The 72,089-nt window shown below is 42.1% G+C and overlaps 1 long non-coding RNA gene across 1 annotated transcript; it reads left to right on the top strand.

Annotated features, from left to right (window-relative positions):
* The first annotated feature begins 39,632 nt into the window (after positions 1 to 39,632).
* On the top strand, positions 39,633 to 60,741 carry LOC126212945 (uncharacterized). Its single transcript, XR_007541012.1, has 3 exons — positions 39,633 to 39,756; positions 41,337 to 41,423; positions 60,692 to 60,741. It is a non-coding gene; the product is annotated as an uncharacterized LOC126212945 (long non-coding RNA).
* The last annotated feature ends 11,348 nt before the right edge of the window (positions 60,742 to 72,089 follow it).

The raw sequence follows: 72,089 nt of genomic DNA, 5'->3' as shown, positions 1-72,089 counted from the left end.
TATGATGATTGCCTGGGTTTTGGAGGGGTTGAGACGGTGGAACCACTGGTTACACCAAGTGGTGAACTGGTTAAGGTGGGTTTGGAGGGTACGTTGAGACCGTTGAAGGGTAGGATAGAGAGCCAGGAAGGCGGTGTCATCAGCGTACTGGAGAAGGTGGACTGGTGGGGGTGGCTTGGGCATATCAGCTGTATACAAGAGATAAAGGAGAGGGGAGAGGACAGAACCCTGGGGGACGCCAGCCGTGGGATAAAAGATACGGGAGTTGGTGTTGTGGAGGGTGACATAGGAAGGACGGTGCGAGAGGAAGGAAGCGACCAGACGGACAAAATTGATAGGCAGGGCGTAGGTTTGGAGTTTAAAGAGGAGACCGGGATGCCATACACGGTCATAGGCATTTTGGAGGTCAAGGGAAACAAAAATGGCGGAGCGACGGGAGTTGAGCTGGAGGGACAGAAGGTGAACAAGGTTGAGGAGTTGGTCGTCAGCAGAGAAGGAGGGTCGGAAGCCACACTGGGTAAGGGAGAGGAGGTGGTGTTGAGCAAGGTGCTGATGGATACGGCGGGAGAGGATGGATTCAAAGACCTTACTGAAGACGGAGGTGAGGCAGATGGGACGATAGGAAGAGGCGGCAGAAGGGGGTTTGTTGGGTTTGAGGAATAAGAGGACGCGGGAGGTCTTCCACAGGTCAGGGTAGAAGCCAGTAGAGAGGACGACATTATAGAGATGGGCGAGGACAGTCAGGAAGGAATAGGGGCTTTCGCGAAGGTGATGGTAGGTCGGTGGCGCCCGGAGTTGCCATATTTAAATAACACCTTACTAAGAGACTTTATGGGTATGAAGTATATTTTTCACAGATAATAAAAAGACGTGGGCGCTTATTGCTATTTTTATAGCAAACTACAAATAAGAAATTGATATACGTGGAAAGATGTATGTTACTTCCAAAGTTTTCGTGCTAACCTTGTGAATGGGAGGTAAAATATGCAGCGTCAGCATACTGCAGTGGTGCTCGGCGTTGCCAACAGATGGCAGGTCAAGACGCTGCTTCAGATAACTTGGCGATCCTTTTAGCCCCGTCTCTTATCACCGTCTACAGTTCGTGATTGGCCGAAAACGGGTTGCATTGGTGGCGTACGGTTAGGTTCGTTTAAGCAGTCGCCGGCAGTCCCACGTACATGCACAGAGCTGAGCTGAAATTTACAGAATGTTATGTTTTGGCAAATTACGGACTGGCAACACGCCGTTCTCTTGTCATTGTACCTCCTCACATGGTTTTATACTGATAACTACAGAAGGGGATCCATACTCGGGAAATTATAGCGTAGTCGGCTGAATTTCTTTCAAGAAAATGATTTAAAAGTCGCATCTCCAGAGGTACGTCGCAAGGAGTACCGCCCTTCGATTTGTGCCTGTCACTAATCTAAGTGTTAGGGTTGCGGGTGCCAGCCAGCCAGCATCGGTCCAGCTGAGCAGCAGCAGCAGCAGCAGCAGCAGCAGCAGCAGTCCAGCCAGCCAGCCAGCCAGCCAGCAGCAGCAGTGGCCCTGGCCCCGTCTGCGGCAGCAGCAGCTGCGGCGATCCTGACAGCCGTCGCCAGCGTCAGCAGCGTGGGACTCTGGTCCTCGTCTTTGTCCGTCTTTGTCCTTCTTTGCCCGCCCCCTATTTTTCCTCACTGTCCTGTCTTAGTTTCTACCTGTCGTCATGTCAGTCCCCACCACCACTGCCACTACTACCACCACCACCATAGTTTACACTTCGCCCTCCGCCACCATCACCACCGTTACATGGTGTGCCCAGTCGCCCCCCTCTCTCCATCCCTTCTCTTCTCACTCTCCCTTCACCCTAGCTCTTTGTTGCTCCCTCCCCAGCTCCTTCCTCCCACTCCTCTACCTCTGTTCCCTTCTCCGCACTCCCTCAGCCTGTCACCGCAGCTCCAGCCAGGTTGGTGGCCCGACGGGCCACTGCCCATGCCCTGCTCTCCCCATCACCGTCACCATCACCGTCATCACCGTTGCTGTCACCTTCACCATCGCCATCTCCTGTGCCGCCTACTGCGTCCATGCCGGGACCTGCCACTTCCCGCCACCTCCCTGTAGCTCCTGTACCTCATGTCACCACCCACCCCTCCGCCTCCCTAGTGGCACCCCTCAACTCCTCTGCTCCCAAGAAGGCCCCGCTCCATCCTCCTTCCCCCCAGGATGCCATGGATGTCTCCCCGCCTGGCCCTGCTACCTCCTCCTCCTCCTCCTCCCCCCTTTTCTTACAAATACCTTGTCTCCCATCCCGATCTTTCCCATCTCGAGGCCCGGAACCTCAACCTCCTCCTCCACCATCACTTCCCTGGTGCCCCCATCTCACTCCTCACTCCCAGACAGGATTCAGTTCTCATTTCCTCCCCCAGCCCCACCCTCCATACTGACATTCTCTCCCGCCTCCCCATCATCCGGTTTGGCCCCGACGCCTCCCTCACCCCTGCTCCTTCCCCATCTCCTACCCGCCAACTCCAACCCTCGTGTCACCCGCTGACCCCATCTTCGTGATCCCTCAGCTTAGTCCGATGATCGCGGAGGAGGAGGTGTTGGCGGAGATCAAGACGCATCCCTCGCTGGAGGTGCAGGCTGTACGCCGCATTTTTAACTCGGCCGGCCCCACCCGCCTTTTGTGGGTTTTCTCCAAGGACACCCCCTCCATTGACCGTCTCCTGAAGGAGGGTGCCCTCCTCTTCAACCAGCGATATAAGGTCGACCCATTCCCCTCCTCAATTCCTTCGCTGCCGGAGGTGTCTGCACTACAACGCGCACCCCACAGCTGAGTGCTGCGAGGCCCCCACCTGCCCACATTGTAGGCAAGCGCACTTCCTCCGGCAGTGCCCTAACCATCAATCCCCTCTCTCCTGTAATACCTGCAATCTCCCCCATCCCATCTACTCCCAAACGTGTAAAGCCTGACCCCCTCCGACCACTCCAGAACTCACCATCCCTGTCCGCCCTCTGGATGCCCCCACCACTCCTGGAAATTCCCTTCGTCCCTCCCCCCCACTGCTGAGGACATCATCTGGTTCCTCAAGATTGTCCTGCAAAATGTCCACCCTTTCCAGCGCCCTCACACCCTCCAACAGGTCTCCCTCGCCGCCCGTTCCGTCTTCCACCTCAAAATGTATGCCACCTACTCCCACAACCAGGCCCATTTCACCTTCTCCCGTCTCGACACCCTCGTCTAAATCCCTGTCATGGCGCGACAGCACTGTATCCTGTTCACAACATCCGTTCCCTTCCCGCCAACAAGAACCTCTTCATGCACACCCTGGCAACCCACCACGTGGATACCTTCCTCCTCAATTAAACCTTGCTCCAACCCCACCACACCACCCACACTTCGCCCTACCTTCTCCACCGCTCCGATAATCCCCTCCCTATTGCACAAGGCGGAGTTGCCATGGTCACCACCGCCGGATTCTGGTTCGGCTCCAACCTCTCCTTCCCGACCCCACCGAACACCTGATCCTTAATCTCTTCTTCCCTGGCCTTACCATTAACTGTGCCACCATCTATGTCCGCCCTAATGCCCCTATTCCTTTCGACTTCCTCTCCCACATTGATTGTACCTTCTCCTCCTACGTGGTCACCGCCAATCTCAACATCCATAGACGTTCCGCCACCCAGTTATGGCAGTGGCATTGGTTCCTCTCCAACCTCCAAGGCGACCTCGTCCACATTCCCCAGCACACCCACCCCGAATCCAACTCCACCCCCAATGTCATCCTCTCGTCCCCCAACCTCCTTGGCCGCATAGCGGTGGATGTCCTGGACCCCATCGGTAGCAACCATCTCCCTGTCCTCACCATTTGAGACAGTCGACGCTCCAGCCCCGCCCCTCGTACTGACCCTCTCCTGAAGTACGTCCATGACTATTCCAGTGCCGACTGGAATGCCTACCGGGATACCCTCTCCACCCAGGTCGAAGGCCACCCCTTCACCTACCACCACCCTGACGATATTACCCATGCCGCCTCCTTTCTCCAGCAGATTTTCTCTGAGCCCGTGGAGGCCCACGTCCCTACTGTCGCCATCTTCCCCCACGGTCCTACCTTACCCCCACAGGCCGTCCTCCTCCTCCGTGAATCCCGCTGTCTCTACCGTGCCTTCCTCCACACACGTGGCCCCGACATACTACGACGCCACTGGCAATTCCAGCGACACATTCGAAACTTGCTCGCGGCTAAGAAACGCCGGGACTGGCGACAGACATGCAGCCATTTAAATGCTACCCTACCTATAAACTCGTCCAAATTCTGGTCAGCCTTTCGTCGCCTTACTGTAACTAAACCCTCCCCCTACTATCCTATTCTCCATGATGATCACCCCTTCCCTGACACCCTTAGTAAGGCCAATCACTTTGCCTCCTACCTCTCTGATGTCTTTCCATCCCCGACGATCCCCAGTTCCATTACTCCCTCTTCCCGGATGTCCACGATCAAACTGATACCTCTGTCCCTCCCCTCGCTCCTGGTTTCCAGTACTAGTACAACATAGCACTCACGGAACTCAATGCCCCTGTCACAACACAGGGTCTCATTGCTACACTCCGCACAAAACGCAACACCACTCCTGGTCACGATCGTGTCACCTACTGCCACCTTCATGAAGCTCCAGTCTCTTTCCTCTGCACCCTGGCCGGGCTCTACAATGTAGTCCTGTCCACTGGCTACTACCCTGACCTGTGGATAACCTCCTGTATCCAGATGTTCCTAAAACCCGGCAAACCGCCGTCCGCCATCTCCTCCTACCGTCCCATCAGCCTTACCTCGGTCTTCAGCAAGGTCCTGGAATCCATCCTTACCCGATGCATCCACCAGCATCTCCGCCAGCATCGCCTCCTTCCCATTACCCAGTGTGGCTTTCGGCTGTCCTTCTCTTCCGACGACCTTCTCCTTCACCTCACTCATCTCCTTTCCGAGCAGCTCAATTCCTGTCGCTCCACACTCTTTCTATCCCTGGACCTCGAACGTGCCTATGACCGCGTATGGCATTCCAGTCTTCTCTTCAAGCTCCAAACCTTCACCGTTCCCATTAACTACGTCCGTCTGATCGGCTCCTTTCTCTCCCACCGTCATCCCTACGTCACTATCTGTAACTCAGATTCCTACACCTTTTTTCCCTCCGCCGGTGTGCCCCAAGGCTCCGTCCTCTCCCTCCCTTCTCTACCTTTTGTATACAGTGGACATGCCGCCGCTGTCACCCCCCGTCCACCTTCTCCAGTTTGCCGATGACGCCGCCTTCCTTGCCCTTGCCCCCACCCTGCAGCGTTCCCAACACCTTCTCCAATCCCATCTTGACTGGGTCACCGCTTGGTGCAACCAGTTGTTACTCAAGGTCAACTCCTCCAAAACCCAGGCGATCATTGTAGGCAAAACCACCCCTTCCTTCCGCCTCCTTGATTTCTATCTTACCATCTATGGCCGTCCTATCGCCCTCACTCCCACCCTTAAGTACCTTGGCGTCACCCTTGAACGTCGCCTCTCCTGTACTCCCCACCTCCGGGCAATCCAAGCCAAGGCACGCTCCCGACTCAGTCTCCTCAAGCTCCTCTCCGGCCATACGTGGGGTCTGGACCCCTCCACCATCCTCCGCACCTATAAATCCCTCATCCGCCCTATCCTTTGTTACGCCCATCCGGCTTGGATCTCCGCCCCCCCTACCTTTTATAAATCCCTCCAAATCCTTGAACGCCATGCTCTCCGCCTCGCCTATCGCATCCGTCTCCCCTCCCCCATGTGGATCCTGTACGATCTCATCCCCTTCCTTCTCCTCATCCTTTTCCTTGTAAGGATATGGATCCTGTAGACCTCCTGTAATCTCGATCCTCCTCACCCACTAGTATCCCCGATCCTCTCCCACCCCCGCCCACTGCCGCGCCTGTATTCGCACGTCCCATCCGGTCTCCATCTCTCCACCCTCCTTACCCTCTCCCAAGTTGGCTTCCGCCAGCTCCCTCTCCCTGATGATGCCCTCCTCCCCTCCATCTACCCCTCCTACCAACTTTGACCCTGCCCCACCCCCCACTTCCGGTGTCCTTTCCTTTAGGCACCCTCCCTCCCTTCTCTTCCCTTCCCATCTCTTTCCTTTTCCCTCGTCCCTCCCTCCACCCCTCTTCCCCCGGGCTTCCCCTCCCCCTTCTTCCCTCCCCCTCTCTCCCCTGCCCGTGGCATCTCTGCACTCCCCTCTTGCTCTCCCACTCCCCTTCCTCCTCCTCCTCTCTTGGCAGGTTCCCGTCACGCCGCCACTGTTCACGTGTACCGTCGCCATCATCCATGTTCTGTGCGCCTTGTCAACTAGAATCAGTGTTGCTTTCTCGTCCAGTGTGAACGGCTCCATGTTTTTTTGTTGTTTAGTGTCTACATTGTTTTGCCCGCCGTTTTGTTTGTATTCTCTGTGCCCCCTCTATGTATTACTTATTGTACAACTCAAGGCTGGAGAGCGGCGTACTCAGCTGCTGACAGCCCGCCTTGTGTAAGGTGATAAAAATTACAATAAAGAAAAGAAAAAAAAAAAGAAACGGAATAACTGTGTGTCTGTGTTCCTGACACAGTGACTCCAATCTTCGACCCCGGTGATATTTCAGAGACGATAGTTACTGGAGCGAACAAATATTTACGTACTTCTTTGGAAATAGCCGCTGGCCATCGCGAATGACAAATAACATGTCAGAAAGTATAACATAATACAGTTGAATATAATAATTGTTATTCTCATCATTTGTCAGGAGATTGTCAAAATATGTGAATATATTACAGTAACTGCTAATATTTTCAGAATTGATACACTGTCAGAATAAAACACAGTTATGCACTTTTAATAAATTTATCATACACAGAATACCCGATCTTGACTGTTGCAACCAAATGCTGTCAAAACTGAAATATAGCAGAATTTTTACCTAAACTGGTCTATCAGTCTCTGTTCATCTACGGAGTAGAAGGAGGAGTCAATGGAAGCGTCCGATTCCACCTGTCTGTTTCAACGTAAAGGTGTTGCGGTGTGTGAATGTCATTACGGCACGGTGTTTATGAGTTGGTTTTTGTGTGTGTTTGGGGGGGGGGGAGGGGGGCTGGCCGATCTAGTTTGCAGTGCCGGAATTTGCTGGTGGTAATTAATTTTTTTTTTTGTAGCTGTGAAATTTTGTGTATTTATGGCGTATTGAGTGTGATTTAATTTATGTAGGGATGATTGATTTGTGGGCTTTTGGGATTGTGGTTTTATTTTTCGTAGCTGTAGGTGTTGGTTTTTTGGTATTAGTAGCTGTGGTAGGCCCATATAGGTCACCGGAAATGAGCGATTCCCATTTTCATAGCTGTACGTGTTGATGTTTTGGAATCATTATCTGAGATTGACCTATGTAGGTCAAGGGAAATGTCCGATTCCAATTTTCGTACTTTTAGTTGTGGCTATTGGTTTTTTGGCATGGTCACCTATGGTTGACCTATAGTGTTCAAGGGAAGTGTCCAATTCCTGCAGATTTTTGTTGGTGTAGCAGAATTCTGTATTATTTTTCTTTTTGTTCTTCATTTTATGTATTGGGATCATGGTGTGTTTTTTTTTTTACTAGCTTGTAGTCACCCTAAAACCCCCAACTTCCGCAGTTGTCCCATTGGTTTGATTGTATTTTTGGTGGGAGATGTTATTGTATTATTTGTATGTATCTTCGTATTTGTTGCCATGTGTATGTAGTGACGTCATAGACACACTTAAAATAGCCATTTCCGGCATATTGATGACGGGTGGAATCAGACACTTCTGTATCAAAAAGTCTATCAAACACACTGTAAACGGTGCTTTATCTGAAACCAAGTTTTAATGGTTGCTCACTTGCTGGCACTTTATTGAAAATGCATGTTCCTGAATATTGGACCCCTTTTGGACCAAGGTAACTGATTTTAGGTCTTTATGTAGATTGCTGTCCCTATTTCTAGTACTGATATTATGTATTGAGCTATTGGTTGGAAATACTTGTAACAAACAACCTCTCCACCCTCCATACCCTTTCCCAAGGTGGCTTCCGCCAGCTCCCTCTCCCTGATGATGTCCTCCTACCCTCCATCTACCCCTCCTCTCAACTTTGATCCTCCCCTCCCACTTCCTGTGTCTTTTCCTTTGGGCACCCTCCCTCCCTTCTCTCTCCTTTCCCCCCCTTCCTCCACCCCTCTTCCTCTGGGCTTCCCCTCCCCCTTCTTTCCTCCCCCCCATCTCCCCTGCCCGTGGCATCTCTGCTCTCCCCACTCCCTCTCTCCCACCCCCGCCCCCCTCCTCCTCTCTTGGCAGGTCCCCGGATTCGTACATGCTTAGTGAACATTTGCGCATTGGAGATCAACGCCTTCTGTTTCTGTGTGTGCCGTCTTTTGTGCTCAAGTGGTTCAGTGTTATTCGTTTTGTGCTCCTACGTTCGCGTGTGACAATTTTCGTCTCTGTGTGTGTCCAAGTGTCTGAACAACTTTTATCTTGGACTCTACACCTGTGAACGGCTCCATGTATTTTAAAAGTGTATGTCTCCGTTTCTATGTCCACCGTATTTTTTCTCTAATTGTCTTCCTATGTCTCTTTTGTGTTCTCTGTGGCCAAAGAGCGGCGTATTATGCCGCTGATGGCCTGCCTGTAACAGGTTTAAAAATAACAATAAAGAAAAAAAATTAAAAAATCAGCCTCAAGTGCTGGTACTTAAATTTTCAGAACAGTGACCTCAAAAAGAACATCAGCTTCCTTCAAGTGCAGATTGGTTTCCTGAAGCATCTGCATAACATTTGCACGTCGTTCGAACCCACCGGTAACAAATCTAGCAGCCAACCTCTGAGTCGCTTAGAAGTCTTCCTTTAATCTGAACTCGTACTGATCCCTAACACTCAACCAGTACTCGAGAACTGGTCGCATCAGTGTCCTAATATGCGGTCTCCTTTACAGATGAATCACACTTCCCTAAATTTCTCCCAATTAACCAAAATCAACCATTCGCCTTTCCTATTACAGTTATCACATACTCGTTCCATTCCATATCATCTTATGCCCAGATATTTAAACGACTCGACTGCATCAAGCAGGGCGCTATTAATTCTGTATCCAAACATTACAGGTTTCTTCTTCCTACTCACTGCCAACTCTACTGCTCAGGGTACGCTAGTATTTTGCTTTGTACTGACTTTAACATAGGCCTTTACTTTAAATTCTTACTGTACATTACTGTTATGTAGCAATTCCCGTCAGGTTCGTATCTACGCAACGCTACAAAAAGCTAGAAGGAACGAATCCGAATTTCTAGCAAGAATTAAAAATGTAATCAAGCAGTTGCTCATGTATACCAGAACTAAGGTTAATAAGTTATTTATGACAGTTTGGGGGGAGGGGGGGAGAGGGCTATACCTTCGCGTATGGAGTATTTTTAAAATCTTCGAAGATAAATGGCGACTTTTAAGTAGCCATAAAGGGTTCCAGTTACTTTCCTGTTAATAAACCTGCGCAGTACCGACTTTTAAATTTTTTTTCTTTATTGTTATTTTAAAACCTGTACAACAAGCAGGCTGTCAGCAGCATTCTACGCTGCTCTTCAGCCATAGAATAAACAACAAGAAAAAACAGAAAGAATGCACATAAGTTACATAACGGCGGGTAATAGAACAGTAGACACGGAAATACAAACACGGAGCCGTTCACATTCGATGATAAACCACACTACAAACTGTTAACACAATGCACAAACACTGAAGATGTCGATGGCACAGGTGAACGATGGAGTGTGACGGTGAACACTGAACACTAAACATGATGGCACACACGAGACACTGATGGCGATGATCTCCGGCGTGCGAATGTCCACGTAGCGTGTGTGAGTCCGGAGACCTGCCAAGAGGGGTAGAAGGGTGAGGGGAGGGGGAGAGGGGAGAACAAAGATGTCAATGGCTGAGGAGATGGGAGGAGGAGTAGAGGGACAGGGGAGAGGAAGCCCAGGGGAGGAGTGGGGAGAAATAGAGGAGGGAGGGATGGGGGAGAGAAGGGAGGGAGGGTGCCCAAAGGAACAAACACAGGAAGGGGGAGGGAAGATCAAAGTTGGTAGGAGGGGTAGATGGAGGGGAGGGGACATCATCAGGGAGGGGGAGCAGGCGGAAGCCACCTTGGGAGAGAGTAAGGAGGGTGGAGAGGTGGAGAGATGGAGAGCAGGTGGGGCATGGGAATACAGGCGCGGCAGTGGGTGGGGGTGGGAGAGGATGGGGGAGAAAGGCGGGTGAGGAGGATCGAGTTTACAGGAGGTGTAGAGGATTCGTATCCGTACAAGGAAAAGGAGGAGGTGCGGGTACAAAATGAGGTCGTACACAATCCGCGTGGGGGAGGGGAGACGGATGTGATAGGCGAGACGAAGAGTATGGCGTTCAAGGATCTGAAAGGATCTGTAAAAGGGGGAGTGGAGATCCAGGCAGGGTGGGCGTAACAGAGGATAGAGCGGATGAGGGATTTATAGGTGTGGAGGATGGTGGAGGGGTCCAGACCCCACATACGGCCAGAAAGGAGCTTGAGGAGACAGAGTTGGGAGCGTGCCTTGGCTTGGATTGTCCGGAGATAGGGGGTCCAGGAGAGGCGACAGTCGAGGGTGACGCCAAGGTACTTGAGGGTGGGGGTGAGGGCGATAGGACAGCCATAGATGGTTAGATAGGACTCAAGGAGGCGGAAGGAAGGGGTGGTTTTGCCTACAATGATCGCCTGGGTTTTGGAGGGATTGACCTTGAGCAACCACTGGTTGCACCAAGCGGTGAACCGGTCAAGATGGGATTGGAGAAGGTGTTGGGAAAGCTGCAGGGTGGGGGCAAGGGCAAGGAAGGCAGTGTCATCGGCAAACTGGAGAAGGTGGACAGGGGGTGACGGCGGCGGCATGTCCGCCGTGTACAAAAGGTACAGAAGGGGGGAGAGGACGGAGCCTTGGGGCACACCGGCGGAGGGGAAAAAGGTGTAGGAATCCGTGTTATGGATGGTGACATAGGAAGGACGGCGGGAGAGAAAGGAGCCGATCAGACGGACATAGTTAATGGAAAGGGCGAATGTTTGGAGTTTGAAGAGGAGACCGGAATGCCATACGCGGTCATAGGCACGTTCGAGGTCCAGGGAGAGGAAGATTGCGGAGCGACGGGAATTAAGCTGGTCGGAAAGGAGATGAGTGAGGTGAAGGAGAAGATCGTCGGAAGAGAAGGACGGCCGAAAGGCACACTGGGTAACGGGAAGGAGGCGGTGCTGGCGGAGATGCTGGTGGATGCGGCGGGTGTGGATAGATTCCAGGATCTTGCTGAAGACCGAGGTAAGGCTGATGGGACGGTAGGAGGAGACGGCGGACGGCGGTTTGCCAGGTTTAAGGAACATGAGGATACGGGAGGTTTTCCACAGGTCAGGGTAGTAACCAGTGGACAGGACTACATTGTAGAGCCTGGCCAGGGTGGAGAGGAAAGAGACAGGAGCTTCACGAAGGTGACGGTAGGTGAAACGATCGTGACCAGGAGCGGTGTTGCGTTTTGTGCGGAGTGTAGCAATGAGATCCCGTGTAGTGATAGGGGCATTGAGTTCCGTGTGTGCAATGTTGTCCAAGTACTGGAAACCAGGAGCGAGGGGAGGAACTGAGTTGTCAGTTCGATCGTGGATATCCGGGAATAGGGAGTAATAGATCTGGGGATCATCGGGGATAGAAAAAACATCGGAGAGGAAAGAGGCAAAGTGATTGGCCTTACTAACGGTGTCAGGGAAGGGGTGATCATCATGGAGGAGAGGATAGTAGGGGGAGGGTTTAGTTCTGGTAAGGCGACGGAAGGCTGACCAGAACTTGGACGAGTTGATAGGTAGAGTAGAATTTAAACGGGTGCATGTCTGTCGCCAGTCCCGGCGTTTCTTAGCCGCAAGCAAATTACGAATGTGTCGCTGGAGTTCCCGGTGGCGTCGTAGTGTGTCTGGGTCAAGCGTGTGAAGGAAGGCACGGTAGAGACGGCGGGATTCATGGAGGAGGAGGACGGCCTGTGGGGGTAAGGTAGGACGGTGGGGGTGGATGGCGACAGTAGGGACGTGGGCCACCGTGGCCTCAGACAAGGTCTGCTGGAGAAAGGAGGCAGCATGGGTGACATCGTCGGGGTGGTGGTAGGTGAAAGTGTGGCTGTCGACCTGGGTGGAGCGGGTATCCCGGTAGGCATTCCAGTTGGCACGGGAATAGTCATGGACGTAGTTAGGGGGAGGGTCAGTACGAGGGTCGGGGCGGGGGCGACGACCGTCTGAAACGGTGAGGACAGGGAGATGTTCGCTACCAATAGGCTCCAGGACATCCACCGTTATGCGGCCAAGGAGTTTGGGGGAGGAGAGGATAACATCGGGAGTGGAGTTCAATTCGGGACGGGTGTGCTGGGGGATGGGGATGAGGTTGCCTTGAAGGGAGGAGAGGAACCGATGCCACTGCCGTAACTGGGCAGCGGAACGACTATGGATGTTGAGGTCGGCGGTGATCACGTAGGAGGAGAAGGTACGGTCGATGTGGGAGAGGAAGGCGAAGGGAATAGGGGCGTTGGGGCGGACATAGATAGTGGCGCAGGTAACGGTAAGGCCGGGGAAGAAGAGGCTAAGGAACAGGTGTTCTGTGGGGTCAGGAAGGTTGGAGCCGAATGGGGATCTGGCGGTGGCGACCAATGGCAACTCCGCCACGCGCAATTGGGAGGGGATTATCGGAGCAGTGGAGGAGATAGGGCTAAGAGTGGATGGTGTGGTGGGGCTGGAGGAAGGTTTCATTGAGGAGGAAGGCATCCACACGGTGGGTGGCAAGGGTGTGCAGGAATAGGTTCTTGTTGGCGGGAAGGGAGCGGATATTGTTGAAAACGATATGTTGCTGTGGCGCCATGACAGGGATTTAGACGAGGGTGTCAACACGGGAGAAGGTGAAATGGGCCTGGTTGTGGGAGTAGGTGGCGTACATTTTGAGTTGGAAAATGGATCGGGCGGCGAGGGAGATCTGTTGGAGGGTGTGGGGGTGCTGAAAGGGATGGACATTCTGAAGGACGATATTGATGAACCTGATGATGTCCTCAGCGGTGGGGGGGGGTGGACGAAGGGAATTGCCAGGAGGGGTGGGGGCGTCCAGAGAATGGACAGGGACAGTGAGTTCAGGAGTGGTCGGAGGGGGTTGGGCTTTACACTTTTGGGAGTAGGTAGGATGGGGGAGATTGCAGGTATTGCAGGAGGGAGGGGATTGAAGGTGGGGCACTGCCGGAGGAAGTGCGCTTGCCTACAATGCGGGCAGGTGGGGGCCTCGCGGCACTCGGCTGTTGGGTGTGCGTTGTAGTGCAGACACGTCTGGCAGCGCAGGGATTGAGGAGGGGAACGGGAGGGGTCGACCTTGTAGCGCTGGTTGAAGAGGAGGGCACCCTCATTCAGGAGACGGTCAATGGAGGGGGCGTCCTCGGAGAAAACCCGCCTAAGGCGGGTAGGGCCAGCCGATTTGAAAATGCGGCGGACTGCCCGCACCTCCAGCATGGGATGCGCCTGGAGCTCCGCTAACACCTCCTCCTCCGTGATGGGCGGACTGAGCCGGGTGATCACGGCGGTGAGGGTTGGCAGGCGATGCGGGGGTTGGGGTTGGCAGGTAGGAGAAGGAGAAGGAGCAGGGGTGAGGGAGGCGTTGGGGCCAAATCGGGTGATGGGGAGGCGGGAGAGGATGTCAGTATGGAGGGTTGGGCTGGGGGAGGAGATGAGAACTGAATCCCGTCGGGGAGTGAGGAGAGAGATGGGGGCACCATGGTAGTGTTGGTGGAGGAGGAGGGAGAGATTCCGGGCCTCGAGAAGGGAAGGATCAGGGTGGGAGAGGAGGTATCTGTATGAAGAGGGGGGGAGGAGAAAGAGGAGGAGGCGGAGGGAGCAGGGCCAGGTGGGGAGACATCCATGGCACCCAGGGGGGGGGAAGGAGGACGGGGCGGGGACTTTTTGGGAGCAGAGGAGGTGGTGGCGCCACTAGGGCGTTTGATGGCGCAGAAGGGCGGGTGGTGACATGAGGGACGGGAGCTATAGGGAGGTGGTGGGAAGGGACAGGTCCCAGCGTGGACGCAGCAGCCGGCGCCGGAGATGGTGAAGCCGACGGCGACGGTGGTGGCGGTGATGGCGTAGGCGATGGGGAGACTTGGGCATGGACAGTGGCCCGACGGGCCACCACCCTAGCCGGAGCTGTAGGGACAGGCTGGGGGAGTGGGGGGAAAGGATCAGAGGGAGAGGAGCGGGAGGAAGATGCGGGAGAGGGGGCGACAAAGAGCGAGGGCGAAGGGAGAGTGAGAAGGGGCGGGATGGGAGAAGGGGGATGTGACTGGGCACACTATGTGATGGTGGTGGCGGCGGCGGAGGGGGAAGTATAAACGATGGCTGTGGTGGTAGTGGTGGTAGTGGTGGTGGGGGCTGACATGACGATAGGGAGAGACAAAAACGCACAGAACTAAAGAGAAAGGACAAAAACTGGGGACAGACGAGGACGAAAGAAGACGAAGATGGACGAAGACCCGAGTCCCACGCTGCTGGCGCTGACGCGACGACGGGTGGCAGGAACGATGCTGCTGCTGCTGCTGCTGCTGCCGCGGACGGGGCCGGGGCCGCTGCTGCTGCTGCTGCTGCTGGAGGGCCGGCTGGCTGGACCGCTGCTGCCGCTGGAGGGCTGGCCGGTTGCCGCTGCTGGCCGGACCGCTGCCGCTGCTGCCGGAGGGCGGGCGGGCTGGCTGGCTGGCTGGCTGGCTGGCTGGCTGGCTGGCTGGCTGGCTGCTGGATGCTGGCGGCGGGACCGCTGCTGCTGGCCGGGACGACTGCTGCTGGAACGCTGGCTGGCTGGTTGGCTGGCACCTGAAACCTAGCGCTTCGATTAGTGCTGGAATGGCATAATCGAAGGGCGGTAACCTTGCGGAGTACCGCCGAAGATGTGTTATTCCGTTACCAACTTCCAGGTTACCTACAATGGTAGCCCGATAACTGCCAGAGAGCGAAAACTGTGAGCCAATAACGATAACTGCCAGAGGAAAATACCGATCTCTGACAGTTATTTCCATAGTCGCTCGAATTCCTTATGGTACCTCTCTTTATACAACCCGTCCAAGCTAAACTCCTATCAGCCACTGCTCGGACATTAACTTTATTTAATTGTTTGTGCTAAAAGTAACGAAGGCGCTCGATATAGTACATAGTTCTTATCAACAGATGGCGCGCAGACTCAGAGTTATCCCCATGGCCTATAGAATGCCTTCCAAATGGTCTACCCTCTCCTTCATTCCTAGCCAGATCTCCGATGAGTTGACGAGAAAGTGTAGTACGATCTTCGGTCAACAGAGGGCGCGAGGCACTGTTGACATTAGACAGTTATTGAAATAACTGCCTGTATCAGAGGAACGGTTATCGCAATAACCGTTACTTCTCAGTAATAGGTTATTTCTATCAGTTACGTTGTTTTTTTGACACTTCTACTACGCGCTTTGCTGTGCAGTTAACACAAGGCCCCATGGTATATTATCTAGGCCTTCCAAAAATTATTCATGAAAATATTCGGTAACAAATAACAATAAGTAATTTTTTTTTCTTTATTGTCATTTTGAAACCTGTATAACAGGCAGGCCTGCAGGAGCATACTACGCTGCTCTTTGGCCACAGAGAAACACAAATAGACAAATGAAGACATTTAGATAAAAAACATGGTGGACATATAAACGGAGACAAACACTTTAAAAACACAAGGTGCCATTCACGGGCATAGAGTACAAGATAAAATTGTTCATACACTTGGACATAGACAGAGACGAAAATTGTCACACGTGAACGTAGGTGCACAAAACGAATAACACTGAAGCACTTAAGCACAAAACGACGGCACACACAGAACACGAGGCATTGATCCCCGGCGCACGAATGTTCACTAACCGTGTACGAGTCCGGGGACCTGCCAAGAGAGGAGGAAGGGGGGGGTGGGAGAGGGAGAGGGGAGAGCAGATGCCACAGGCAGGGGAGATAGGGGGAAGGGAGGAAGGAGGAGGGGAAGCCCGGGGGATGAGGGAAGGAGGGAGGGGATTGGGGAAAAGGAAAGAGAAGGGAGGGAGGGTGCCTAAAGGAAAGGACACAGGAAGTGGGGGGGAGGATCAAAGTTGATAGGAGGGGTAGATGGAGGGGAGGAGGACATCATCAAGGAGCGGGAGCTGGCGGAAGCCACCTTGGGAGAGGGTGAGGAGGGTGGAGAGATGGAGACCAGGTGGGACGTGGGAATACAGGCGCGGGACATGGGAATACAGGCGCGGCAGCGGGCGGGGGTGGGAGAGGATCGGGGAGACAAGCAGATGAGGAGGATCGAGTTTGTGGGAGGTGTACAGGATCCCTATCCCTTCAAGGACGAGGAGGAGGTGGGGGAAGGGGATGAGATCATGCAGGATCCGCGTGGGGGAGGGGAGACGGATGCGATAAGCGAGGCGGAGAGCATGGCATTCAAGGATTTGGAGGGATTTATAAAAGGTAGGGAACAATAAGTAACCGGAGCTACCGTATTCAAAAAACACCTTACCAAGAAACTTTACGGGTATGAAGTATATTTGAGGTTTTAATTAAACTAATTCGTTGCACATGTATCATTCAAAGTATTTTCCATCTCTGGCTACTACTTTCTCCCATCTTTCAGGCAGTGTATGAATCCCGCCTTGAAGAAATTGTTCATCTTTTGAAGTGATCCACAAATTTATCCAGTTTGTGACTTCTTTATGAGATCGGAAGTGTTGGTCAGCCAGGCCATGCTCCATTGGTCTAAAGAGGTGACAGTCAGAGGCAGCAATGTCTGGAGAATACGACGGGTGGGGTAGGACTTCCTATTTCAACGTTTCCAGGCACGTTTTGACCTCTTTCGTAACGTGGGGTCGAGTGTTGTCGTGCTGCAAAATCACTTTATCTTGTCTCTCGCTGTATTGCGGCCGCTTGTCTTTTAATGCTCTGTTAAAACGCATTAATTGCGTTCGATAACGAGCACCTGTGATTGTTTCACTTGGTTTTAACACCTCACAGTACACGACGCCGAGCTGGTCCCACCAAATGCAGAGCACGACCTTGGAGCCGTGAATATTCGGTTTGGCCGTCGACGTGAAAGCATGGCCGGGATATCCCCATGATTTTTTGCGTTTAGGGTTATCGCAATGAACCTATTTTTCGTCCCCAGTCACAATGCGATGCAAAAATCCCTTCCGTTTTTGCCTCTGAAGCAACTGTTCACAAACACACAAACGCCGTTCAACGTCTCTGGGTTTCAAATCAGAAGGGACCCAAGTTCCTTCTTTCTGAATCACGCCCATAGTCTTCAGACGTTTTGAAATGCCTTCCTGTGTCACTCCCACTAATCGTGGCAATTCTTCTTGAGTTTGACGCGAGTCTTCACTCAGCAATGTCTTCAATTCTGCATCTTCGAAAACATTCTGTGTTCCAGCACTATACGGGCCTACGACGTTAAAATCACCGTTCTTGAAGAGTTTAAGCCACTCACGACACGTTCTTTCACTAATAGCATCCTTACGGTACGTACTTGAGAGCATTCGATAAGACTCGGCCGCTGTTTTCTTCATATTGAAACAAAACAGTAATACCTCCCGCATATGACGAGAATTATGCTCGTAAACTGACATTTTCAATGAAGAACAACTTTGTGATGCAGACACAAATCGACCAATGTTTGAATGAGGTTATGTTAACCGAGGTCCAAGCTAACTGTCTGACGTCTGCGATCTGTTTCTTTCGACCGCTACTTACCGTTGTCGCCACATATCGGCAAATGGCGGAAGCAAAGTTGTAGTTTATGTCGAATTGCATTCAACAGCGTTGTATATAACATACAGTTGAATAATTTTGTGATTCTAATTCAAGTTGACAGTGTCATTAAGTGCTATACTTACGATGGCAACATAACTTCATCCAGAAATTTCATCCAGCCTTGCTATGTGACTCAGTACTTATTGTGCCAAAGTGAAAACTTCATATGCCTCTTCACTTCTGCTGCCCCAGTTTCTGTATTTCGCAGATAAGTTTTCATATTTGTGTAGATCTCTTTCTGACCAGTTAAGTGAAACAATTGTTAATTGATTCCAGTACATCTGAGCAGTGACTTTAATAATCACCAGCAGCAGGAGTGTTCAGATTACTTGATTCAGCTAACAGTCTCCGTGCCTTAATTTGCTGCTCTTTGGGTATTCCTGGCTAAATTCAACTGACAGTAATGCAATTTTTACATCTGCTAGTACTACTACTAAATCTAACATTCCAACTACAACTTACTGAACCAGTGATATCAAAACTTGATGTGAGCATTTATTGCGACACATACATACTAAGTATATTGACACACACAGTGGTTACGGTTACTGCAAGCCACACCACAAGTTGGGAAACGGGGCCAAATTTCCAATAGTTTGCAGTCGAGTTGATATTTTCACAAATGTTTTATTCGCATCTTACAGAAACTAGCAGTACGGCAATAACACCCTTTTAAACACGCCGCTAACGGCAATCAAGTAATTTATAGCAATACAACAATTTAAACTAAAAAAACACAGAAACTAGCAGTACGGCAATAAACAACCTTTTAAAACACCCTGTTAACGGCAATCAAGTAATTTATAGCAATACAACAGTTAAAATTTTTTTTTAAAAAACACCAAAGCTAGCAGTACAGCAATAAACTACCTTTTAAAGCACGCCGCTAACGCCAATCAAAGTAATTTATAGCTATACAACAATTTTAAAAAATTTAAAGAACATTATTAAACAGGCTAGTAAAGTAAATACAGAGCTTTGATAATAAAGTACAGTGAGGTAGTGAAGCTACCAACACCGCCATTAAAACAATTAAACAGGTCTCAGCAAACACACGATTAGTGGCAATAAAAGGAATTTACAAACTTGGAAGAATCTAAAAAAAATTTTAAACAAAAGTTTCCTGGAATATCATTAGAACATAACAGATATGACGGACCCGTGTAAGGCGGCCACAAATCACCCACTCAGGGATGCTCAGGCTAGGCAGAATACTGACCAATTTAAATACGCCCGTAAACACAATTGCCACTCTCAGGCTGGTCACTGCACCGACTTTCAGCCAGCGAAAACTTGTTATAAGTTGGCTTAACTTGCTGACAGAATTAGAGCTAACCTCATGCAAGGAAACATTACACCACACAGTCCTGAATGAGTGACCACATGATCAACCAACAAGAAGCATGAATTTACTCATAACACACGACAGAATAGCGAAACAATTAAACTGCCATCGGACAGTAACGAGAGGAGGAGGAAAGATCACTGTCTTCAATTACACTGGTGCCGGGGACAGGAAACCCGGTCGCCAGAGGTCACAAGACAGAAGAGATGCTGGTTACGCAAACTTATTACTTAATGATTAAACCTTCCACGAACTTAACTTGCAATTATACTCGAACAGGCAGTACACGACCTCCGATGGCAAGGACCCACACATCCGATCGCGCACGCGTCGCCGGCGTACCCGACACGCCACGGTCGCGCGACAACACGCTCTGTCACCGGAGTTCACATCTTCTCTGCAACGTTGACGGGTAGTGACCGCTCCTCCGTGTTAGGTGTCTCCTTTTAAACTCCAGCGTTGAAACGGAAGATTTAAAGAGGCTTGTTAACGTCCCACCAAGGCGAAACGAACAGCAACTACTCGTGGGGCGATTCTGTATACAACCAACACGCGGGGAGCTCTTCTGTCAACTCGACCCGCTAATTACACACAGCCGACATACATCACGTGGCGACCCGGTACAACCGACCACGCCTGCTTCGCGCTGGAGAGCCACACTGCCCTCCCGTGTCCACCACACTCTCTCTGCACGCAACGCCCCTACTTCCGCGCCACCACACGAGGTTACAACTGGTAAAAGATCTCACTTCCTCCACAGCAGTTTCCCGGAAGCAAATGCAGATATCGATAGCAGAGGGAAAAGACGACCAGGAAGCCACTTAATGACAGACCACATATCAAACAAACATGTCAGGGGAAGAAAAGGAAAACCAATGCAATCTAAACACAAGGTGTAGCACGAGTCGATACACGGCTCATATATATAAATTTTTTGTGTATTTCAGACAGATGGAAGAACATGACACGCAGCAGCTTCCACCAGTAGTGCAGCAGTGGTTACAGAAGGAAATGACAAGGAGCTCCCTGGTGAGTGGCACTTTGTAGTGGAACAGCAACCAGCACCACAATTGAATTGAGGTTCAGGAGGATGTGCTGCACCCAGGTCTTCCACACCGAGAAAATGGAAGGACCGGGAGGGAAGATATTTCAGCGAAGGGCAGTTAATAGCAAATAACCTAAAATAAAATGATAATGCTGACAAAGATTGTTCAGTCAAAAATCTGGCAACAGAAGTGAAAGCATTTGAAAGTCTTGAAGCGAAGCTGACTTGCAAAGAAAAAACCTTAAAAGTTATTTGTGCCACGTTAGTGAAGCAAGAAATTTTGTGTAAATCGCATGTGTGAACTTTTTAATGTGAGCGCTGTCATGTAAATAAACTGAATATTTATTACCTCCTGATAGAACTGAACGAGAGTGTATTCATACAATGCTTGGCTGTGATCAAAATGACTACTAACAGCGACTGTAATTATATACCTCTGTGCTGGCAAATCGCTTTAAATCCGACAGTCTGAAAGCTGTGTGATATTGTGTAGGTAGTGATGTCATATTTTGATTGACATTCATGGGCACAGCTGTATGAGGTCACATTCTGTAGTGCTTGTCCAGGTGGAAGTGTTAGATGCTACACTGGTGCTGAGAAATGCTGTATTATTTGTAGGTCAGAGAAACTTTGTCGAAACCGTGTCTTAAAAGTGCACAAGTGAAATAAAACACGGCTGTGTCTTTTGTGTGTGTATGCACCACTGGTGTGGCTTGCAGTGTAGACTTTGGTGGCCTATATGAACAGGTTGACAGCATCATTTGACTTTAGTGTGGTTCATATGCTAGTCACAGGAAGCAGACTTCAGGAAAAGTAGTGTCCCTTGGATTAATATGTATTATTAGTGGATATACAAGGCTCGTGAACAATATTGACACTTCTTAGTCCCAGAGTTACTAAGATGCTTCTTTCTGTAGTGGGAATGCTTGGTAGTACTTTGTCTCACACTCGAAGTACTCGTTTCATATGTAATTAACTTACTGATTACATTCAAATTTGCTTACACTAACACTAAAATTGACAGCTAATGCAATGACAATTACTATAATGAAAAAAGTCTGTTTAGCCAATTTAACATATTATTCCACATGACCAATCTATTACAAAGTCTTATTTATGCTAAAACTAACAAGATTGACAAATTATGCAGTAGCAAGCTCTACAGTTTATTTATTGGCCTAAAATTTTGTTGTACAATTTGCAATTTTGTGGATTTTATTTTCAAAATATGTCAGAAACTGTGAGTGAATCCTACTAATGTATTGCTGTTGGTTGTGTCAATGTATTTTACATGGCATGTAATATACTCAACATAAGAACAGCATCAAACACTGTATCAATCTTTCTTTTCAAAAAGACAGGCCAGTACACATGTTGCATCAACCTATATTTCTGTATCAACTTATAAAGTTGCAGAGTTCTGTCCTACAGGCTTAAAATTAAAGCACAGATGTCATTTGTGTTAAGCTTCTTTTTCTGTAAATAATGTCATTTATTATTTTTTTGTTAATTCCCTCTTATTTTCGTCCCAGGTTCTTGGCTACAGGGGACTCTTTGCAGATGATAGCATTCAGCCTTCGATTAGGACATTCTACAGTACACAGTATTGTGTATGAAGTGTGCCAGGCAATTATTGATGTCTTGCTCAGTGTTGTAATGCCTCCACCTACAACAGAGCAGTGGCTCACAATTGATGATGAAATTTGGAAAGTGTGGAATTTTCCCCATTGCATTGGTGCAATTAATGGCAAACACGTACACATAGTTGCACCTCCAACAGGGGCTCCATGTTTCACAATTATAAGCACACATTCTCCGTGGTGCTGCTAGCACTTGTGGTTGCAAATTATAAATTTGTAGCGGTGGATGTAGGAGCATATGGAAAAAACAGTGATGATGGTATTTATACTCAGTCCATTCTCGCCAAAGCTTTGGAAAGCAACAATTGAAGTGTGCCCTCTGACCGGAACCTGCTTGCTACACACACCGCATCTTTTGTGATGGTGGGAGAAGAGGCTTTCCCGCTTAAGACATATTTAATGAGGCTGTATCCTCGAGTTCAGCTGAGTGACAGCCCAGATAAAGAAAACTTTAATTATAGATTGTCTCGAGCAAGGAGAGTTTCAGAAAATGCGTTTGGGCAGTTAGCACAAAAGTTTCGGATATATTTCAGGAAAATAAATGCACTTCCTGAAAATATAGATAAGATAATTTTAACTACATGTATCCTTCATAACTATATTAAAGACAATAATGTAATAGAAAGCCACACAGATGCACAAAACGAAAAATTAATATTGCATCAACTTGGAAGGCAGGGAGGAAATGCTTGTGATGCAGCATTTGGGGTACGTCAAAGATTCACAGATTTCTTTACTTCTCCAAATGGCTCAGTTCTGTGGAAGTAATTAATAATTATTTTGTAATAACAAAGACAATAAACCATAATATAACTCAACATATTTTTAAATTCATTTATCTACCCAGTACAGCATACTTCCACACTTCCTCCATATTTCTCTCCAGTCTATATCATTGCATTTATGCTTAATTGCTCATTTCATTATATACTGCTATTGTGCCAAAAAATTTGATGAAGGTGTAACGGATTGTGCTATACATGAAAAGTGGAGAAGCATTTACTGCTGTTTCAACATACAATGCGACAAATAATTTGAAATGAAATGTTTATCTAGCTTTCAATGTTTGCTGTGCACAATCATTTTGCAGACTAGCAGTCTGTTAGTTTCAAGTTCCATGGATCGTTTTGCACGATTAATCGAATGATGTGGAACACGTCATTTAACATGAAAAGTAGTTTATAAATACAGCTTCATACTTAACATTTCAAAGTCTTTTTTAATGTTTTTTCCTTTGTGAAAGTCTCTATTCATTTGTCTACATAATCATTCTTTTGTCTGTTTTTGTTTTGATCAGTGTTTAAGAAGCTGGGTTTAGCAGAAGTTTTCTTTAAGCAACACATGAACTGGTTTTTTGTATTTTACATGTTTAAATAAAACATCAGAAGAAACTTAATCTGTACAGAGGTAAGGTAAGACATTATATATTCATTTCTGTTAAGTTTTATATAGCTCAACCTAAAAATATGTTATCAAAAGTATGTGGCCATTAACAGATCCATATTTTGCCCTGGTTCCGTGTTATGGCCATGCATATGGCCATAAGTGGAGACACATATGTATCCTGTTTTGGCCACTTCTAAAAACTGATACAAAAACATCAATATTGGTGTTCTGTCCTACATTACACCAGGCTAATTTTATTTAAATAGGCTTATTACAATATTTTTGGTATTTTTATATCAATATATACCTCATTGTTAGTATTGTCTTGGCATATCATACTAATTTACCTATGCTTGTAAGATACAAAATATGCAGTAGGCACTATTCAAATATGCAACATTCTTTAACTCCATCTTTGTGCATTATTTATAGGAAAAATGAGTCAACCAAAGAATAAGAGGTTTCAGTATTCTCCCAGCAAAGTTAAAGATGCTCTAAAGGCTGTTGATGAGGGAATGAAGGTTGCTGCTGCAAGCAACTTGTACAAAGTTCCAAGGACAACATTAAGAAACAAAATTTCTGGTGTATCTCCACAAGAATCTACAGGGCACTGTGGTCCACATTCTGTCTTAGGAGAACAAATTGAAAAAAAAAATTGGTGGACTGGGTTTTGGACTGTTCTAGCATGGGATTTCCAGTTACTAAAGAAAATCTCTGTGCATCTGTGCAAAAACTTACTGAGAGTGCAGATATGGAAAATTGTAAGGCTACATTTACTAACAATTGACCTGGAAAGAATTATTATTATTATGGATTTCTTAAGAGACACAAGGTTCTGTCACAAAAGCATGTAGAATATGTCAATAGGGCTAGAGGTTCTGTTAAAGAAGAGAAAATAAGAAACTGGTTTCATGAAGTATCCATCACTTTAAATGATATGGATGCGCTAAATGGCCCAAATAGGATTTTTAATATAGATGAAACTTCTTTTTTTCTGGTTCCTAAAGGGGAATTATTCATAGGTCCTTGTGGCTGTCATGTTTATGATGAGTCATGTTATCTGGCAAAGATAATGTTACTACATTATTTGCAGTGAATATTGCTGGAACATTTGCTCCTCCCTTAACACTGTTCAAATATGCAAGGATTCCAGCATCATTAGTGAAAGCAGCTCCTCCTAATTGGGGCATTGGAATAACAGAAAATGGGTGGATGACAGGTGAAAGTTTTTTCGAATATATAACAAATGTATTTGATCTGTTCTCGAAAGAAGCTGAAATTCCCCAGCCTGTAGTAATATTTTTAGATGGGTAGTGCTCTCATTTGACACTTTATTTGAGCAGATATTGTAGGGAAAGTCAGATCATTCTAGTTGTTCTCCATCCAAATTCTACACACATCTTGCAACCATTAGATGTAGCTGTCTTTTGACCTATGAAAAAAAATCTGGAAGAAGATTGTTCAGAAATGGCGTTTTGAAAACAATGGCACTGAAATTTCAAAATCTGATGTACCTTCTGTTCTGTCACAAACTATTACAGAACCTAAAATGGTGGCAAATATTCGTGCTGGTTTCAGGGCAACTGGTCTGTTTCCATTTAATGTGAACAATGTAGATTACAGCAAGATAGTTGTTCGTAGTATACCAGCTTCAACCACAGTTCAGACAAATGGGAAGTTTCAAAGACATTTCTCATATATAGAAAAGCAAATTGATCCTGTCCTTCTAGATGAGTTCAGAGCCACTGAGATAAGGAATCATGAGTGGGAAGGAAATCAAGAAGCATTATTATTTTTCAAGTTCTGGAGAAAAATAGCTGATGAGGTTGAAATGCATGGTGTTAGTGGTAACACTGATGACATTCTGACAGATGGCATAGCGCCTCCCTCTGAGGATAATCCAACAGAGAATCTTTCTCAAAACACAGACAGACTTAATCCTTCATCCATTCAAAATGTTGATAATATTGACATATCTTCAACACACAGCAGCATTTTACAAAATTCAGATATTCCTTCGACACCCACCAACAGTCTTATTCCTGCAGATATATCAACAACCCCCAATAGTATTTCACATAATTCAGGTACTCTAACATCCAACCATAGTCCATCTTCAGTGCGTATTCAAGTCACACCACCAAAATCGTTAGCACAAGTTTTTGAAAGTGTCATCACTTGGCCAGAACCCAAACAACAAGGCACAAAGAGAAAGAAAGAACACACACCCACTGTTGTGACTAGCGACAAGTGGGTGGAATATCATGAACTGAAGGAAAAAGAGAAGCCGGAGAAGGAGCAGGAAAATAGGAAGAGAAAAGCTATGAAGGAGTTAAAGTCGAAAGAGCAGCACTTGGCATTATCTCATATAAAAAAGGGGAAAACAAGAAGCAGACAAGAGTTAACAAGTTCTTCCGAGGAAGAAGAATGGACGGACAGTGGTAGCAGTTTAGATGACTACGTAGAAGATGAAATACCAGAAAATGTGAAACTACCTTTGAGTGAGAATTTGAAAGTAGGGGACTTTATTTTGGTAAAATTTAGGTTAACAGGAAATAGAACAAGACCTGCAATTTTTAAGTATGTATGTGTAATTTTGAAAGTGCTTTCTGATTCTGAATATGAAATTCAGTGTCTAAAAAGTTCTAATGTTCAGAAAACTTGTTTCGAATGCACTGAAAATGATGTTTCAACTATAACGGGTGATGATATTATAGGGAAACTGCCACATCCAGTCTTGATGCAATAAAGACATTCATTAAAAACAAAGTTTCCTGGTTCCATTGATACTCATGAGAAATAAACTTGTCTGGAAGTTGATTTAAGTAATTACTGGAACAATACTTTGCCTAATGATTTCTTTTCTGTTCATTCAATAGCTGTACCTTTTACCTATTTGATGTATGTTTGTTGTCTGTTGTCTTATATACTTGTATAAAGCACGAATTACTTTCTGGCACATGGATTGACAGTTATTTTAGCCATAGTTTTATATTATAATATGAAGTTTCCATAAGTGGGGAAACAACTGGCCATAGGTAGGGTTAACATGGGCAAAACCGGGGAAATGCGCTATTTATTTTTCAATTTTTTTCTGCTTTTGTTATACAACTTAGAATATTTGTTTGTACATGGGTGTAATGTGTAGACTTTGAAGCAATAGATACGATTTTTTGAAGTAATTTTTATTCTTTGTTCCTATACTAAAAATGTGATGTATCTCAAATTGCCCTTAATGTGGCCATAACTGGAGCCTCGACCCTAAGTAAAAACAGTATCAATCTTAACACTTTCAGTGGTATCATAAAAGTGACCAAAAGCCAATGAGTAAATTTGAAAATGCCTCAAAGCACTGTAGCACAAATAATTTCCTGAAACCTTACAGTCACAATGTGGAAATATACTTCATAAGAAACACACATTGAGAGAATTATAATTTATTTACAAATATATTTACAGATTAGCTGTGTAACAGTGATCGAAGTTATTAGACACATTTAGCTTCTCCCTCACTTCTTGTGTTTCCAGTTCACTTATTATTTGAAACACTTTATTTTTCACTTCTATTTGTCGCAAAGGTGAAAATTTTGCAGCTGTCTCTGCCATGCTCAAAAAAAAAAATTGTTTCAGTCCACTGTTATCACTACCCTCCTTTTGTGTTATTAAATACTACATAAGCATGCTTGAGGCACTTTCGTCACATTTGCCCACTTTTTTCCTACGAGTGGGAGTCTTTACAACTGTCTGCACAGTGTTACATGTAGGGCTATTTTCTTCTATTATACAGAAGTCGTCATCTTCTAAAGTCTCTGTTTCTTCCACAGATGGCACATTTGAATGTGTCTCGCGCTCTCTGAAAAGTGGCTTCAGAAAGCTCATCTGTTGCTCATACTTCAACTCCTTCATTTGAAGTAGCAACCTGCCCACTCTTCATCTTATTCTGAATGACTTTTCGGAACTGGTCACGAAGTGACACCCAACGAAGTCTACAGTCACTTCCTGTAACCACAAAAAAAAAAAAAAAAAAAAAAAAAATGTAACTTAGATATAATGAAGCAGAATACATGAACTTTCATTTACAACCACTAATAGCAGAATAAAGGAATAGCTCATGCCTGTTATAAGATACTACAGATGTATGTCATATAATATTGCTATTCACAAGTTTTACATTTATTTTCACACAGGTAAATAAAATTTTACTTTCACTAGTAATACTCCTTTCATCTATTTTGACTGCTTGCAATACCTCTGCATAAGAAAGTATTTAGCTTCATTCTAGGACATAATAAAAAGTTCAAGTAATTATTAAATTGGACAGACAGTGTTTCACATAGCGTTACATTACAATTGAAAGTTATTTTTGCTTTAATATTGCTGGGTCTCTGAGGTGAAAACTGGTGATTAAATAAACAGTAGATATAATTTCTTATAGAGGAAATAGACTAGCTGTGGTGTTAGCATTTGCACTACAAACTCTCTCGGCAAAGCAAATGTAACTTTGGCACCGCAGAGAACCAACTGCACACTGTATATGAAAGTGGAACATCGAACTTTTTACTGCAGTTCTACTTAAATAAGTTGTATCCATACGAAATGTTGAGTGAGACTCAGTACCAGAAAGTATGTAAATGAATACTATACATAAGTAAACTACTAGCCAAAATGACTATGTGCCGCAGAATACTCCTTGCTTCGGAATGATAAGTATCACATATAAACATGGTCGAAATAAACTCTCACGACTCGCGAGTAATTGTGAAATCGGAAAGCAGAAAGGCTCTAACCCCTGCTAAGCGTTTTCACCTCCTAATCGTGAGTACATACGTACATACACACATGCAGGTGCGATGTTACACATAAAAATACATTACATACGAAATAAATATAATCTGCAGTAGGCCTACAATATTCATACAGTTATTTACCTGGGCGACCAATAACCAATCCAATTTTCTTCCATATTTCTTCTTTAAACAAAGTGTCGCTGTATTTTTTGGAGCTCGTGTCATACAACTCCACATTTTGGAGAAAAAGTTCGATTAACTTCTCGTCGTTCGTGTTTATATAAAAATATTTTATAACTAAAACTCAGTAGATATTTTCGTTGTGGAGAACACTGCTAGCAGAATCAAACTCCTGCCATGCGAGCAGCCGCAGAACAGAAAGAAAAGTAACAGCCAATCGTAAGCAGTTCGCCAATCACGTGCCATCACCATCAACGTCAAACTAGTCTTTCGAAGTATACCGGCCGGCAGGCAAACTGACGTTGACGTGACATTGCCCACCATGTGAATCGAGCCTTAAGTGTGCTACACGTAATGCGTTGTTATCAGAATATAAGTAGTATGAACAATCTGTTATCTTGTTCAGTGCCTCGCCTTGCTCTGCTAACAGCTTCTTACCGTGATTTTACATTCTATGATTTTTCAGGACCGACTGTATGGTGTCCTGCGCTGACAGCATCTCATCTGCAAACGAAGAGATGTAAATGTGAATTTTATCGGCGAGTGAACACATCCCTTGATTTTTAAAACCATGTTTTAAAATGTGTCAATTTATCGATTAGTCTCCCCGCAAGATTTTCATTGATTCTAACTGTAAAGTGGCTGAGCTAAGCTGTTTTAGGAGTTCCAAAATGTGCTGTCTCCAATTTAAATTTTCATCACTACAGACTCGTAAGAATTTTAGGTTTCCACCTACTTTAATTTCCTCACTATGTGCTACACTAATCACTGATGTAGTACCGCTAAATGTGCCGAATGGAGTATGTTGTGTCCTAACTTTCGTTACCTGTGCGTAGAACAACATTTCATACACATGATGTACCTAGTATATGCACTTGACATCGTTTGCTGTAATATAAAAACAACTATAAAATACCGAGAAATTAAAAAAATCGTTTATACTATTCGCCTTACATCTGCGTTTCTGTTATGGTTTTCATATCTGGTTGCAGTTCCTTATTTTCCTTTAGTAATACACCAAATGCAAGTAAACAAATAATAAAAGCGTGTTTCAGGAATTAGACATCGTAATGCAAAGAGACATGACAGTCATATGTCTTATTTATCGTATAACGGTTTGTCAAGACAGCCTCACGACGTCATGCAAGGGTTTTCGTCACATATTAGTTGAAGTGAAAATGCTGCATGTCTTTGCTATGTGCTATACTCCTCGGTGTACCTTAAATTTTGTGATTTGCGTTGATAAGTGAAACTGGTACTTACTGCACAAAACAGAGTTTCTCTTGTCTGCTACCAGGTCGCTTTACACATTTTCGTCAGGACAACTCTTCTTGTAGCATTGTCCCTTCAGAGGGAACCCCATAAATTTTCCGTCGTTCCGGGGCTGGGGAAAGCAGTGTTGGTTTACCAAACATTACGAAAATACATTAGACCTTCCATTTTAAACGACCAACGTGTACGACCTGTGTGGGTACAATTAATCGGTGACTGCCGAGGAGAGGCGCTGGCGAGTGAACGGCCATTCTTCACAGGACGTGTGTCGAACTGCCATCTGTCGGCGACGCCAAGCAACAGTGCGTTCCGGAGTTTTGCTGTAACCGATTGGATACCAGTCTGCACCTGAAATTTTTGCTAGAAGACGATGGAAGTGACAAACATCTTTTCACATTAGAAACTACTTGCTTTCAGTCTGATACCATAAACATACAAATCTCTTAACAGTTTTTGAGAAGCATACTTCACACCTAGCATCATTTGTGGTTCAGCGATCTACATATAAGCCAATCTGCCACCACACTGGATGGGTACCGAAAATATAGCTTATTTTATTTCAAAATAGATTTTTGGAAGGCATAGTTAATGGAACTATGCTGTATCAGATAACATCATGTGTGGAGTAGGCCGGCTGTCCAAGTTAAGGATAAAGAGTCTATTATGGGACTGAGGTTAAATGATATGTGACTGTAGTTAATGATATGTTAGCTAAAAGTAGTCAGTAGTGATGGGCTAAACTGCGATATTCCGATATCAGTGATTTCTGTGAATGGTACTATTCAGTATCTGTTATTGTTAACTGTGATTTGTCGCAGTTAAGAGTCGCAGTTACGGAACATAGGTCGTGTATCCCTCCGCCACTGCTACTTCTGCGATTTCTGTGACTCCTGCGATTTCTGCGACTTACCACCGTATGAAAAAGTTACATCTGTCTACACAGAAAATTGCATCTCAACAAACCTGTCATTGGTAAGTATGTTTTACGTTTCTTCTTCCGTTGGCTTTAATTTTGTATTAAAGAAACAACTGTGAAAATATTAATAGTGTTATTAATATGTAAGTAGCCGTACAGTACCGTAATAGTTCGTGTTTAGAAAATGAATTCTAACATATTGTTATGTTCACAGGTACCTGAACTACATTTCAGTCACTCAGTAAAGTGATAACTCAAAATATCATTGTCAACAGATCTGAAGAAATTGCCACTGCGTCTTTAGACCGTTTTCGTCAGACGAGAGGTTAGTATCTAAGCGTTTCGATGGACTTAATTAATTCAGTGAGATCGTTCTTGCAAATGTGATATTCATTATAGCAAATATTAGCAATCTACTCTGTCAATTATATTGCTAGTAATTAGTGACAGCAAAAATTGTTTAATAATCCTTGTGTTTTTGCAGACGCAGTTCTGACTCTTTTTACTGGTTGCTGTACGTATCTATCCACATCAAGGCTGTTGAGAGAGACTCGTGAAGATTCAAGACAGCTCTTAGAGGATTTGCAGTTTAAAAGTGAAATAACTGTGAAATAAGTGTATGAATGATTAAACTGTGTTTTATTGAAGTTGTTGTGCGATTTTAAACGAATAATAAATGTTAAATACAGTGAGTGAATAATAAAAATCTCATTTTCCACATGTTAAGCCGTCCAATACCCGTAATTTTCCGCCACTTACTTATTGGTAAACACTTGTTGTTTCTCCACAATCTTGGTGTGACACTGACCAGTAACATGTCCCGAAGTCTACAATATGCATTTTGAGGCTGTTGAAATGAAAGTGGGAAGTACAGATCTTCCAGTTAAATCAGAAATAGCTTAAGTGCATTACTTGAAGTAACACAGGAAAAGCTTACTTATGTAGGTGGTAGTAGTGTCGGCAAAAAGTTCTTGTGTGTGAAGTTGCCATGTAGAACACCAGGTGTAAAACTTTTATCCCGAGTCTTGAACTGTGTCGGAACAAAAGTGAGGCATTCGTATGACTCAGTAATACTGTTTTCATTTCACTACACTTATACAGATGTCTGAGTTCTGCTGTGTTAACATTGCAAAGTCCTGTAGGCCTGTGGAGTATTAACCAAAACTGTCATATTGGAAGCAGAATCAAACACATTTGTTACGTTACTTGATATTTTCAGGCGAAAAAGGCAATGTTGCTTCTTATTAATATAACACATTCAGTGTCACAGCGGTATTTGACCAACCATAACTGATGCTGAATGTGCATGTCGTCATATAATATGAAGGGCTTATTTCAATAGTGGTACAAGTCCATTACCTCCACTTTTCTGTCCATAATGCTTCTGAAATTAATGATCCAAGTAAACATAAATAAAGGTTCATCTCTAGCAAGAAGCCATATGCTTGAATATTTCTGGTATCTCAACTGCAGAATTTTCAGCGCTCATTTAACATTACGACTCTGTATCTCAAAATGAACAAAAATGGACTTGTACCACTATTGAAATAAGCCCTTCATATGCACACACAGCACATCGATCTCATGAGGCACAAGGCTCTCATAACGAAGTACGTACGTCGGTCAAAAGATGGCACTAGGAAAAGTATGTTAACTGCGCTTTTTAGTTGCTACTTGCGACTCTTAGTTGCGATTTGTCATAGAAATCGCAGTTTAACTCGGTAGCGAATAGCGTAGTATGAACTTTGCTCAACAGATGGCAGTGCTAACTGCGCTTTTTAGTTGCTACTTGCGACTCTTATTTGCGGCTTGTCACGGAAATCGCAGTTTCACTCGATAGCGTGTCGCAGAGACGAGCGTAGTACGAACTTTGGCCTACAGATGGCACAGGCGTCTAAAGGTAGCGAAATGAGGGATGCTCAACTACCGGACCTACCGATAGATGGCCCTAGCGCGTGCCGGCCAAACATCATATCATTTAGTGTCCGCCAGAGATCACTGGTGTCCGCCATATCTGAATTTGGCAAAAAACGAAGTGTCAAAACACGGATGAAAATGTTTTTCGTTGTGCGCCCTCATAAGTCTTTTATATTCGATGTTCTAGACATCTACACATCAACATAATGAAGTGTTTCTAATCTAGCAAGAAAAAACAGTGACTGTTCTGCTATGAAATTCCTAAATTCGAGTGTGTTTTGGAAGTTTGAGAGTCTGACCTATAAATTGTTTACTATTAATTTTATGAGTGCTTTACTTATTTGACCGTTTTAAAACACTATTTAAGATTCAATGGAGGTCAACAAATTACCTTGCTTGCCAAAGCTTTTAACTACAGGTATAATTCGGAAAATCAAGTGTGGAAAAGAGTGAAGACGTCCCTTGAAGAAAAGTTGACATCGTTTGCTTAGGGGTATCTATACTGACAACAGAAATTACAACTGAACTATTAAAGTATTACTTACGTATAAACGGAAAAAATTGTTATTTTTATTTATCTGAAGTGATGAATTGCCGATCTGCATATATGCTGACACTGTAATTGCAACATGCACTTACGAATTTGGCCCACACTTTGATCAGAAATTTAAATGCCATGATATTATTAACGCCTGTACATGACACAGTGTATTTTAACTGAGTGATAAGGTAGAAGTACTAGTTTTTGACAGTGCTTCAGTCGTTGATACGAGACAAGAAATACATTTAAATGAGACAAACACAAAAGCCAACGTTAAGGCTCCTCTTAAATGCATGACTTGTATAATTTGGAAGTTAAGACTATTAATAATATTATATTGGACTGATCCATGATGATGTAGGAAGTGAAGGAGCTTGTTGGAAATAACATCGATCACAGCTGTTAATTTTAAGGTTGGGGTGTCTTAAAACTGTAATTTTCGAGTCTGACACCCAAACAATGACTGGTACCATGGTTTTATTTTAAAATTGAATTCAAAACATGTCAGTGAGCAAAATTATTACACTATGAATTACAACCATGGAATCTTATTTCTGTGAATCTCGGTTCCAGTCTTTGACATGGTGTCAATCACTGAAATGACTGGTTGTCAGTATAGGGCCCAAGAAAAAAACAAACCTGAAAGCGAAAGCTGCAGAAGCTGGCACCCCAATGGCTGCTACAATCTGTGAGAGACAAGGGTGATATCATATTGCAAATTTAGTGTAAAAAGTTCCATGTTGTCTGAATTTTTCCTATAATGACAGGACATTCTAGTCCAGTCGATTTTCTTATCTGAAAAAGTACACTAGCCAATAGCAGTGGCACAAAGGCAGTGCCAAATTACAAACTATCCAGTAACAACAGAAGTATTGCTGGACAATGTACTGTAAATAATATGTAATAACCTGAGAAAGTCAGAATTGGTTTGAAGAAATAGAACAGTATTTGGAAAGAGTAACATTTTGAAAATAACAAATGATGGAAGTAGAGTTTTCAGTTATTATGAGAGCTCGCTTAATTTTTTTTTTTCCTCTTTCTTCTCCATTCTCAAGGGAAAAATGTGATAACATAAAAGTGCAAGAAAGTTGTGTACAATGTTGGAAATGACGAAAAAGAAAATCTCACCATGCTTTTAACAGCATATGCTACTGTAAAGCTTGCTCCTCCTAAGAACATGATTTTCTCCAATCTCTCTCTCTCTCTCTCTCTCTCCCTCCCTCCTCCATGTGAAGAGTATTCCTGTAATAATAGCTAATAGCATACCAAGAACACGTGGGTGTCACAGTGGAGATTTGTTTTCTGGTACAGATGTCTGAAACAACTATTCCACAGCAAAACTTACTTTCAATAGGTGTGGCAGCAGTGCACTCCCATAGGATAACAGAATATTATGTCCTCTAGGAATCACATTGGGTACACCACTCACAGCATAAACTGTACAGCAACTACAATGTTTTGTGAGCAAGTAATACCAGTCAGTATCTTTAATTTTAACATAAATCTTGACTCCCATAATTACCTGCTTATACATGTGCTTGTACTACAGGTTATTGGTAAAGCAAATACTTATTGAATAGGTCTTCACACTTTTAATACTTAGCAGAAATTCATTTATTACTGTATCACCTCTATGGTGAATTAAAAGGTACTGACTGGTTTCTTTGAACATTTAATAGAAGCCTTCTTTTTACCTGCTATTGATAAACAGCCATTCCAAGTTCTGTACAGAACAATCTCTCACATTTTTCATGAGGTTTGTTATTCTGTACACTAAGATTTCTTCTTCTAAATGGTAAATATTGCATTCAGACATTGTTGGTATTAAAGGTAATTCATGAAATAAATTATATTTAAACCAGAAAATTAAAGGTTCCACATGGCACATGAAAAGTACCTTGCTACACACATGTATGTACAGATTCCAAAATGTCTGTGAATTTGAGTTACGAACTTTTTTAAATTGAAATATGAAGATCACAATACTTTGGGTCTGCAATAACTCAAATGTAAAATACTTTAGTTCCCTATGGGAAACTTTGTGCTTTACGTGACTCGTGCAACTGCTTTCACTCTTAATGGAAAACTAAATGGTTTATGTTAAAGTTAACTAGCAAAAAGTGTAACCATTGTTACATAATTTCTGTGAAGTAAGATTCCTTAATGTTAATTCCTTCCTTTGTAATCATAACTTGATAATTTCAGTTCCATATGGGACATATGAACTAAAAAAAATGAAATGCTTTTATTAAAAGACCAAACAAAATCTTTTTAACATGTAGTACACAGTTCCAATCAGCAAAAAGTGTAACCGTATAATGAAGGTAAATGTTGATTATTTGCATTCTCTTCCCCCCCCCCCCTCAACACAGGAAAATATAACAGAAAGACCTCCTAGCAAAATAAAGACAAAATTCAGAAAATTGGGGTTTGTCTGAATCAGGCCCCCTTATTCTAGAATGGTTCTAAAGTAATAAGAATGCTTACGATCAATTGGAACATTGTGTTCATTCTAGGAAGTATTAAAACAAGAATTAAGATAGTAACAATTTTATTGCTCTTATGTTGCAGAGTATCCACAAACACTGCTGTTTGAAACATAGGGCCACTGCATACTCCATTTAATCACACCCATTCTGTGATTAAACTGTTTTCTTAAAGTGAAAAATTCAAGTTAACATAGTTATTGAGGGAAATATTTTCTCACACTGAAAGCCATCTGCCAAATAAGTCTCAGTTAATTTCACACAAATCACCTGTTTTTAATGCAAGTGCATATTTTGTAACACCAAATATCTTAAAATAAGCTTATATAATAAACAATTATAATTTTGTTACAGTATCTACACAGGATGTAAAGAGTTAATTTTACTTCAATGTGATTCATCCTTTGAAGTTCATCATTACACAACAACAAATCTATGGACAAAATAGTTTTAAAAAATCTGTCAAAATGTCACACCCATCTGCATGGAATGTCCCATTACATAATCTTTTCCAATTTGAGCACTATACATGTTTAAACAATATGAGTTTATTTAACTTCTGCCTTATACTTGATTTGTTGTTTAAAATTCTCACAGCAGGCTTTTTTTTCCATATGTTTTTAAGCGTGTGCAGGAGTACAGGGATGCAATCTTACAAACAAGTTGAGTCTGATGTAAGTCCTCAATCCCAATTTCATAATGGTAAACATGACCAAGAGCAGGAGCAGGAAATGGGTAATCTACAAATTTATTATTAACACAATGCAAAATCTTGGCCTGTATATATTTCTGTTGCACATCCCCAGCAATCACAAACATCTGAAACAATTTCTGAGTATACTACAACAAAGTACACGCAGTCACTTGTTTTAACCAGTTTTCCCCAGTTAACAAAATTTACAAATGCATTTTCATTGGCCATATTGGGAAAAACATAGCAATAAATACATTCTAATGCAGATTTAACCACTAGTGGCTTCAGTATGTGAAGACAGTTTTTGCATGTGATCTGCCTTGAGAGGCGCAATGACACATACCCTGCAATATAATAGAGTATGTTTTGCTTGTAAAATGAGAACTTAATCTTATCATCAAGCACTTTCATCACTTCCTACTACATGCTTTCTTGCATGAAAATCATAAACAGGTGGCAAACAACACACATTAAAATTTGAGCAATTCCCATTCATTGCAGTGACACTGTTACCCAAGACCAACATTCTCATGACACATTTGAACTGGTATGCATTTGGATTGTTGTTCCAACCACCTTTGGACTGAATGCAGGAGAAAAAAAGCCCTATGTGGTCTTGTGACAGTTTATATGTTAGCAAATACTTCAGAGGAGATTCAACACGAAGCATACTTGCCAGAGCTATGTGCCTGACTGATTGCATATTGAAAATTATCCCAAAAGCAGAAGTATTTCTTGCATGGAGCAGCAACGGAACACCAATGGCTTTTAAGCTTTTGATATAATTTTCAGTGTCTCTGAAAATACCAAGCCAATAAGATTTGTTGTCAAGTCTCAGGGGGCTCTTACACCCTTTACCTAATGGATTTCTGGAGTTCAGAATATCAAAAATCCTATTAATAGAATACAAAAATTCTACTGTTGCTTCACTTCCTTTAAAATTTGGATCACCAACCCTCCTCAAAAACTCTATACTATCTGCCACGCTAGAACTCAAAGTCTGTGCAGCTAATGAAACATTCATTTTTCTATTTACATAACTTATGTGTTGTGCTGATAGTTTGTTGGCAAATGTCATACCTTCTTCTTCTTGTACCTTGTTCAATTGCTCAATGAAATGCCATCTAATAATGCCAGTTGGAGACTCAATAGCAGATACTTCTGCTAGAGCATTTCTGGCAAACTTAATCATATGACACATGTCCAAGATACAATAAATATTGTATTTTTCCACAGGATGAGGAAAGTAGCTTTTAAAATCACCCTTGGAAAAATTTAAAGTACAGCCAAGTGAACGTAAAGTGCTTATATTTACCATGCAGCCATCACATGTAACACACCAAAACCTAATGCCAGAACTACGCAGTCTCTCTAAAGCAGATTTTATCAGTGTGGCCTGATTATTTCCCTTTACCCTGTCGATAAAGAAATATGCAATCGGGCATTTAAATTTGCCTTTAATAGAGACAAGCATGAAAACCAGAGCCTCAGTGCCTCTATTACTTCTTTTGACTGAGGCACTTCCCCACCAAAGTCTAAAAAACCTGTGTATTGCTTAGTTACTTGGTCCCAAACTACTTGCTTCCTAATTGCCATACTGTCTACAATTAGACATGAATCGCTGAACTGGTCCCTTACAATTGGGTTCAAATCAATGTACTTACAAACATCTTTTAAGAAGCCAGGTTCACAGTCTACACTTGCCACACATTTGGAAATCAATGATTTATGGGGCAGAGGCATTAATTTTTGCAGGTATTCATATGCTGTTGGTGAATAAAAGTACACAATCATCACAAACACTTTCACATTTGTTGTGTATCTACTACCCTTTGACGAGAGAGAGTTGTTCACTAAATTGCACACTAATTCCACTTGTTTTCCTTTCTGATGTTTGAGGAAGTTACGTAACTTCTCAGGAAGATGCCCCTTCTCCTTCAATGAACTTATGATGTCATCCATGGAAAACACTTTCTTCTCTCTTCTTCGAAGTTTTTCACGGACGCACTTCAGTTTACGTTTTAATTCGTGCACAATGTCTGAGAAAAAAATTGCAAGTTTCGGTCGCCTTGTCTTCCATTTCTACTTTCGACTGTATACCACAATCAATTACTGAAGAACCAGCTGCACTCTGAAATAAAGAAATAATTTCGTTATATATGATTGAAATAACTCAAGGCTTGATGAAAGAATATTGTAAGAAAACTTTGGGGGAGTGAAAACATCCTTATACTAACGTTTTCGACACAATTCGCAGCTTCTGCATTGGATAAATGGGACATGCTTTCCATTCTCATTGACAACATTCTCCACGCAATCAGTAGCGTCTGCAGTGGGCAAATCGAGTACGGATTCCATGACAGAACGCTAAAAACAAAAATATGGACCTGTATTACATCATTGCTTAGACCTATGTAACCCATTTTGTCCATACGAAATAAATTCACAAAAGTAAAAAGCACACACATAGCAAGGAAATTAATTAGTTACCTCAAATGGAGAATCATCATTGTCACTCAAAATCCTAACAACATGTCGTCGAGGCTGTTTATTTGTTGGCATCAAATGTGTCGGAAAGTCAAAAACTGATGGCACTGCTCCGGGTTTGAGACTTTTCTTCCACGTTCCAGGTCTCACTACGTAATCATCTTGTCGGAAATGATTTCCGCAAAGAAAATTGCAAGACGTAGGATTAAAATCTTTCCGCTTCACGGAAGTAATCCACTTCTTTAGTAGCTCTGGGTGCTTTAGAGGAAACCTGTTCAAAAACATCGAATTAGCAAACGCACTAAGTCTGTATTTTTATCGTATTGTATCGATAGTCCTATTACCTGTGAAATGGTAAGTCACTTTCCTTACTCCATCCCTTCGTACAATTGAAAGTGGAACAAGAAATCACCATTTCGATAATCCTAAATCCCTTATACACCATAGAGACCGAGAGAAACTTCTTGCTAAATTCGAATATGGCGGGCAATACAGAAGACAGTAATCAGCTGGTAGAGCCATCTATCGGTAGGTCCGGTAGTTGAGCATCCCTCATTTCGCTAGCTTTAGACGCCTGTTACAGATGGCAAAGTTATTTACACTCGTAATTCGCGCGGCAAGTTCATCCGCGCAAGTGAACTGCTGCAATAACTTGCTAGTGTAAACCCAGCATTAGACCACAGTGTCAGGTGGCTGTAGAATTTAGAAGTTCGTATCATACGTTTATACGTAGTTACGTTGCATTTTCCGTGTAATAAAGAAGTGATTAGATAATAGAGACATGAAATTAAGGAAAGATACATATTGAGTCTGGAACTAAGTCAGTACATAATTGTAATTATTTTTACAGCTAACTACCACGAATGAAGTACTTTGTTAATACCTTGTAATGATGCTGTGGCAACTGTTCGTACAACTATTATGTTGGTTTAATTTCATTTACTGGGCACATTTGAACATTAAGTATTTTCCACATTTAATTCTTGCATTATCTTTGGCGTCTCTGGTTATGATTTGGATTGCCTTTGAATGTCATAAGTAATTATTTCAAGTTATGTGTATTAGAACCAAGCACTTGTTGTTTTCAGTGAGCCTGTGTTTCCGCATTTCGAACAGGAGGTGATTAGTGTGTAAACAAACATATTAGCGCACATGACGTACCTAAGCTGTTCGTCAGCTACGAGAAATACCAGATCGACGTGTATGTATGGCATGTGCTTGCTGCTTACGTCCTATCCGATAAAACTGCTAAATGTGTCTCCAGCGAGTTAGCAAAAGAACCGACTGAAATTTTGATGTGTTGTCTGAAATTACAGGAAAGATTTCTGTAAATGCTGTGGTAGTTAAAGTGAAGGTCAATGCGAAATACTTCGTGATTGACAGGAAAAAGGCACTTAATGAAGTTCGCACACACATTAGTATTGTTACACTGACTTGCGTTGTGCATGTGACGTTCGGTAACAATATTTGTTTAGGGATGACTAGGAACAGTAAGAGAGTTTACTGTAATCCGTGTGTAGCTTACCCAGGTTGTAGCGTGAACAGTTGTATTGTCGATATATCCGATTCATTTGCTCACGTTAATACAGAATTTCAGGGATTGGTTATGTTGGGATGAAAGAGAATGCTGTAGAGGGAATTCATTGTGTTGCGTTTTCCGTGGGTTTTCAATGTGCCTGTGTGCTCCATAGTTTAGTAAATAGTGTTAACTTCTGTTTGGAGTAATGTGCACGTGGTAAACTTTTTTTTGAAAAAGTAGTGCATCACCTTCCTGGAAGGATATGGAAAATTGACTCTGTAAGGCCTAATGGATGTGTGTAATTGCCACTGCCAAAGTACGGCACATCACAACTACACAGAAGGCTGTCACGGATACTCTTATGAGAAAGTAACTTCACTAAGTCTTGTTAGAGGAATTTAATAGGCGTTAAATCTTGAGAATCAAAAATGATTTAGTTTTCTATGCAGGCTGCAGTGTCCGTTGTTTTTGCAGTGACTGGGTAAAGAGCCCAGTGTTGCTCTAAACTTGGTTGATAACTTTGAATATAGATGACTATATAAGGAAACAGTTGTTAAAAATACATATTTAACTGACTGACGAAAAAAATGAACTGTCTGTAGGGGCGGATTTTCATGTTGTGCTTGTCTAAATACCACGAGCAAATATGGGTTTATAGATTCAGGATTGAAAGAGCAGCCAGTATGATTGAGAAATAATTCTCTTCTGTCCTTGCATACATTGCTGAGAATATAATTCTAAACATCTTACATTATTCTATATATTAATGTATTTGCAGAATAGATTCTGATATACCTCAAGAGTGTAAGCTCAAAACTCAGTTTAATCTTTTATTCTTCATACTTAAAATTGTTGTTGTTTATAGTAAATAGACTTATTTGGTAAATTCACTTTGTCTTAGTTGCTTTTCTTGGCAGTCAGAAATTTATGTGAAGAAAGCAAGATGTGTCAGTTACTATGTTCAGAATGGGATTGTATATCACAAGCAAATGCTACTAAGTAACAGCAGCAACTGGTAATCTTTTGTTTCCCTGTGTATGTTGTTTTTGTTTCCTCTCAAATTGAGTTTTGTTTTCCATTAATGACAGTGAGACTTCAGAGTCTTCATAACCAACAAGTTGAACACAAATTCTTTTCATCAGCCATTTTTAAATTTCTCATATACACTGACTCATTTGCTGCAGCCAGAAAATACCAATGTGCACTATAATGAATAGTGACAATGCAAAAAATATGACCACTTCTTATTTCTTGTTTTTCAGTGGCTTATGAGGGTAATCATGGACTGCAAGGGAACTAATTTGCTGGAAAAAGAGAAGAATGAAGTATATGCTGAATCAGGCGCATTGGTAAATAGCTTCATGTATTTCTTACCATTCTTTCATTAATTTTTATGTGCTATGTGGTGTGTAAACAAGCAGATTACATGTCGTGTTGTTTGTCAAATGAAACATTTGGTATTGGCTGTTGGTTTTGATACATGAGCTGACAAAGTTGTGTGACTCTTGGTTGTTCAACATATTTGAAATGGATTTGTGTCCTGTAGTATATGATGTGCTCTCTAGTATATAATTTATTTCAAAATTTCTGCAGCATATTGTTTGTGATGTGTCTGTTGTCTACTAGGAAATTCACATGTTCTTAAATTATTGTGGTGTTAGCAATCAGTTGTTACAAATTAATTTTCTGATTCAAGATTGTTTGGTGTGTTGTTGAAGTCTAGATAGAAAGTGGTCTTATTAATGGATATGATTAAGTAATATGTGGGTAGGACTTTACTTGCTGAAGTGCAGATGCTATGGCTAGTATGGTAGATCAGTTCTATGGTCTGTTGGATGAACTGATCAGATGCTATATTTGTGGTCAATTTTTAAGTTGACCACAGTTGCTTTCTCAGACAAGAGGGAGATATATGCGGAATTATTGCAAATACAATATTTGGCAGTCTATCCATCATGGTGCCTGGTAGAGAAATCTAAAGTTATGACCCCTACAATCTTGTTCTCTTGGTGTAATATTTTTTGCTATTGCTCATGTAATTGGTTTTATACCCTCAAAGTACTTGTCAGCAGTCTTACCGTTCTTGATCTGTTTTTCTTTTGTCGGTAGGTATTCAGAATCTATTAAATGTAGGGAAGTGGTAGATGGCCCAAGAGTTGTTGTTGAAAACAAAAGAGGACCTTGAATACTATTAAATGAAAGTGTAGTTGGTAATAGAATTCACAACCTTAATAAGGATATGGTGGCAATGCTGATACTAAAAGAATAAGGGAATGTTACAGTTCTAACTACGGAATGTTTGCAATACTTTTAACCAATAGAGCTCCACATTACCACTCCAAATATTTGGTATCATATAAATTACTTAATTGTTAATATAATCACAGAATTAAACTGTGTGGACTCAAATATGGCACACCTGTAACACATAAAATACACCTACGGATTTGATGCTCATAAAAGAAGTAATTACAGCAGAATGTCACTGTTAGCTTCTGGCAAATAAAAACATGCTAAAGTTAATGTTGGATCTCAATTTTTTATTCAGTTTCTCTGAAATTAGAAGGATTTTGAAGTTTCCTGTGTATGACTATCAATGTTTTATGGAAAATTCCCTCATCTTTGAGCTTGTTTTGGAAATATGTCCTTTGTTTCTTTCTTCTTCAAAGTGCTGTAGTTAATTTGTTTCTTTGTGGCTTGATCAAAACACTCTTGTGACACTGTAAAGATGTCATTTGCTCAGAATCATTCATCTTGTAAGTTTTTCTAGAAGCACTGCAAACACAACTGTAACTCCTTGCTACACAATGTCATGTTATAAAAGTAGCCTTGACAGGTTTGTGTGAGCATCAGTTGCCAAAGTCTGCATCAAGTGAGACCTTCCTCCCCCCCCCCCCCCCAAAAAAAAAACCTTTGTGCTTTGAATGTCTCAGTTACCTTTTTTTCTGTGAACTTGGTGTCTGTGTTGTTCTGCTCATTTTCAGGATGTTCATTCTTCCAGTGGTATTGTAGGTCTTCCATTGGTCTCAAAATGTAAGCAGTTGGTAAAGGCAGGTAGTTTTTGATTTACCACACCTGCCTTTGGCATGGCAATCTTCTCTCATCACTTTTTTGGAACAACCACAGAAGTGAGGATTACATTGCACCTTTATCTCATGTGTTACAACTTTATTGTTAATGTATCTGTATTTCATTAGCTCAAAGCTGTGTAACTGAGGAATTGCTGTTCCAGCTTTTCATGTGAGGTTGTATCTGAAATGGTCCTATGATGACAGACAACTCAGTTGCCTCAGTTATGTATTCCAAAGAACAAAGAAAGTAAAATCAAACACGAGAAATGTCAGGATAGAATAATGATATACAAAGGATACATTCCTGCTCACCACATTGAAGAGGCCTTGGGTTGCCGGTAGGTAGAATGAATTGACTGCTAAATATTTAAGCCTTTGGACGAAGTCATTCTTATGAAGTACAAAACACATACCCATGGTACTAGGGCATGGCCACATCTAATTCGAGCAGAAATCTGTTGATGTGAGTAGTGGGGTAAAGAGGTGGCATAGGGTGGGGAGATGAGGGATAGCAGGGTAGGGGTGGGGCTAATGCTGTGCTGCCTGTGGGTTTGTGCAAGGACATGGGGGGGGGGGGCAGGATAGGGCTGCTAGGTGCAGTGTTGGGAGTTCGCAGGGGGTGGGGGGGAGTTGAGTGAAGGTTATGGATAGGGGGGGGGGTTATGGGGATGAATGATATGTAGCAGGAAGAGTTCCCATTTGTACAATTTAGAAAATCTGGTTGTGTGTGTGTGTGTGTGCATTTTTTTTTAATGTGCCCCCAAAAATGGAATCCCTGCTCTTACAGGGCAACATCTTCAGCCTGTTACAACTTACGCTACCACAAAAGACACCAATCATTTCCTACACTGAAACTCCACAGTTCCTGTTCCTTTACCACTTGGCACCCTGTTATGATTACATCCCCAACACCCATGGCCTTCTGTTACTGAACATTGCTTTTCCCAGTGTGACTGCCACCAAACCTACAGCCCCTTTTTTGTCCCGACAACCAACTACATCCTCACCCATAATTACTTGCCTACAAACAAATATACAGTACATTGAAGGGCATTTGTATGACACCAGATGATGCCAATTTATTCATAGGCTACCTAGAGGATTCCTTTCTAACTGCCCAGAATTGCGAACTCTTCACCAGATCAAGATTCATTGATGACATCTTTGTGATGCTATTGGTTTGTTTAGTGAACCTGATCTGATTAGGCCCATCAGGCCCTCTATTAAACTGGACCACTGTTTCACATATACAGTACCCTTTTTATATCATTTTCCTTAAGATAACAGTTTTAATATGACAAATAGTATTAAAATGATTTGAGTGTCTGAGGTAGCAGTGTGAGTAAATAATACTATGAACTAAAAGTTAATATTGGCAGTACTTGTACTACTGCAGTTGCTGTCACTAGTGGTGCTGGTAGTGGTGGTGATGAAAGAATTAGTAGGTGTGCAAGGTAGATTTTTTTCTGGTATAGTGAGTTATGGTGAAAGGAAATTTAAGGAGACTCCATCAGCTAAGAATACTGGGAAACAGTGTGGTTTGAAGGAATATGCTAAGGGTCTGACTGAGGCATGCACAGCCTAAAATTTCCTTTCGAACATTTTCCGGAAATGGATCTCCCATGCCTTGTCTTGTCAGTCACCTACCATCTCCCACGTACCCACTGTCTGGCCATAAAGGAACACTCCCTTTATTAATGAGTACCACCCAGGACTGGAGCAACTAAATCACATTCTCTGCTAGGATTTACACTATCTCTTGTGCCCCGAAATGAGAAATAATTTCTCCACCTTTCCCACAGTTGTATTTTGTCACCAATTGAACTGATGAAATATACGGGTCAAGGAAAGTGTTCGATTCCAGTGGATATTGTTTTTAGTTGATTTTGGGAAAGTTGTGGTTGTTATTTTTCTTGTCTGGTTAAGCGGCGTGTGTTCATTGATAGTTTGTCCCCACTCAAACCCCCCCCCCCCCCTCCCCCATTAGTTTCATTATATTTTTTGGAGGAATGTGTTTTTGATGGTTTTTCAATCTATTTTTGTGTTGCTTGTCATGTTTATGTAATGATGTCATAGTTGCAATATGGGAGTTGTTGTGAATGGTCGTTTCCGCCATATTGGTGATGTCATTGGTCAAAGCAGACAGGTGGAATTGGACGTTGCTGTTAAACCCTACATGCAGGACATGCTTGATCCCTCCAGCCCTGTCATACGTCGTCAACACAAAGGCAGGGCTACCTGTGAAAGCAACCATGTGATTGGCAGCTACCAGCCTGCAACCACTGTGCTGTTTTCTACATAGGCATGGCAACTAACACACTCTCTATCTGCATGAGCAACCACTGTCATAGTGTGGCCAAGAGAGAGCTGGACCACCCACTTGCTGAAAGTGGCCCCAGCATGTTGTGCTTCAGTTCAATGACTGCTTCATAGCTGGCACCATCTGGATTCTACCTTCTAACACAACCTATCATTATTTCCTGTAACCCCTCTGGACTCAACCTATGCTAGTCCATGTCCTCTACCCATATCCCCTTCCCTGCTCTCACTTCAGTTAAAAACACACACACACACACACACACACACACACACACACACTCTCTCTCTCTCTCTCTCTCTCTCTCTCTCTCTCTCTCTCTCTCTCTCTCTCTCGATTTCTCTGCTCCCCTTCCACAGTACAGCTTCCCAACACTGCCTTTAGCCACCCATACTGTCTCTTCCCCATCCTTGCATGCTCTCACAGGAGGAAACACATTATCTTCCCCCCACCCTTACTTTGCTATCCCTCTTCCCCCCCCACCACATGCTGCCTGATACCTCATCATCCACCCTAACATTTTGTTGCTCATGCCAGAAGCAGATGCAGTCATGTCTCAGGCTGGAGACAGTGGCCACTTGTGTTTGAGTTTTGTTCCTGTGAATGTGTTTTCAACTTCAGGAGGAGGACTTTGTCCAGAAGCTCAATTATTTAACACTCTTTCATAGTACCTGTCTGAGAGTCAGCATATAAAGTAAACATGCCAATTTTTATACTGATGGGAAAATGAACTGGGAGAAACATACCAACCAAATATGGAAGAAAAGTCCTCAAGATTGTTCTACCTCATGTGTAAACTGAGAGGAGTGTTTAGTTCTAACTCTCTCTGCGTGTCATATTTCCTGATAGGCGCACGTTCATTATCATCAGCTGCCTACGGCGAGTTTGCTGTCCAACGGACGGCGCCTCAACCACCGGTGGGGGCCGCCGACCACACCCAGGCCATCAATAACTCCCGCCGTCGACCACATAGCAATCAACAACACCACACGCCAATGAGCGCATTCCAGCATTTGATTTCCCTTTTGTCAGATACATGTTTATTCCCTTGATACCAGTAACATAAAAAAATCCGTGTTACACGCCAAGTGGAACATGTAGTGCTGTCTCTATTTGTTTACCGGGCGTAGACTACTAATTGTTTTTGATATCTCTATGACTCTGCTGTCTGCATCAGGAAGAATGTTGCCAGAAAGTATTTTGCAAACAAGATACCATAAGCAATGCGAACATCCACATCCCAAGGCATAGGCTAGCAAGAAAAGGAAACTCTCACAAAGTGAATAGCCTCAAAAGTTTTATTTATTATTCTCTGCCTGCTTCATGCATGTCATTTTAAAATTTCAAAATAAAACTGTGTGAGTGGCTGGAAGAAAATCCATGTTGCAGTTAGTTGTATGATGTGGGCATCATTGATTTCAATATTAAAGATTGTAGTTGGACCCTCTGATTTCAATACACTACTGTTCTTTTCATATAATGGAGCACATTTAGTATAAAACAGTTAATGAGTAAATAAAGATTATATATGATTGAAAATAGCAGCATAGGAAAATGGTGAAGTGCAAGATGCTAACAAATTTTCAAATGTGTTGTCACTGAGCATTCATATAATTTTTAGATCACTACCATTGAAATGCACCTTAATGTCTGTCACTGAGGAGGTCACTTTCTGAAAAGAATGAGTCATTTATTCTTTAGAAGCGCCATAGACTTCAAATACGTAATACTTTCTTATAATATATCTAGAATTGTCTTCTTTATCTCCGAACGACTATCACCTCCTACATCCATTTGAAATAGCTTCTTGTCTTCATGCCATAGTCTCCCTCTACACTTTTTACCCTCACATATCCCTCCATTACCAATTTGACTATATCTAGAAGGATGTGTGCTATTAACAAGTCCCTTGTTTTACTGAAATTGGTCCATATGATTTTCTCTCATTTGTTGTTTTGACTACCAATGTAATCTTCAGCATCCTTCTGTAATACATTTCAACTGCTTCCATTCTCATCCTGTCTGAACTGCCTATCATTTATATTTGACTTCCATACAAGGCTGCTCTGCAGATATCTTCAGAAAACATTACATTAGATGTGAACAGTCCTCTTCATTATGCACACACTTCTTGATATTGCTAGTCTGCACTTTATTTCTTTCTTACTTTGACCATTGTTAGTTATTTTGATGCCCAAATAGTAAAATTTGTCTTCTACTTTCAGTACTCGTTTTCTAGCCTAAGCTCCACATTGCCTGATTCATTAAAGCTAGATTCCATTGCTTTGATTGATGTTCATCATACAATCTCTTTTCAAGATACTAACCAGTTTTAGTGTTCCAATGTTAACCTCTCACACATCCCTTCATTGACAATTTCAAGATGCCTGTTTTGTTTGATAGAATAACATTGTCATTGGTAAACACACAATTTCCTCCCATTTCCAAATTTCTTTTAGATTTCCTTCATGTCTTCCTCATACAGACTGCATATCAGATGTAGGTTACAATCCTTTCTCATTTGTTACTCAACTAATGCTTCACTCTCACGTCTTTCAGCTCTTACAACTGGAGTCTAGTGCCTGTGAAAGTTGTAAACAAACTTTTGATTCCTGTCTATTTATTCTGTTTCTGTTTAAGTTCCAAAGAGTGCAGTCAAGTCTACATTCTCAAAAGCATTTCAGTAAATCTACGAAAGCTGTAAACACAATTTTGTCTTTTTTGTAACTCGTCTTCTAAGGTAAACCATAGGATCAGTATTGCCTCATGTGTTAAATGTTTCTAGTACCCAAAGTGATCTTCTGTAAGGTTAACCCTCTACAAGTTTTTCCATTCTTGCAAGCATGACATATGAATCGGGTGGTCTGATAATACTCACACCTGTCAGCACCTGCCTTTCTTCGAATTTAAATTATTACATTCTGGTAGAAGTATGACTGTATGTCAGCTTTCTCATATCTTGCACAAAAGTGGAATGATTTCCTCATGGATGGCTTCCCCAAGTATCTCAATAATTCTGAGGGAATGTCATCAACTGCAATGGCCTTGTTACCACTTTGCTCTTTCAGGGCTGTATCAAAGTCTGCTCATATTATCATATCTCCAATCTTGTCTTCACTACTACCTTTTCTAGAGCACATTTGTTCCCCTTTGCCTTACAACCATTCTTGTTTAGCCATATTGCATGTCCTGTCAACATCATTCCATAAATGTCTGTATTCCCTTTTGCCTGCTTAAATAGCTGCATGTTTGTATTTTCTCTTCTCATCAATTAAATTCAGTATGTCATGAGGTGCCAAGGTATTCCTACTGGGTCTTCATTTTTACCTATGTTTCCTGCTGCCTTCACTGTTTCATCTCAAAGCTGCCTATTCATCATCTACTGTATTCCTTATCACTTCTTGCCTAATGCTCATTTTGAAATTATCAGTGAGTTTTGGTTCCTTCAATTTGTCCAGATCCAGTCTGCTTAAATTGTACTTCTACCATTTCTTCAGTGTTATTTTGCAGTTAATAAAAAAAAAAACTCTAGCCAGTCCATATCTATTACTGGAAATGTTTTGTAGTTTAAAATCTGGTTTTGAAATCCTTGGTTTTGCCATTATATAATCTGTTTAAAACCTCTTGGTGTCGCCATGTTATTCCATATACACAAATTTCTATCATGATACTTGAAAAAAGTGTTTGCAGTGACTAATGCATGCAATGTGCAAAATTCTACCACGTGGCTTCCCCTTTTCGTTCCTTTCTGCCATTGGTTATTTTCCTGCTATTTTGCTTATTCTTTCTGTTCCTACTATTGAATTTCATTCCCTTCTAGAATTGGTTTTCATCTTCTTTAGCTACTGAATAATTTTTTCTCGTCAAATTTTTTTCTCATCAAATTTTTTCCCTCTTCCCTTCTGCTGGTATAGTTGCCATACAAATTTGTACCACTGTTGTATTTTCTTCATTCCTATTTCAACTATGGTATTTCATTGCATTGCTGTTCATAATAGCTTACTCATGTTTCTATTTTCTTATTCATTACTAGGTCTGTCCCTGCATGACCCCTATTTGATTTTTTGTTGATAACCCTGTACTGACCTGACAGGAAGTCCTGTCCTTTCCGCCACTGTGCTTGAATTCTTACTACAACTGAGTACAACCTATCCATTTTTCCTTTTTAAACCCTCTAACCTTCCTATGCTGTTGTTGTCTGCAGTCCTGGACTGGTTTGATGCAGCTCTCCATGCTACCTTACCCTGCGCAACCTTCATCTCAAAGTACGTACTGCAACCTGCATCATTCTGAATCTGCGTAGTGTACTCATCTCTTGGTTTCCCCTACGAATTTTACACTCCATCCTGACCTCCTACAATAAATTGGGGTCCCTTGATGCCTCAGAACATGTCCTACCAACTGAGCCCTTCTTCTAGTCAAGTTGTGCCACAAATTCCTCTTCTCCCTGATTGTGTTCAGTATCTCCTCATTAGTTACCTGATCTACCCATATAATCTTCAGCATTATTCTATAGCAGCACATTTCGAAAGCCTCTATTCTCCTCGTGTCAAAACTATTCATCCTCCATGTTTCGCTTCCATGCGTGGCTACACTCCATACAAACACCTTCAGAAATGACTTGTTGACATGTAAATCTATACTCAGTGTTAACAAATTTCTCTTCTTCAGAAAGGATTTCTTTGCCATTGCTAGTCTACATTTTATATCCTCTCTACTGTGACCATCATCAGTTATTTTGCTCCCCAAATAGTAAAACTCCTTTACTACTTTAAGTGTGTCATTTCCTAATCTGATTCCCTTGGCATCACTGATTTAATTCAACTATATTCCATTCTCCTCACTTTGCTTTTGTTGCTGTTCATCTTATATCGTCCTTTCAATATACTGTTCATTCTGTTCAACTGTTCTTCCAGGTCCTTTGCTGTGTCTGGCAGAATTACAATGTCATTGGCAAACCTCAAAGTTTTTATTTCTTCTCCGTGGATTTTAATTCCTAATCCAAATTTTTCTTGTTTCCTTTACTGTTTGCTCAATATAGAGGTTCAGTAACATCAGGGATACGCTAGAACCCTGTCTCACTTCCTTCCCAACCATTGCCTCCTTTTCATGCCCCTCGACTCTTATAACTGACATCTGGTTTCCGTACAAATTGTAAATAGCCTTTCGCTCCCTGTATGTTACCCCTGCCACCTTTAGAATTTGAAACAGAGTATTCCAGTCAACATTGTCAAAATCTTTCTTAAAGGCTAGAAATGCTAGAAACGTAGGTTTGCCTTTCCTTAACCTATTTTCTAAGATAAGTTGGATTAAAAAATTTCTATGGAATCCAAACTGATCTTCTTCAAGGTTAGCTTCTACCAGTTTCTTGTCTGTAATGAATCCCAGTTAGTATTTTGTAGCCAGAATTACTAAACAGATAGTTTGGTAATTTTCACATCTGTCAACACCTGCTTTCTTTGGGATTTGAACTTATATTCTTCAAGTCTGAGGACATTTCACCTGTCTCACACATCTTACTCTCCAGATGGTAGAGTTTTATCAGGGTTGGCTCTCCAAAGGCTATCAGTAGTTCTAATGGAATGTTGCATACTCCCAGGGCCTTCTTTAGTCTCAGACTTTTCAGTGCTTTGTCAAACTCGTCACACAGTATTATTTCTCCCATTTCATCTGCATCTATGTCCTCTTCCATTTCCATAATAGTGCCCTCCAGTACATTGCCCTTGTATAGACCATCTATATACACAATCCACTTTTCTGCTTTCTCTTCTTTGCTTAAACTGGTTCTCCATCTGAGCTCTTGATAATTATGCAAGTGGTTCTCTTTTCTCCAAAGGTCACTTTAATTCTCCTGTAGCCAGTATCTATCTAACCCGTGGTGATATATGCCTACCCTACTAAGATATCTAATACTCCACTCTGACATATAGGTGGCCTGTCTTGCTTTTCCTGATAACATTCTTATGGGTAGTCTCTGCCTGGAAATCTGAATGGGGGATTTTTTTATCTCCAGAATGATCCTAAGATAATTTTGTACAGTAGAGATGCATGATCTTGAGAAGAAAAACACAAAACTACAGTTTCCCTTTGCTTCCAGCCATTTGCAGTATTGGCAGAGGCAGTTGGGTGATGCTACAAGGCCAGGTCAGTTGATCATCCAGACCATTGCTCCTGCAACTACTGAAAAGGCTTTTACCCACCTTGAGGAAGCATGGGTTAGCTTGATTTCTTCAGAGATAATACTTACTTGTGGTTGCACCTAACATACTGTTTTCAGTATTGTTGACATGCAAGCAACCATACCTCGGCAATGTCCATGGTATGTTTGAGGTGGGGGCTGTATGCTATATTGTTTAAAGTACTGTCTTTGAGCAGGAGAAATAGTTTTAGCATACATATTTGTAGAATTACTACCCTATCTGTATAAATATAAATAACAATTCTGAGAGACTTAATTGATACACATACAAAGAAGCATATGAAAACTGTTGGTATGTCTCAGATTTAAGGCACTAACTCCTGGTTAAAGGATCAGTTACCAAGCATGCCTCCAGGACTGCCAAGGGGACGTCACTTGTTTCCTCATAGATTTTCATCTTAGGTAAAACAGTATGACACAGTTCTCCATAAAAGTAGATACAAGAAATGCATTTGGAGATTGGGTGACTTCTGAGTGCTGGCAAATATAAAAAAGTTATTACGTAGTTGTCTGTGGCTGAGTGCATAGGATAATATTATAATAATCATAAAGTTGGTGGTTCAGATCACACTAATAGCAACCAGTTCTTTTAGTTTTATTTAAATTCCATATGTAAAACAAATGGAAATTTTAATTTACACTCCTGGAAATGGAAAAAAGAACACATTGACACCGGTGTGTCAGACCCACCATACTTGCTCCGGACACTGCGAGAGGGCTGTACAAGCAATGATCACACGCACGGCACAGCGGACACACCAGGAACCGCGGTGTTGGCCGTCGAATGGCGCTAGCTGCGCAGCATTTGTGCACCGCCGCCGTCAGTGTCAGCCAGTTTGCCGTAGCATACGGAGCTCCATCGCAGTCTTTAACACTGGTAGCATGCCGCGACAGTGTGGACGTGAACCGTATGTGCAGTTGACGGACTTTGAGCGAGGGCGTATAGTGGGCATGCGGGAGGCCGGGTGGACGTACCGCCGAATTGCTCAACACGTGGGGTGTGAGGTCTCCACAGTGCATCGATGTTGTCGCCAGTGGTCGGCGGAAGGTGCACGTGCCCGTCGACCTGGGACCGGACCGCAGCGACGCACGGATGCACGCCAAGACCGTAGGAACCTACGCAGTGCCGTAGGGGACCGCACCGCCACTTCCCAGCAAATTAGGGACACTGTTGCTCCTGGGGTATCGGCGAGGACCATTCGCAACCGTCTCCATGAAGCTGGGCTACGGTCCCGCACACCGTTAGGCCGTCTTCCGCTCACGCCCCAACATCGTGCAGCCCGCCTCCAGTGGTGTCGCGACAGGCGTGAATGGAGGGACGAATGGAGACGTGTCGTCTTCATCGATGAGAGTCGCTTCTGCCTTGGTGCCAATGCTGGTCGTATGCGTGTTTGGCGCCGTGCAGGTGAGCGCCACAATCAGGACTGCATACGACCGAGGCACACAGGGCCAACACCCGGCATCATGGTGTGGGGAGCGATCTCCTACACTGGCCGTACACCACTGGTGATCGTCGAGGGGACACTGAATAGTGCACGGTACATCCAAACCGTCATCGAACCCATCGTTCTACCATTCCTAGACCGGCAAGGGAACTTGCTGTTCCAACAGGACAATGCACGTCCGCATGTATCCCGTGCCACCCAACGTGCTCTAGAAGGTGTAAGTCAACTACCCTGGCCAGCAAGATCTCCGGATCTGTCCCCCATTGAGCATGTTTGGGACTGGATGAAGCGTCGTCTCACGCGGTCTGCACGTCCAGCACGAACGCTGGTCCAACTGAGGCGCCAGGTGGAAATGACACGGCAAGCCGTTCCACAGGACTACATCCAGAATCTCTACGATCGTCTCCATGGGAGAATAGCAGCCTGCATTGCTGCGAAAGGTGGATATACACTGTACTAGTGCTGACATTGTGCATGCTCTGTTGCCTGTGTCGATGTGCCTGTGGTTCTGTCAGTGTGATCATGTGATGTATCTGACCCCAGGAATGTGTCAATAAAGTTTCCCCTTCCTGCGACAATGAATTCACGGTGTTCTTATTTCAATTTCCAGGAGTGTATGATGAATCATACTTGATGAAAAAGTTATTATAATTAAAAATTACATAAAAATGCAAGTTTTGTTGAAAAATTAAATTTTGGTACAGAAATGGAAAGCATCAGATAGAAAATAATGAATTTTCCCATAACTGTATCAAAGTCTTTGTTTTAATGTATCAAGTAATGAAAAAAGGTGCAATTTTTACTAAACCATTACAATTCAGTAGTTGTAAAATTTGCAATTTGTTAGTAGACATTCAATTTTTTTAAAAGTAGAAGTGGTTCCTATGAGGAAATTTGAACCAGCAACTTTTTCATTACTGCACTTTCATGCTATACACTCAGTTGCCAGCAATTGTGTTAATAAATAGGAAATATTTTGTAGTTGATAGCACTCAGAAATCTTCTGATCTTCAAAGTCAATTTTTGTAGTTGTTTGGTAACTGCATAGTGCTGGTTTAGGAAATTGATGTTGCAGCACTAAACTCCATATACTATGAATCTGAAGGAAATTGAAGAGGATGATCTGTAAGATCGCATTTTCAGTCAAGTTCTTACTGCCACAGTGATGTGTCCATAATGGTTAAGGTGACAGCCCATAAAATGCAAGAAATCGAAATTTAACTCATCAGTGTGGCCCAAATAAATTTTTACATGTGTTACATAGAAGATTTTCTAATGTTATCATTCATTAGATCACTTTGTGAATGTTCCTCATTAGCTGAAATCATTTGCTATACAAAATTGTGTTGTCTGACTATATTGCAGCAGCACTGTGAGTGAACAGAGCAATCAATGTTCCTTGATCTATGACTGTAGGATCCATTTTTATTCTTGCAGAGGAACTGTTTCCTTTCCAAAATCATCATATCGGAGCACAAAATTATCTGATGTTTAGGTCTTTAGCTCCAAACATGTTTCCTGTGCCTCTTCCTACAAACTGAAATGACGTGAATTTCTCTATTCCCTTGAAAAGCCATTGTTCCATAAAGTAACACTTCCATTGCCAGAAGTGGTTGTACCGAGCGAGGTGGCGCAGTGGTTAGCACACTGGACTCACATTCGGGTGGACGACGGTTCAATCCCACATCTGGCCATCCTGATTTAGGTTTTCCGTGATTTCCCTAAATCGCTCCAGGTAAATGCCGGGGATGGTTCTTATGAAAGGGCACAGCCGACTTCCTTCCCCATCCCTACCTAATTTGTGAGTCCGATGACCTAGCTGTTTGGTCTCTTCCCCCAAAACAATCCAATCCAATTGGAGGTGGTTGTGCAACATCCACATGTTTCATTTAATCTGATAGCTGCCCCTTCAGGTCTAGCGGTCTACTCTGTGTAGAATAAGTTTGGATTTTCCTTCTCCCTCCTGTCCCCACATTAGTGCCATATTCGTATGCATGCTGTAGTCAAAAATGTGAAATGCATTGTTATGTTCCGTAGTGGAGATACTTCATAAGGTAAAGCATTGTAATTGTCTTTCTGTTTTGCTTGTATGTGCAACACTGTCAATAAGCATTTGTAGATGTCTTTGGTCGATTTTCAACAATTTTGTTCACAAGTTCTGGGTTTTCTTTTTTCATTTCATTTTTTTGCAAGATATGGTCTTGCTTATAGATTAATGGAACACTTCTTATATAAGCTGCCTTGATGGCTCTTATGTTCAGTTTTGATTGGCAGTCGGGATCCAGTATATTTGGCCTCATTTGAATCTGTTATACAGATGCCTGCTGCCATGTAACTACGTTATAATGTTGTTAAACAGATGCAGGTCCTCACTGTATCCCACAACATTCCCCATAACTGGGTGTATTGGCTATTATATAGTTTCTAATAACAGGTTTGTTAGGCAGAATTATATTCCTTTCAAAACTTGTTTTTAACAGTAGTGATCTGTGATGCTTTAGTAATCTAGTGCTCAGCATCCAATATCTGTATTTAGAGAATTGATTATTTTGGGCATGTGTATTGCTAGCAGAATAAACATTTTCCTGTTGTGTGGGTTTTCTAAGCAGTTACACAGGCTAATTTTGGGAAAACATGTTTTGTAGATTTTCAGAGGAATTTTTGTTCTCACAGCTGTGCCAATGTTACAGGACATGATTTTGAGATGAATGAGTTCAGATTGTCCTCTGGAAATTTAGATCTTCATTTTCCATGGATTCCCTAAATCTCTTAAAGGGAATGGAGGGACAGCTCCTGATAAAAGGGCATGCCTCATGTAGTCTGTATTTGCACAACCTCATATCATGTAGTACCCTACTGATGTAATTGTCCTCCACATCATCCTCCCACTCTCAATGCATGCGACTCCAATTATGTAGTTAACAGGTATATATATCCTGTCACTGTAGTGTGATAGAGGAATTTGTTTAAAAAATTTGCCAGATTATTTCTTAAGCATTAATCTGCTATGATGGGTGGATGTTGGAACTCGAATGGTTATTTTTCCACTTCACACTTAAAAATTATTTTTTCCTCTCATTTGATACTTAACTGCATGCAGATTATTTCAAATTTCAGTAACATGCAATGAGATAAATGTAGATATATCTCATAGCACATTACTGATTTTTCATGATGATAAATGTATTACTGCCAGTGTTCTTTGGTGCATTTTTCTGGTGTGTCCTCTGTATGGAGTATCAGATTTTGTAGCTAATTATTTCTAGTTTTCTGTCCAGTGGTCTTTTTACAATGCTACTGTTAGTTAACGAAACTCTGGATGTTGTCACGAATCCTTACACGCTTTTCTAAAAGTAAGAGGATTGGTTGTTGAATGGGTAAGTGTGAGGCTACAAGTTAGTGTTTTGGGTTAGGTCCCAAGTATCAGCTATCACTTTTTCACATATGGAAATTGTCTATGTGGAAAATGCCAATTTCCATTCCAGTGTGACGCTGTAGGTCCTCGTGTAACTTAATGCGTTAGTGAATTCAGAAGTTGGAGGAAGCCAGTGGCATACTGCATCCAATAAGACAGTGCCTGCTAGAGCACTAATGTGTTAGTTACTACCTCCAAGTTGATGAAAGCTTACTTTTACTTTGGGTTCGCATGTAGTTTTCACAACATTTGGCAAGTATTTTCCTCAGTATACCTGCTTATTGTCTTTACAGGTGGTTTTCTAACCTAAAAAATGCATTCTGCAGGTAACCTACTATTTGTTTAGCTTTTTCTTGACCATAGTGCCCTCATACTCTTCACAGTTGTACCCTATCATCTTCCACAGAATAACACCAGTCAGAAAATAGGGAACTAATATCATCATAAAATCATAAAAATGTTATTATTGGAGCCTTCAACTTGGCACATGCAGAAAAGAGAGAGAAGTTCCAACTTAGTGTCAAACTGAAGTCATAATAGATAGTGATTGGGACAGGAAGATAAACATTGTTTCCTATAAAGTAAAGAAGTGTAGCTTGTGAGTGGAGTTCTACAAAATGGACATGAAATTGTGTTGTGCAACAACATTGTTTCATAGGTAGAGAAGGTCTGATTAGCCAACCAAACTCACAGGAACATGGTTTAGTTGCAGATGATGATTTATCAGTACATAGAAAAAATATAGAGGATCATACATAACCTGGCAATGTAGAAAAATTAGGTAATGATGATAAGACATAACTGTTTTGAGATTTAATTTTGTTAGGATCATTATTACTTGAAACATTTAGCTGAATAAAAGTACCCACTGATGAAGGCAGAAAAATTCTGATACATTTCTGGGCATTTATGAACAAGCTGTTTGTGTAACAGGTGGATCAGAAATTCAAGCAATTCTAGCATATATTACCCAAACAAACCATTTGAACACCACATCCCAGATGGAACCTTGACAAACACAAGATGTTGACATCTCTCTTGTGCCATGTACATTTATACTCAATATATTTTGTTTCTCTAATCTTGTTACATAAATAACTTCTAGTTGCAAGTATCATTTGATGATGTAGGGATATGCATCACTTCTCTGTAGTGGTATGTATTGCCACATTTCTTCATAGTGGTGTGTATCACCATGCAAGGCTGCAGTTTGCTTCAGAGTCTTGGATTTCCCAGTGATGAGAAACCCCTCACTGCTTGGTTGGATGCTGCAGGGAGGTATTTTTCAGGTGCAACAGGTGAAGCGAGTTGTGTTGGTTTGGGTGTCCAATCAACAATGCTCAGCACACCTTGTCTCTATAAGCTAGACACGAATAATCTTGCAGCCAGTATCCTCCCTTTCCTTTCGGCTGAAAATGAATCAGCAATGTCAAGCACATTGGAATGCTTATGGGCCTGTAGCATCTGGACTGGAACCAAGTACTTCTGTTGTTTCTTAGTCATTGCCATGGAGACCTGATACGTGCAGGTACTTAAGAGATACGTATGTTACTTTGAAATGGCTTTAATGTGCTCATATTAATAACATAGTTCCTCAAGCCAACAACTTCTGTGGAGAGGTTTATTAGCTAAACTTTACAAATGATAGTCCACGTACCGCACATGGTTATGGTAAAAAGTAGATATTTGTAAAATGTCTCTGAAGTGGTTTGGTGACAGGCAATGGGAGGATATTACATAATAGACAATGCACAGCTGTTAACCAGCTCAGTCATGCTGTTAACATACAACATAATCATTTTGTGTGTGGCCTTTCCTTCACAGTGTGCTTTTGACACACGCTGATGATTCTGTTAATGTTATATAACCATATATGTGTGTATACAGAACAGATGTGCAACTTTGATTTTGAAATTTTATTAATAATTTTATGTGGTATACAAATCTTGGTTTTGGTGAGTGGTATTGTGTGGATAGTCCTGTCTTCATGTTCTTTTGCTGCTTACAAGTGGTTCTTGTATTGGGGTGTAGAGCAGGTATTAACAGTTTCCTCTCGGAGATGGAATCTATGTTCTGACAGACTGATATATAGCCTTCTGTGAGGTTTCAGTTAGCCTAGAAACTGACAGTTTTCTTTTCCATTATTTCCTGTTTTTGTACAGAGCCCTGCAGGATAAAAATAAATATCAGAAACAAAAGAGCAAAAATAGTTGCTGAAAACCCAGTGTTACATTGTGTGTTACATGACTTTTTGTTTTACTCCCCGCCTGCAGGTTTTCTCTTTGAAAATTCAGTTTGATCCCACTCTGGCACTTGAGATGTCAAGGTAGTTGTTAGGTTGAATACTGTGTTTGTCTTGCCATTGAATCAAAAATATTATGTCAATGGCTACACAAATTGGCTTTTCAGCCATCATAGCTTCCTATTACAGCCTGCAACAGTTCTTACTAATGTACACTTTGGGGTTAGAGGGGGGGGGGATGGCCCATCAAAAAGTTGTACCAACTTTTGTTGGATTGTCATATTTTCCTCCAGTGTTGAAGGTGCATAACTTCATTTCTTGTCTGAGGTGTTTTTTAACTTTGTAAATAACAATAGCTTTGCAAAGAACTTATTTGGCTTCCTTGTGCAAAACAGAAGTGAGATGCATTGAACTAGCTTACTGCATCAGTGTTTCCACATTCACACTGCACAAAAACAAAGTGCCATCTTCAAACTTGTAGCTGTCAAGGTATCTGCTTGCTGCACTCATCTACATTGTGCTGTGACTCGCCCCACAATGCTGCTAACACTAGTTTTTTTTATTGTAGTGGTTTGTGACATCATTACATGGTTTCAAATGACTCCTATGTCATAATTATAATCTGTCGTATGAATCAAATTAAATTACATGTAATTTAAAGTTTTGCTGTCAGCCAACTGTAATTCAAATGCCTAAATGACATTTGGAGCCCCCATAAATGGCCAGTTCTGTTTTTGTGTAAATTTTATTTATAATATATTGATTGAACTAGGCTGAAGGGGGCTGGAAGGACTGAAACCATAGAAAAATGAAGTTAACTTAAATTCTGAAATAAAAATCAAGAAATGCTATTGTGATGTGTGTCAAGAGGTTTGATGTGAATTCCATTTGAGCTAGTTGTAGTTCTGACTTCCAAGAAATATTAGTAGTATCAGGTATAATATCTAAAAATGAAACAAAAAGTGAATATTTGCAGTACACGGTGAGAGCTTACATAGTAAAAATAATTTAAATAACAGGGTAGATGAATAAATTTAAAGCTAATGAAGTACTGTAACAAAAAGCTTGGGTTACATAGAATTTACTTTTGTTTTGTAAGATTTTATGTTTTACTTTATGAAGGAGTTTCCATCTGAACCAGTCAATTATATGTAATGAGAGAGCTTGCAGTTGATCTTGGCCTTACAAAGAGAGTGGAGAGTTCAATGGAATTGTATCACAAGCTTGAAGCCATTGACCACACCAAACACTTCACCAAGCATTTTGCAGACAATTGGCCAGTTTCTCCTGCTCCTGTGTACTAGGAACATGAAAGGTCCTGGATTTAGCTCCATACATAAGGCTCACAGTTCAGTTTAGTAATATTACAGGAGTTTCTCAGTCATGCAATTGCAAATATGTTAATAATTCATGTTGCCATCTACATAAACACTGTGAGTAATCAGCATCTTCCATTGATTAGCAAATATAGTGCATTTCTATGCAAATAAATTAATCCAATTCCTCACAGTAATCAATATTGCAGTAAAACAGTAGAAATTCTAATATTTGTCACATAATGGTTTACTTAATGATACAGAACTGTCTACCTGCTTACGCAAATCCTGATGTGCTCAGTTCCTTGTGTCAACACTGGTGACCGTAACCATCTCAAGCAAAAATGCCTGAAATAAAATTACAATGGTGGCACACTATTTAAATGTTCAAATAAAGCATGGAGAAAATTTTCGTGTGTGTGTGTGTGTGTGTGTGTGTGTGTGTGTGTGTGTGTGTGTGTGTGTGTGTGTGTGTGTGTGTGTGTGTGTGTGTAATAGGCCTGTAAGTAAATTCATCTGACCAATAGGTTTTTAGCACCGCATGATGTGTAACCACCACTCAAGTGCAAGGGACAGATGCTTTGAATATGCCGTCATTCTTTCTTTTTTCAGTTTCTTGAAGATCCACTAAAGATGCCTAGTCAACATGAACTGAAACAGGATTTGGATGGCACTGAACCTAATGTAAGTTTTCACATCAGTGATGCATTGTGCATTAAGTACAGTATTAATAGCATGAAATGCAATGGGTGCAGTAAATCTCAGTGATCATAAATGATGAAACATTAAAACCTAAGATAGTAGCACTTCTCCAGAATTTTTATAGAATTTCAGTTGACTGTAGGTATGTTGTTCTCTTGTGTTTAATGGTATTTGAATAAAACTTCTAGGAAACTAAGTTTATTAACTGTAACCCATGGTAATTTTGTTGTACATGTAGATAATGAATGCCTCAAATTCAAGCTTGAAACAAATGTACCAAAGAAAAATGGTTCAAATGGCTCTGAGCACTATGGGACTCAACTGCTGTGGTCATAAGTCCCCTAGAACTTAGAACTACTTAAACCTAACTAACCTAAGGACAGCACACAACACCCAGCCATCACGAGGCAGAGAAAATCCCTGACCCCGCCGGGAATCGAACCCGGGAACTGTACCAAAGAAGACTCTCCTTTGCAGCAGATGCCAATTTATTTGTTTCTGTCACAGTTCTATAATAGAAAAAGTGTAATAGGTAAAGCAATCAACCATAAGCGGTAAGTTATCAGAAAAGTGTTTTATTTGGCATACATTTCTATTTGCTGAAGTATTTAAAGAAAAACAGCCTGCATTACGGGAATTGTGTGTTTGCTCTGTTTAAAGGCAATGGGTTTATCCAGTATGCATGGCATAAATTTACAGTGTAATGGAACATTGCTTATCCCAAACATTTTGCAAAGAGAAAACATGGTGATAGCAAGAATGTTTGTAAATAGCATTAAATTTAGTACATTATGATGATTGTGAAATTCCATATTTATTTGATTAACTATCACCACAGAGTACTAAATTTAAGCTATTTACAAAAATTTGTGACACCTCTTACATACCTATTTTTGGTAAGAGTAACCTGCTCTGTGGACTGAGATCAGTTGTGGTGAGTGTTGGTATTTTTACTAGGTAGATGTGATTGGAAAATGAAAAGAAGTGAAACACTTGAGATGTGGCATTAGAAAATGCTGCTGAAAATTAGATGAACGTAAGAGGAATATAGAATCCTCAGCTGAACTGTTAATGAAAGAAATGTATGTGAAAACTGACTAAAGGAAGGGAGAGGATGATAGGATAAGTGCTAAGACATCAGGGAATAAAGTAGTCAGGTGTGTTTCCATGTCACTTGGTGGGAAAAATGTTGCTATTACACATGTCAAATAGGAACTTTAAATGGAGTTTAGTTAATATCTATGTTTGTTACATAGTCAATAGTGGAACCTCATCAAGCACTGACAGCTCTAAACTAGTAGATAAAAAATGGTGCTTTCTTGAGGAGGATATAGTGTACTTCAGTACATAGCAAGATTTGCCAGTATACTATCTTGCAAAATGATTGTGGCAACAAAATAGGAGGTATTAGTGCTAATATAGATGCTTTTTTGCAATTGTTCTTCCCAAACACCACCTTCAAATGGAATAGGAATGCGTGAAGTAATGCACGTAGTGGTACCAGAAGTACCCTCTGGCATGCACCATTAGGTGACGTGTAAAGTGTATATATTTCTATGTAGGGAGGGATACGTACTATAATCACACATTTACAATGGGACACATTTGGGAGAGGTCATGAGAGAATAAGATACCCATTTCTTAAAGATCACAATACTTACAGGCAATGATTGCACAGCACTGAGAGTGTGTTGCAAAACAAGGAAGTTAGGTATAGTAAGCAGATGGGTGGGGACAATAGCAAAGGTGATAATGAGAGTGAGAGATGTACAGTGGATTTAGTGCACACACAAGTTTGGAGAGAGAGGTGGTGGTGGTGGTCATCGTTGTCGTCGAAGCGCGTTCAACATAATACTTGAGAAATTAACCGTGATATATCAAATGGGGGAACCTGTGCTTGGCGCAGTCACGGCAAATTCCAAAGCTAAAATCGTGGTTGGTAGCATGCATGAAAGTTGGTCTGTAGAGCATTACCCAAGGAAACAGATATGGTGGTCCTTTCTTCTGGAATGTAGCAGTTAAAATTTATGAAAATGTATCTGCTCTGCAGGCAATTACACGACACATTCCTTGGTAACAGCTCCATTATTGAGTTCCCCTCCTGCAGAAAGTGTAGCTTTTTTATTTGTTTCATCACTGTTTTGCAACATAATCTTCAATTTGGGTCCATAACAGTTCTGTTGGTGTTGTCAACCTGTCAATTTATTTTATCTGAGTAACTGTGGTTTATGTAGAGGAATTGAATTTATATGATCTATCTTTTTAAATTTTTCACATCCACATTCGGATGATGAAACCGGTAATTTCATCCTTTTATTTTGGCGTAAGTTTCTCATCAATAACAGTACATTTGGGAGCACTATGAAGAACAGATGTTGATGATGGAGGCAAATTATGCACAAACCATTTCTCTCAACTGATTTTGAGTTTGTATAGCAATGCTTTGAACAAGAGTGATATTGATATGTCCACTGAATAACATTTGATGAAGCAGCTTTTAGCATTGTTAAGCACTCCACTGTCCACAACAAATATCAGTAAATACAGGTTCATTTTCAACCTGTAACTGTACGAAATGAATGCAAACATAATCTCATAGTGCACTGAATGATTCCTTAGGACAGCAAGCTGCCAAAAACTGAATTGCACTGCACTGCACTTGGGAAGTATTTTGGCAGTGTGGTGAAGGTCTATCCCTTGGGATAGGCTGAATGTGTGCCCTACCGTCTTTGCATGCCTCACCACAGTATTTCATTTCTAGCTGCAAGTCCTAAAGTAATTGTGAATAGAGTTTATTTAAATTACCCTGTTGCTTTCTACAACCAAGTTCTTGAGCATAATACAGGCAGGCAATGCAAAATAAATTTTGGGGGCCGAAAATTTTGGACGTGATCTTGCGTCCAGTGCAAGACACTACTGATGATTGGATGGGAGGAGAAACCAAAGATTGCCAGAACAAGAATACATTGTCCTGAAATATGTGTCAAATTCCTGAACTCATTTGAGCTAAAGCTGTGAGTGTAAGAACAAGTTAACTTGATAAATGCGGGCAACAGTAGGCAGGCAAAGGGTGAAGATGAGTGATAAGAGGTGTATGGATAGGAAATGCACAACACTGCAACTCGAGGCAAACTGTTAGGTCACAGATGATGGTTAGTGTCGGTAGATGCTGTACTGTGAAGTATGCAGTGCAGGAGACAGCTGATAGTGTCTCTGCAAAGAGCACAGTGAAATGTACCACAAGGTGGAATCATGGGAATGTGGGTGAGAAAAGCTGATCAGCAAATTATTTCTTTGTATCTACAGATGTGCACTAGCTGTATTAATTCGAATATTCTTTCTCATTTTCTTGAAGGTTTGTTGGGAGTATCTTGTAACAGTGATTGTATCAATGAGGATCCAAGATTAAATTTGGGGTGGGATGATCTTGAGAATATTGCAAGTATTCACATCACTAATATTGCATGTAGAATGAGAAAACTCATTGGCTAATTTAAGTAAACATAGATTGTCAATTTACTAGAGATCAGCAGTATATTAGTAACCAGCTGAGTACATGGCATTGCCAGGGTACCTATTAATTCCAGTCTGGTAGGCCATCTTCTCCTCCCACATTCATTCCACCTCCTCCTGTGTCACTCTTTGTCTCTTACATGCCCACCATTTTTCTGTTTCCTTGTTGCCTGCTCTCTCTGCCTGTCTTGCTGTCTTGTCCTCGCCCTTTCTCTCTGCCCCTCAACTCCTCCTTAAGGTGTGCAGTCCACCTATGAGCTACCTTGCAAGCAGAATGACATTCCTGTCGTATTACAGTGTTATGTAGCCATAGTACTTCAACTACCACCTTGAAAAATAAGGTAATGTATTAGTCAGCAATGTGAACCACATAACTGCCAGTAGTAGGAATCAACTATTTCTAATGACTAGACACAGCAATGTTAAAGTTATGCTCAATGCTATGGGATGATGGAAACTTGTTGTTAAAAAAAATAATTTTTTTTTTGGTTGATGAGAAGCAAAGACATTACAGAGGCAAAGGGTGACAGAATACACAAAGCAGATTTTAAATGTGAATTTTTCTGTATGCAAGTTATGGCAAGAAGTATGCAATACTGAGATGAGTGGAACTGGAATATCTATGCCGAAGGAAAAAGAGCAACATGTACACAATATGAATGCCTGGGCAATGTGATAAATGTGTTTTATGGCAGAAATTCTGTGAGGTTATGAAAATACAAAAAATACTAACTTTGCTAGAGGTTGACAGCTTACGTTAAAGAGAAATGGACTTCAGAGCTAGTACACAGTCTGACACGGGGATAGGAGAACAGACTGATGCTGCTGTCATTTAACGTGCTGGGTATCTCACCCCAAAAACAATTTGTCATGGCGGCATTTGTTCCATATATATTGACAAATTTAAACCTGTTGAAAAGATTTCACCTTGTGAAGTAGCACAGAAGGGGTTTGTGGTTTTGATCCTACTCCACAATGCATTTTTCTTCTCTTTTCCTCTATACTTTCTGTACTGTCACACTGGACGACAATTGATAATGATCTTCAGTGCATGTCATGATAAGAAAATCAGTACCTTACTTTTCGTTGCATCATGAACGTTGCATGAAGGACAGCTTGCCACAGGTGCTTTTAATGTTCAATAAATTTAAGAAACAACATACATCAGGGACATTCTGCATCATTTGTTTTCTATATTAATTTAACAGGCATTAACCAGTATCAGATTCAAATTCAGCTTTCTTAACACTTATTTTCAGTCATATATGCCAACACATGCTTTCACCAGCAAAAATGTAAAAGTAAGTATGAAAGTAGCATCAAATGTACGAGCTATGGAGCCCCAGTGTGGTGCTACATCATTCTTACCATTGTTAATGCATTTACTATTGTAGTAGGTGGTAGATAATTTCCTTTCATGTGGTTACTATGCATGAAGTTGCTGCATGACACTCAACAGTGTGAACAGGTTTACTGTAAGATAGCTGGCAGCTTAAGACACATTACTATCCATTCTTCTCAAACCCCAATATGATTCACGGCCTCCACTTCTGAGGAAAATTGTTCCATGAATGAAATTTGTTTATACAATGTACCTGTGTGAACAAATTATCATGCATAAACAAAGCAACACAATTTCCAAACAGATGAATTACAATAGATTTTTATGAAAATATGATGCATATTACAGAAGTGGCAAGTGGCTTATTTTGACAAAGTGTCGATTCATGTATATTGTTCTATGATTAACAACTGCTAGAGCGATATCATCTAAAAAACGTTGTCAAATAGTGCCTGTCTACATTTTTGTGTTGTGCAGTGATTGACATTTAGATGTGTAGGGTGTTGCATGCTTTGCTTTTTACAGATACCACACTTTCACCGTTATGTCCACACACATCAGTTCTTAAAGCATAAACATGACAGTACTGTGGAATAGACTCTGACAGAAGTAGGTCTCCCTTTTCTCAAGGTACAAGTGCTGTAGACAAAATACCTGAGCAGTCGGTTGCAGACCAGTGAGTACATAATATGGCACCGTGTTTCCAAGCGACCGACATTGAACTTGGGATGACAGTATTTGCAAAATGCAGTGCAACTGTGGCTGTGATACTTCAGCAGTCTGCTGCAAACAAATAAGAATTGAATAGGGCAGCACACAGTAAGTGGACCAAGCATTGAATATAAACAATATTTAGGATTTCTGACATAAGCTGCATTTAGGGGGAGGTACTCATAATTACAGAAAGTGTGCTTCCACAGGCAGAAATCACTATAAAGGTGACCTCAAGTGTCTGATGAAGAAATGGGACCTAGAAAAGTGCTATGTGGGGGTGATCAACATACTACTGTGGGTCAGATGAGCACCAGTTGGAATATGAAGGTGGCAGGGCCTACTGCTACCAGAACTGTATGGAGACAATTTTAATGCCTAAGGCTGGGCACCTAACCACATCCAGTGCCTCCCCATGACTCTTAGGCCACTTAGGATATAAGAAGATACCAATTTAGCAAAATTTGTAATAAAAAGTTGTTTTTGATAGTGTTCAAGGTAAAATAATTGCCTTTCCAATATCGTTAGTGTTGTGGTCATCTGCTGTATGGTTAATGTTCATTCCATTTATACATCTGTATCTGTACTCTACGCTACATGTGAGGGGCAGTCTTAAAAGTTTTTATCACCACCTCAAAAAAGTTGGTTACATAATTAATTTTTGCCTACATGTCTGCCTTGCTGGTACACATTTTAATTTCCATATAACAGTAGGCTGCTTTGACGAAAAAAGAAAAATGATGGAAAAGATTTAGTGCAGAGTAATTTATTTGCGGCAGCAGCAGGAATGGTTGAGCTGTGTCAAGCTTATCCAGATGACTGACTTAGCTGTGTGGATTGGCTCCCATAGTGGGCTTGCACTCTGGAAGCTTTGTGCTTCACTATGATGGGCTCCAACCTTTGCAGCATCTTTTCCCTTCGGTGCTGCAAGTCTAACTCTTGGTATTCTTTTTCCCCTCCATTGAGGAAAGTGTCTGAGGTGTTTCTGGGAATGTTCCGCAATGTCCCTATCTGACATAAGAACAGTCCCTCACTGTTTCTCGTTCCCTTTACCTTTCTGCATTCACCTTCTCCTATCCTTCCGCCACTTTGGCGTTTGAGGCTCCCCTTGTTCATTTTTCTCCGTGTGCACTCCTGAAGGCCAGTCCATATGTCTGATGCATAACAGGTGTCTGGGTAATGAGTAATTCCCAGCCCTGAGTCAGAAGATCGGTTTTGCAAGTACAAGCCAGGCCCAGGGAGGGGTGCTTACCTGAGCTGCTACCTTCCCAAATTGCCAATTGATCTCTCTATGTCAGGTGTTACCTGAAGTGTGAACCATCACCTAAGGCGTGTGTGCCCCCTTGTGAAGTGTGCCTCCAGTTGGAAGGAGTGCACCATTGCAGACACTGGCAGTCATTGGGGATTTCCTTGCAATCAGCCAATCATCTTCACAATTAATGTCTATTGTTTAAGGTCTTCAGTCCAGAGACTGGTTTGATACAGCTCTCCATGCTACTCTACCCTTGCAAACTTCACCTCCCAGTAACTACCGCAACCTACATCCTCCTAAATCTGCTTAGTGTATTCATCAACTGGTCTCCCTCTACGATTTTTACCCTCCACACTGCCCTCCAATACTAAATTGGTGATTCCTTGATGCATCAGAATATGTTCTACCAACCGATCCCTTATTCTAGTCACGTTGTGCCACAAACCTCAATTCAGTACCTCCTCATTAGTTATGTGATCTAATCTTCAGCATTCTTCTGTAGCAACACATTTCAAAAACATCTCTTCTCTTCTTGTCTAAACAATGTATCGTCCATGTTTCACTTCCATACATGGTGACACTCCATAGTAATACTTTCAGAAAAGACTTCTCAACACTTAAATCTATACTCAATGTTAACAACAATTTGTCTTCAGTAAAGCTCTCCTTAAGATTGCCAGTCCACATTTTATATCCTCTCTACTTTGACCATCATCTGTTATTGTGCTCCCCAAATAGGAAAACTCACCTACTACTTCGTCTCATTTCGTAATGTAATTCCCTTGGCATCACTGATGTGACTACATTCCATTCTCTTCACTTTGCTTTTGTTGCTGCTCATCTTACATCCTCCTTTCAAGACACTGTTCATTCTGTTCAACTGTTCTTCCAGGTCCTTTGCTGTGTCTAACAGAATTACGATGTCATTGGCAAACCTCAAAGTTTTTATTTCTTTTTCATGGATTTTAATTCCTAATCCCAAATTTCTTGTCTTTCCTTTACTGCTTGCTCAATATACAAGTTCGGTAACATCAGGGATAGGCTACAACCCTGTCTCACTCCCTTCCCAACCACTGCTTCCCTTTCATACCCCTCGACTCTTATAACTGCTGTCTGGTTTCTGTACAAATTATAAATAACCTTTCATTCCCTGTGTTTGACCCCTGCCGCCTTCAGAATTTGAAAGAGAGTATTCCAGTCAACATTGTCAAAAGCTTTCTCTAAGTATACAAATGCTAGAAATGTAGGTTTACCTTTCCTTAATCTATCTTCCAAGATAAGTTGTAGAGTGTAACATCATAAATTAAGGGTTGACCTGCGACAGCAATCGCACAACTTGCGTACGGGCCGCTAGACGCCGCCGCGAGTGCTAAGAGTGCATTGCGGTCCCAGGGGCGCGTGTTGCGTACCGGCCGCGAGGTGCCACCACGGGCGCAACTGTATATAAGTGCTGACAAGGAGTTCGGCCAGCTCTCATTTTGTTGGCATTTCAATTTTGCCTATTCTCTTATTTGCTTAGTTGCTTAGCTCTTATTCGTTTATGGTTCATGTTATTGTGCTCTCTTTCAGGCATTCTGACTGTTTTGATTTACTTCCAATTGAGAAGTGCTCATTTTGGCATTTCACTTTTGCATATTTCTCATTTTGCTAATAATATGCTCCTTAGCTTTTTACAGTTAAATTGATTAATATAGTCTCATGTACTGTTTGTTCATTTCAGCCTGTTCATATTTTGATGTTGTTTAAATACTGTAATAATTATCGGAAGCATTTCTTCCCTAAAACTTGTGTAAAGTATTCTTGATGTAGAATTTGTTCTGTCACACAGGTGTAAGGTCTTGAATATAAATTATATACGAAACTTTGCTTTAAAAGGAATTTATTTTTTCAGTTTGTACTACATCAGATGACAATTCTGTGATACGAGGGAGGAATTTGTGGGGCGAACCCATGAAAATAGTCTTAAGTGATCCCCTTTAAAAATAAAAATTTGTTTGACACTGAAAAACATGACACTGTAGGCACCGAAAATTTATACGTCGCTAGGGTCAGTATTGCCTCACGTGTTCAAACATTTCTACAGAATCCAAACTGATCTTCCCTGAGGTCTGCTTCTACCAGTTTTCCATTCGTCTGTAAAGAATTAGTGTCAGTATTTTGCAACCGTGACGTATTAAACTGGTAGTTTGGTGATTTTCACAACTGTCAACACCTGCTTTCTTGGGATTTGGAATTATTGTAGTCTTCCTGAAGTCTGAGGGTATTTCGCCTGTCTCGTACATCTTGCTCACCCTATGGTATAATTTTGGCAGGGCTGACTCTCCCAAGGCTATCAATAGTTCTAATGGAATGTTGTCTACTCCCTTAGGTCTTTCAGTGCTGTCAAACTCTTCATGCAGTATCATATCTTCCATTTCGGTTTCATCTACGTGCTCTTCAATTTCCATAATATCGTCCTCAAGTACATTGCCCTTGTGCAGACCCTCCATATACTCCTTCCACTTTTCTGCTTTCCCTTCTTTGCGTAGAACTGAGTTTCCATCTAAGCTCTTGATATTCATACAAGTGGTTCTCTTTTCTCCAAAGGTCTCTTTAATTTTCCTGTAGGCAGTATCTATCTTACCACTTGGTAATATATGCCTATACATCGTTACATTTGTCCTCTAGCCATCACTGTTTAGATATTTTGCACTTCCTTTTGACCTCATTTTTGAGACGTTTGTATTCCTTTTTGCCTGCTTCATTTACTGCATTTTTATATTTTCTCCTTTCATCAATTAAATTCAATATTTCTTCTGTTACCCAAGGATTTTTACTAGCCCTCATCTTTTTACCTAGTTGATCCTCTGCTGTCTTGACTATTTCATCTTTCAAAGCTACCCAGTCTTCTTCAATGTCTGGAATGAGGCTAACAACTCAAAAACCCTGCCAGCTGCACCACAGTTCCTCGTGGTTTCATGTGCTGAAGATGGTCAGTTCTTCACAATGGTAAATCCGATTCTAATTCAGAAAGGTGTTGATGCAGTTGCCAACCCTGTGAAATCCTGCTCTCATTTATGGAATGACACTTCGCTTTTGGATAGTACTCCTGATTCTCAAGAATGTCAACTGCTTGCCACTTCCCTTCTCTATGACATCCTGTTTGTGTTGAGGCCTATAGAACTCTGAATTCTTTCCGTGGTTGTTTTTACAGTAGGCTGCTCAATGGTCTGACCGAGGTCGAAATCCAAACATATCTCTCTGACCAGGTTGCCATTGTCATCCATTGGGTGATGAAAAAGGTAAGTGCCTCCTTAGTACCCACACACACTCTTTTTCTCAGCTTTGATAGAGTGGTGCTTCCATCCAAGATCAAAGCAGGCTATGAAGTTACCACAGTCCAACCATATACTCCAAACCTGATGCGCTGCTACCAGTGTCATCATTTCAGCCACACTGGAATGTCTTGTCGACATCCGGCCAAATGTATAACCTGCCATCTGAGTCTTCCTTTGCTAAGCAGAAAGATCTGAAGAAGGCCAACAAAGACAAACGGTCTTCTCCTTCGCCGGCTCGAAGATCCTCTTCAGTGGTGTCAACACATGATACCTTGGCTGGCCAGCCTGTGTGTTGCCGGTGTGCACCACCAGCTATTTCTCTACACTGGACTCTGCAGGCCGGCAGCGTAATAAAGCCGACACTTCCGTAGACCAAACGGAACAGGATCCTCCTGGTTCTGTGCCCTGTAGCAGTGAGTCTTCACAGGATGGCACTTGGCAGCCTCTGAGGTGACTCCCATTCATTGTTCCCTTACCATGACACCTCCAATGGATGTTCGTGGCCTTCAATTCTACAAAGAGGATTTACGTCCTCGCACTTCCTCGTTACCACGCTGTATCCTGGTCCCTTGGTAGACAGAGGCATGTCAAAATGTAATTTGCATGTGGAGACGTGCTCTCCGCGTTTTCACCCATCATCCTAAGATGGGAAACTGCATTCATTGTACAGAGATGCATGCACAGTGTCGTGTTCTTCGGGATAGCAAAAAAGCTTATTGGATTTAATTCACAAGATCTTTTAAAAGTGGGCCAACCTCTCAGGGACGAAGATCCATTCTCCAATTTCCGGCCTGACAGTAGCAGATGAAGCTATCGTGCACTGTATTGTGATCTTGTAACACCTTGGTCCGCCATTTTGCGGAAATTTCGAGCTTTTCCCACTATTGCTCTTCTTTCCCACATCGGAAACGAGGAGAGGTGGCTAGGGCAATACCCTTCTCTTCACAAAATCAGGTATGCTAGAATGCCGCCTTTAACATGAGGGTGCCAGGTCATGCTCGCACTTCATCCCAATCCTTCGCCTCAGGGCCAGATGTTGTTCACATTCAGATATTGCAGCACCTTTGTCTTGCAGGCAAGCACTTGCTGCTCAATACATACAACCGCATATGTGCAAAGGGCACATTACGCAGACACTGGTGTGAAGCCACTGTCATACCCATACCTAAGCCT

The sequence above is a fragment of the Schistocerca nitens genome, chromosome 11 (genome assembly GCF_023898315.1).
Source record: "Schistocerca nitens isolate TAMUIC-IGC-003100 chromosome 11, iqSchNite1.1, whole genome shotgun sequence".
Taxonomy (NCBI): Eukaryota; Metazoa; Arthropoda; class Insecta; order Orthoptera; family Acrididae; genus Schistocerca; species Schistocerca nitens.
Note: the sequence above shows the minus strand (reverse complement) of the source record. Positions and strands in the feature narration are given on the sequence as shown.